Raw genomic sequence first — 72089 nt, forward strand, 5'->3', positions numbered from 1 at the left:
TGAACACAATTGACCCAAACCGCTCGACCATTTCGTACACCTTCGCAGAACATCTTTTGAATTTTGTGTATAGTGATTTTCTCCTGCATACTCGCTTTTATTTATTTCGATACGACTGAGTTTGGTGTGAATATTTGACTTACAGCTCTTGCAATGTATAAAAGTATTTTTCAAATAAATCAGAATATTTTACGTCCTAATAACTTATATAAAATAGGTTGAATCTGTGAAATGATTGGGATTGGAGTGGTCGCAAATGTTTTCATAGTTAGGAATCTGGATAAGCAAACCTGCTTAATGTGGGGGATTTACTTGTTTGAAATATGGTAGCAAAATATGTTACCTCGATAGCTGCAAAATCATCAATGGCAGTGTCTTCATTATCCGCAACTCGAGGTTCCTCAGATACGCGCTGAGAATGATTGATTTTACCAGTTCGTCATAGACTATCTCAGGACGACGATGTGCGTGCCGTACAAAGGAACGTCAGTGTGGATATAGCTCTCTGTGCAGTACTGCTGCTGCCGACATTTTCCAAGGACCATAATAAGTAGGGCCCGGAAGTTGAGGAAAAATCCTCTTTTTTACAAGTGACCGAAGACGAGGCTTAACATAAGTTCATTTTAGGTCATTGTATACCAGAAAATGGTGTATTTGTCCTTTTTCGGCGATTTTTTGTTTATTGGTCTTTTTAAAAGCTTTTTATAGGTCTTAACGTCTATTTTTTGCACTTCATCTTTCGACAATAAATTTACTGGCCATTAACTCGAATCACCGCCACCTCTTAAACATCTTTTCTTTAGTAAAGAAAATTCGAAAATAAGACATTCTTCAACGACTGGACTGATCAGACCAGATCTGCAAAATCACAAGTAAGATTACAAAAGTATGTTGTATATTTTTACTTGTAACAATTGTAATTTACTTGTAATTTTGGGCCATAATTTATTTTAAATATATACTAGGCAGATTCTGCTAATAGAAGAAAAGACAAAGAAATAATATATTTATAATGTTAATATATAAAAAATATTCAAATGTTTTTATGTAATCTAATCTTGATGTCGTCGTCATGACAATAGAAAATAAAATTATTAAATAAAATTATTCAGTTAGTTAAGCAGACATCTTAAAAAGTTGTGTAGAAGTAAACTATATGCTTCTTCTTTATAATTATTAAACAAAGTGTGTAAAATAATAATTTTGTGTTTTTAATGGCTCAATATTAACATTTAAGAACCAGACATACCGTTATAAGATAAGGAGGCATAACAATGTTCTCCAGCAGGAGTATGAGGGTGAGGAAGTTTTCGTATTTTAGTTTGAACTTCAGTTTGTGGAAGGACATACCGTTAACATGCTTAAAATTAAACCTAAGAAAACTTCCTTTTTGCGTCAGTTCGTATCTAAATTTGGAGCAGAAGATTTTCTAGGGATGAAATATTCTTTTCTGCAAATATTGCAAAGTAAAAGTGAGTGCAGAAAAAAAGATTCCATGTCCAGTAGCACGTTGGACGTGAAAACAGCTTCCCGAGCCGCGGAGAAAAAGGAAAAACAGCTTCTGTTAGGACAAAGTATTAGTGGACATACTAAGTAGTCTCTTTTACAAAGATCTTTGCAGTGCCTTAGTTGGAGCAAATATCCCGTTGGCAAATATAAACAATGAAACTTTCAAAATGTTTTTGGAGCAGTATACAAATCAAGATTCCTGACTCGTCGACCCTCCGAAAACAGTATGTGCACCGCTGCACCCTTTCTTTCAACTGTATATTGTATACTACCAGGAACCTGTATTTCTTGAGCATTATATTCATTAAGTATCTAATTCTAATTACATTGGATCTTATTTTTACATCCTTTTTTTTTCAGTTTTTAGGTCCTTTTTCAGATATTTTTACGTTTTTTTGGGCAATTTTTAGGTCTTCAACTTCCGAGCCCTAATAAGCATATTAAATGATTCGGCGTTAATATACAACATTGCGTTCACACCACACCAGAAACTACACTATACTTGCCCATTATAGGTTTAGCTCTTCTATATACAGGGTTCCCACAAAAAAGGATGCAACTTATATGACCATATGATACCCTCTCAACCGAAGTCCAAGGTTAGTTTTTTTGTACATGGCTAAAATGGTGTTTCTTGATATTTGTGTTGCCTCCGTTTCCACTCTCCCGTCTGCCACCCTGAATCCCCATTATATTACAAAATTTATTAGTTTTTAATTTGAAATTAAGTGCTTAAACTATGATTTTTTTTTTTTTCAATTAAAAGTTCCATTAGTTTATATCACTGTTGTTCCTTAGGACAAGTTATTATGAAAAAGGAAAACATATTGATAGTTCCTCTTGATTACACTTTCAAGGTGTTTTCCCTGACATACCTTCTTGAATATAAATGGGAAGATGCGGGGTAAGTTCTATCATACACTTTTTTTTACGGCCACCTCCATCCCCATAGCTGTCCAACACACACACATACCTTTAATTACCATTTACATATTTGTTATGTTCAATATGAGTAATTGTTATTTACACAAAATTTAACAGATACTTTTCTTGCTTGAAAAAAAAAAAAAAAAGCTAACTAATATTACCAACTTTGAGACATTTTAAACCTCACATTTACATTTTTAAACAATCTTGTTTTGCTTTCAGTTCTTGAATTTGTTTTACGAGAGCGTCTTGCTCTTGTTTGTAACAATTCAATTTGTTCCTTGTCCCAATTTCTTAACTTCAGCACTCAGTTTCCTTCTTTCTTTCATTTTACTTTCTTCTGCACTTTAGATTAGTTTCTGTTTAAGGTATTCATCATAGCGTCTATGAGCTGAACGAACTGAGAAAAGCATTTTTCGATAAATAAGAACAGATCCACACCTCCGTAGTGCATAATTGCATCATGCACCCGCCTCTGTGTTACCAGAGAATCTTCGATTTGGTTTTCTACGGTAAGTATCTTATTGATTGAGAACCCGCCCTCCACTGAGACATTGCCGTGGGATAAATATTTTCACATGCCACAAATCGGAATATTCTTGTTTCTTGGACATTGCCTTAGCAAAGGATCATCTAACCTGATGCTGCCCATCTTCCCTTCGTATTCTTTGAAGTCAACTGCAAGAGACCCCTTAATTTCAGTACAGAAAGACACAAATGGACACTTTTCTCTGGTACAGTTATGCTCATGTAGTTTGTAGGATGTGTTTTATCCTAGTCTAAGCAAGTTCTGGATTGTTCTTTTGTAGCCTGGAGTCCAAAGTCAACAGAGCACGTACTAGTTTGTATTTCAGAGGGTTCCTTTCAACGATCTTCTTAAAAGTGCACGGAAAACAGTTTCGACAATCAAGCCTGAAAGCTAGTTTATCTGATGCTTGCAGTTCTTTTTTTCTGTCTTAAAACCAATGTCCACTTTTCTTATCTCTAGTGAATTTTCATTTGCAGTCAAATCCAAAGCAAGAAACTTTAAAGCACTGTCACCAAGTTTCATAATGCTTTGTTTGACACGACGACTCAGATTCCTTGAGAGAGAGAAAAGTTCTGAATACAGGAAACAAATGGCTCAAGACTGGAATTTCCTTTAAATGGTTCACACTCTGCTGTGACAGTTTTGAAGAAACAATTTACACTTCATGAATTGTCTTGTACATTTACGTTCACTGACATTTTACGCAAAATGCGTGATTTTCCTGATATGTTTTCATTTCCCTGACATTCCCTGATTTTCCAGAATGTGGGAATCCTGTATATATATTGTAACTTTCGTTCACTTACTCAGTGTTTTCCTGGAGTTTTCACTTGTTTTAAAGTGAATTGAAATTAACTGCCACTGGAATTAGTCACTCTAGTCTAAGTAGGCTAATAACCAAAGTGGGTAACACCTAGCATTCAGCTGTTATTTGTAGTAGTAAGAATGATGTAGTTACGCGTAGATGAAGTCTGTAAATCGCACGTGGAGTAAAGACCTCACACATGTATAGACAAGAAACGTGGATATCTTTATAGAATGATTATTTTTACTATTGAAATATTTTTCTAAATTAACGACTTTTCGTCTTTTCTTTCTGTTGTTCATTTTTAATTAAGGAAACGAATCGTGAAGCTTGAAAATAGCACTTTTAAATAACCTAAAACTAAGGAGTAATACTCAAAGGAATTCATATACTTGTTAAATTTAAGAAGAATCTTGCTTTATGTATGTGTTAACATTCTAACCGTTCGATCTCCCAGTCTTCAATGAATTCCAAACGGACAATTGTTAGCAAGAAACTGTTTCTTCTATCGTGTTTATTTTTAATGGCATATCTAGCCACATAATTTCACATTGAAAATTTTTGAGCGATTCCCCGGTGGTCCATGATAGGGACGCTGTGGTAAAAACAGCACGCTCCATTCAAATATGCCACATCTCACATTGTTTCATCTTCTTTTAACCAGTTTGTAATTTATAAACAATGAACGTTTTATCTGACTAAGAACTCAAAAAGTGATCATTTAATAAATGGTGCTCACACGAAAAAAAAAAGAAAAGTCTTTTTAGTGATGTATCAAAATGACATACCTCGCTATCTAATATTTTCAATCACCCCCCCCCCCTCCCAGTGCCCCATGAGAACAACACGTTCCATTCAGTGCGTCCTATGACATTTTCGTCTCACTTTTTCTTTCGTCTTCAGCAGTTTGTGGTGGATGTTTTATCTAAACTCTATATATGATCAGCAACAGCTTAAAGCATGCAGGAGCTTACGATTTCACTCTTGGTGTATGTGGTACTTAATTTCTCAGTAACTACTCGCCGGATCCAAATCAAATTTGGTGGGTACCTAGCCCATCGCCTAAGAATACAAACTGAATCGCCTAGTATAAATTGGCCTAAAGTATCGTATCTGAAAATTCGACAAATAAGTGAATGTTTCTCTGAAAAAAAATTCCAGTAACACCTCTTGACGGAGGTCATCGGGAAATATTTAAATTTTATCGCTACAATATAAAAGATTGATTTATGCAGGTGCAGAAAGCTGTTTAGAAGATTCAGTACATTAGAATAGCTTTCTTCCCTTACCTTATGGCGATAAATTAAATTTATCGATGTAACTTCTGCAAGTTGTCAACTGAAATTAGCATTGCTTACTTTTACTGTTATCAAGTCAAACATGAACACATTTAGTACAAAATGCCACTTGACTCCCAATTGTTTCGCAGAATGGCCCAAAGAAGAATAGAATTCCTTCTCTGTATCCGAAACTTCAATTGAGAGAGAGAAATTGAAATTTTTACGTTGACGAAAATTTCTTTTGATTGCTTGCCATGTCACAGTTTGAAAAATTACATAAAACTGGAATAGTGAACTATTCCTCAAGTACTATTGAACGTAATGCTTGTTGTAGAAAGCACCATTTACAACAAAAACATCAAAAATTACAATTTTTTCAAAACATCTACAATAAGAATAATCAAGAATTCTTTAGTTTACCATCTCAAAGACGAATGATGATTGCTAATAAATTATGGAAAACTCAACAGAATGAAGAAGTAGGAAGCCAAAAAAGAACAAAAACTTCCACACAAACTCTCAAGGAGAACTGATGCAGAAACTTTAAAAAGTGTAACTGCGAATTATCACAGTATGCAAAAGCCAGTCATACTGAATATTCTATTACTATCATGGCTTTGAAAACGTGATATAATTAGCTACTCACTGACAAATATGAATGAAGAAACTAAAAATAATCACTACTACAATGAAATTAGAAAACATCTTTCAACAAAATCATTTATTACAAATAACAATAAGTCTTAAGGATATTATGAAAGTGTAGTTATTTTTTGATGTAAAACATCCTTCTGGACTTCTTCATAAGCCAACAAATAAAACTGTGTATCAACAAACAACAAACAAATTAAAAGTTAGACCTGATACCATTTTCGCGACCTCTTTTCGTGTCTACATGAACAATCTTCACACTTAATGTGTTTCTAAGCCGTCATATCAACTGATATTTTAATTTCCAATATAGATAAATATAAATATGGCAATAACCAGTCGTGTATTTTTAATTTTTTGCTCCTTACAAAGAAAAGAAAGATTTAAAAAAAATACCCAATCGAAGGAAATAATGCCCACTGCACAGTCGGTTGAAAAAAATGCACAAAGCCCTAATACAATTTCTCTCGTTAATATCTTCTGAATGAGTAGATCTATTAGAAGTGTTATTTTTTCTTCAAAATTCCATTTGTCAGAAACAAGTCCTCAAATTAGTTCATCCATTACGAAGTTATTGACATGGAAAATTGTATTAGGGTTTAAATAATTCTTCAAACTGACTGTACACTGCGTTGTGCACGACAAAACATTTACTGTATAAAACACTACATTGTACTGCCTTACGCAATCGAATGTCACTTCAGTAATACACTGCTCTCGAATCACTAATAATAATAAAAAAAAATCTGGACAGCCATTAATCCAGGTACGGTCTCAAAAGAACCACTTCTGTTGTCACCACGTTAGTTGGTTAATAACCTTTTATATTTTCTGCAACATCTGCTTCCTCCAAAAATTACACAAGTTATTTTTTAAACTTTCTTAAGCACCAATAGTACTATGAACAACAATCGTAATCCGACATGTCACTCTTATAAAACATTTTAATTCAAGTTTGTACAATGTTCACAACTGGTGTTCTTACAGCCTTTACGTGGCCTTGGCATAAATGCACACACCTCTGTTCGTAACTCAACACCAGCGCTACTTTTGCATTATTTTAAAATAGAAACTGAATCACAATAGCGGGCATAAACTACACCTTTCAATCTCTGCACTAAGAGGACACTTGATTGATGTCAGGAGCAATGATCCCATGCTGCTGGAGATGTGTTCTAAGCATAACGTTTTCTCTTTTCAGCTCTTCGTTTTGCTGACGGAGCACTTCCACATCCATATTCAATCTCTCATTATCCTTCAAACATTCAGCTAAACGCTGGTTTGAACTACGGAGTTCCACTATGTATTCACAAGCTTTCGCCAAGATTCCTCCTTTACTCTGTCGAAAGAGTTCAAACAATTACTTTATCAGTCAAAAGCAAAGCAAAAGAAATTGAAGACAGAAAATATGCAGTAAATTTAAAATATAGTTTAAGATCTGGAAAACTCATTACTAAATATGGATTCGAAATTTATTAATATCAGATATACCGCGATCTGAAATAACATGAACTTCGGGGTAAAAACATTATTAAAGCTACATAATTTATATTGCAGAGAGAGAAATGAATTTACATTCTCCAAAACATATGTTTCCATATTGTTGAAAAGGTATTTTATGTTTTTACTTTGAATATTTATGGTTGACTTCCGAACTGATCAGAACCAGAATCACACGATCTCTTAAGAACTCGACAATGATGTTGCTATGTAGAAATCTGAACTTAACGTCCCACAATTATGCCTGTTAGGCTAAGGGAGACGATGATTAAAGCAAGTGAATGGAATGAGAAACGGAGCACCCTGAGGAAACCCACGAGCACGATGTTGTCCAACACACTTACTTAGCCGGGGATCGAACCAGGGACCCCATGCACCAGAGGTAAGTGCTCTCCTACTGAGCCACCGTGTCCCATGTTGCTATGTAGAGTAAGTACAAATTTGGTAACGTGTATGACCTTCTTTATAGAGTTTAACTTCAAAAATATTAGATGATGATACCCGAAGCTTATCCGTATAACCAGTACAAGTTATCCAGATATATTGGCCATGACTAGGATTAAGAATTTTTTGTACGAAATTGCCTTACGATTTTATACACCAGTATATGTGAAACTAAGTGCTTTACGACTAACCTTAACTACATCTAACACTGAACAGTACGTTTTATCTTCAAAGCTTGTTTGTAATAATTTTGGTGTGCATTTCTGAATAAAATATTACACATTAAAATTTTATTATTTATTTTACAGATTTAGACTATTGTCCTCATTGGAACAGTAACTATTTCATTTGCCGAGTACCGTAATTCTAACATGTAACCTCTCGTAATAATTTCCATTGTATTTGAAAGGCTCAAAACTTCAGTTCCCAGAATAAGCTTATATATATATATATATATATATATATATATATATATATATATATATATATATATATATATATATATATATATATAAATGTACTTCTCTTAAGGTTCAATTACACTGAATGTTACTTCCGTGAAAATTATGAATTTCAATATCGTTGTGAAAACGCTGACTATACTCCAAATTTAACTTGCAATATTTTACGTGCTAATATCTGAAAATATTCATATTAAAGTGCTTTCAAAACTAGAAACAAATTGACGTTTGGAGAAGCACGTGGTACGTTGTTGTCACTTCGTATGCATCCCGATAAGTCATCAGCTGGAACTGTCCTGAGTTAACGAAATGGAAAATCTCTAAATACTGGTTTGTTTGGATGGATAAAAGGATATGTTTGACGTTCGTGTGCATGTTGGGAAGGGGGGCTGTGTGTATGTGTGTATGGGGGAGAGAGAGAGAGAGAGAGAGATCTAGTGTACAATCATCTGGAATTTTGGATCGGGGTGGAATATGCATTTGTTAGGTATTTATCTACAAATATTTACAAATAAATGATCTTGGTACCGCTTGATTGTGAAGTCTGAGTGTCGAGATTATGTGAAGCTGAGGTGGGATTTACTGTCTGTTGAATCAGAACCTTGCGGGGTACCTGGCTCACCGAGAATCGAACTTAGAGACTGCGTGTGTAAAGAAATAAGGAATAAGACCAACATGCACACGAACGTCAAACATTAGCGTCTTGGCTGCAAAGAAACAAGATTTCTAACTTGTTTAACGTCCAATTTTACGAGTATATATTACTTGTGGCCCCACAGTTCAACGTAGAATTCGAACCACGCTCTGTCTTTCGGGAAGCGAACCCTCGATCTCTCACTAAAGACGAAAAAGCGCGTCACTAAGTAACTCATAATATATTGAATATAAAATGTTTGCAAATGTTTACTACTATTGATTTTTCGAGTGAAAAGCTACAAAATTTAGAAATAAGGATGATGCTTGAAGCTAACCGTCTATCCCATTAAAGGGATGAATATACATAACACGAAGGAATGTATTCAAATCACTACTATAAACAGTTATTACACAAAATTTTGTTTCCAATACCTATGAAGAGGAAATCATTAATACACTGAGTAAACGTGCTTGTAAGAAACAAGTATTTCTTCAATGGGATAAGGATGCAATTTCTGGTTCCCGCAGCGAATTATTTTTTCAATATTTTTCAATTTTAGATATACCCAACGCAACTTCTCAAATGCATATAAACACAAAGTTACCTATTATATGAATGTAATAAAAAAAATTTGCACCTCAAATATTTCTTTTCCTAGCAAAGCCTAATTTTGAAGATCCGGATTGATTTTCTTCATTTCCGATTTTTTTTTCTTTGCTAACTTTCACAATAGTACATTCATTTTTTACAGGGAAAATTGGTCCTCCATTGTCCCTTTCCTGTTCGAATAGTCCCGAACTGAGCGAATAATTCCCCTTGATTGTCCTTTAATAGGGATAACTTTTCATAAAACATTCTTTCAGACGGATGATTTCGGCCGTTTTGCAGGGAGAATGTCCTCCAATTCACTGGACATTTAAAATACGTGTTCGTTATGTGCCTGTGAACAAACATGTAATATATATATATATATATATATATATATATATATATATATATATATATATATATATATATATATATATATATATATATATAAACACACAACACACACACACTAGCACACGATATATACAACAAAAGAGCTCACATATACAAATATACGGGATTGTACACGAAGATGCACACGAATATAAACAAGTATTAATATAAACAGAATTTAAAGAGAATCTAAAAATCACTTCCACGCACAAAAGACTAAAATTGCTTCTTTCCTCCTGAAAACACGTGTTTAGTAGCGGAAACATTGGAATATTAAAGTCTGTTATCAAGAAAACCCTCCACCCACTGTTGCTAAAATGATGTTTATGATTCGACTCTCGCTGAGTGATCGCAATAACTGTGACATAGATCCCCTTCTTCAAAACAAATCTGCACGTGTTTTTGAGCTGTCAATTTGTTTCTAGTTTTGAAAGCACTTTTAAGTTATCGTCAACAATGTTCTGAATGAGAACAATCGCCTAAATGAGGGATTTAGCCTAATTTACTTAGCTCTCTATAATTAATAATTAAGTAATTCCTACAATCTTTCAACTGGTTAACTGGCTGTTTTCGCACTGCAATCCTGTTTCCTAACATCAGGTCTAGGCAATCATGTGTATCAAAAGCGAGTAGTAAGAAGGATATGTAAGTAACTATAAGAATCATACTGAAAGTAATGAAGAATAATTCTTCCTAAATTAAGTTTTGGTTTTATTTAAGAAAAACATACCCTAATCTACACACTATTTTTCACAAAGTTTTGATTAGTTTGCATGCGTTACTCTCTCTCACCTTTCTGGAAGCTTGAAACTTTCACTGCCGTAGAACTGTTTCAGTTACTCAGAAATTGACTCATTGCTTTTTGCTTTGTGTAATCTGGTAGCACTAGATTCGTTTACAGCTCCTTCGTAAAGCCGAACAGATGGTAATCGGAAGGTGCACTGTCGGCACTCTAAGAAGGGTGAGGTTGAATTATCTGTCCCATTGTCCCAGTTTCCTTTGTGAACTGAACAGGGCGTGGGCGCGCATTAGTGTTAAATAATCATTTTCTTCGAAGAACATTTACCCCGAAATCTACGGCGAAGCTTAAAGTGTTTGCACATAACGGCGAAAATTAATGGCTTTCCCAAGTTCAAGATATTCAACCAGAATACACTTCTGCGTCCCAGTAGACTATGACGATAACTTAGCCAGCAGACGGCAAAATATTTTTTCTTTCTTTCTTTGCTGGCAGTGTAAAATGGTCCATTCCACGCCCTTTCGCTTCATAATGAATTATCTTATACCATTAGTCAGTTTTTTTTTTTTTTTTTTTTTTTTTTTTAAACCTTTAAGTTTTTCGGTCTCTCTGAAGAAGTTCTTGAACAGTGTTTTTACACTGCACTTCGAGTACAGGTTGTTCAAGGTGGGGCCCAGTAGCAAAGGATTTTTCGATAGCCAACCTTGGGTCCTTTAATGCACTGACCTATGTCAAGGATAACTCGTTTATCTTTGATATCTATTTTTATCTTGCGTTCCGTGGACGATCACTCCGAGGGCCTTTAATATCGATTTTATCTTTAAACTGTTTTAAACATCTTTAAACTGTTTTACACGTCTTTTAGCACTGCTAGAAGCCATGGTCACATTTCTATGTGCATGTTGAAATTTATCGTGAATTTAAGGAGCAGAAATACTATCTAACAAGAAATTCATTCACAGCAAGTTATAGAAAGGAAACCTCACTATCTGCCATTCTAAAACAACTGCATGCCCCCATGCAATAGAAGCTATTGATGTCACACTACCTTGATGCGCTCAGTGACGTCTGAACATTGCTATGATTTGTTTGCATACTAATCCTTAAAAAAAAAAATTGCTCATTACTTTCAGTAAGTTCTTCGTACAATTACATAAAGTAGCGGATTCTGATCTGGAGATAAATATCTTAAATACTGACGTGATTAATAGTTATATTACCTTGCATTCCCATATGCTATAGAACATGAAAAAGCAATCAAATATTTTTCCATTCACTTCTCGCGCTAGTAAAATACCAAGATCCTTATCAATTTAATGGAAATACGTCAGATGCCTACGTTGGCAATGGTCAGGTGGCAATAGCAGCGCCGGACAATTGGTGGCAGTGGCGTTAGAGCAAACTTGGTACTACATGAAGAGCACTAGAATGGCAGTGTGCAGTTAATTGAGCAGACGGTGATAATGTAAAATGGGCAACCTCTCTGATTACCAAAAAGGACAAATTGTTGGCGCTCATTTGTGTGGTGCGAGCGTGACGAAAATGGTTAAGTATGTTGCGTGGTGTCACGAAGAACAGTGTCCAAGATGGTGGCAGTCCACAGAACTCATGTAAAACTACACCGGCGAAAAAGAACAGTGGTCGCAAGAAAACCATCAGGAACAGATCCCGCTGAGTGTTAAACGGAGAACTGTTGTGAGACAGATGCAAGTGACGAATAAACTTTAACAGCCCCTCCCACAGTCCGTGTCGACAATCACAGTTCGCAGTCATGTAACACGGATAGACATATGGGGTCAGGCTTAAAGAGCGAAACCGCTGTAAGAGACCATAACGCTTTAGCTCGACGCAAATACTGTCGCAAACATGAAACGTGGATTGCTGATGACAGAAAACGTGTGATACAATAGGATGGGTCACCGTTCACTTTATTTCACATCATAGGCCGTGTTTGTGTGTGAAAAGACAACTAAAGAAATGTGATCTGCAATGTCTCCACCAACCGTCAAACATGGTGGCAACTGATGCTGTGGGCCGACATAACCTGTTTCCAGCGCTCCTATGCTGACGCTTACCAGTCGCATCACTGCTCATATTTATGTCGCCATTTTAGGGGATCATATACATCATATGGTCCAGATGCTTCCGGGCAATGACCCCATATTTCGGATGGTAATCCACCCATTTAGACAGCTGAAACTGTTACGGCGTGATTTGAGGAATATTGGAATGAAGTTAAACAACTAGCCTAGTCCGCGCAATCCCCGGACTTAAATATAATTGAACATCTGTTGTCAGTTTTGGAGAGATTAATCCGGAGCTGATTTCCACCTAAATTCTCCTTCACGGAACTAAGTGATGTACTGCATGCGGAATATTATTCCATTTGCTACCATTCACGATCTCTAGGACTCCATTCTACGTCCATTAGAAGTGAAAGTTGATCCAATGCACTAGCAATCCAATGCAATCCTAGCGAGTTCACTTTTTTATATAGGTACTTCCATTAAATTGGTAAGTACCAGTATATATAAACTGACTGGTTATTTTAATATACGCGATATAGATTTAATCTTCAACGAAACAAATATATTTGTCTTGTTATTGTCACGGTGCCTTATAACTTGTCAGTATTTGGGGCCCAGATTGGGATAATTTCCGAAGTATTTTCTTCAGAGTTCTTGAGAATACAACCACAATGAACTTTTAGGAGAGACAGACGAAATAACGAATCACAATATCACCCACAATAGAAGAACTCTTATTTTCTTCCATATTTATTTTTGACCAATACTTTGGCAATGCTTAATACAATCTTTTATTTATAGTGTCCTCAGCAAATGACATAAGCGAAAAATGGCTATGCAAGCTTATATTCCTCAATAATGAAAAAATAAACATTTACACTTTTTCACTCTCAAATACAAAAACATTCCAGTTATGTCTTTTAGGCTAAAGCACACTGAATCCCAACGAAATTGAAAATTAATGATGAAAGAATAGTAGAATGAAAATGTGATGGGAAATAGGAAAACTCCAAGAAAACACACGCACACTGTGTCGACCAAAGAAGCCCACTTGACGGGAGCTAGGATCGAACCAAAATCTCGGCGCACCAGCTAAAGATGTTCCCTCTGCCACTGAGCCATTGCATCTTCTCTATATTCTTTCTAAGCTCTGGATTTCTCTGACTTTATTCTAGGTACCTCTTACAAGATATCAAAGTGAACTTGGTGCAAGGCAAGATTTCAGAAATAAAATATCTCCTTAGAACTGTAAATTTTTATTCTTACCTTCTAATATTGTTGCAATGTCAATGTTACTATCCGATAATATGCCAATTACTATTACAAGCCATCAGTAGAGTCGCATTATAAATTATCCAAATTTGGCTAATTTGTAATACAATTCTTCAAACTGCGGATGAGTCGTCATTACCGTGAAGTATTATGAGAGACTACAGCCTTAACTGTCCTGAGAGCTCAAAAGAGGTATAATTTCCTACGATTCACACAATTCAACTACTGTACTTTAAATATTAGTTTAATATAGTTACCCAACTTAAACTCACCTGTCCTTCAAAACTCACCTGCCCTTGCTTGGTGTGGTCTTGGGCACAGTCAGGGATTATTTTGCTAAGTTTCATAATCCAGTTATTTATTTTATCCCTCCTCCTCCTTTCTACTTCATTATGAGTAGCTCTTCGCCTTTCATCCCTCTGCAAAGAACAACGAAAACTCTTAAATTTAATTTCATTTGGGTGAATGTTGAAAACAAATCCACCTTCGCAACTGAGATATCAACGATAGGATTTTAACACAAGTTACAAGTCATGGAAATATATGAAACAAAGGAATCCCGAAGCGGTAACAGAAAATGAAATATTTATAAGGAAACCCTAAAACAACCAAACAAAATAATAATAAATACACTTTAAATGCTCTTAGGAAAAATACTTCAAACAGGAAAGGGAAATACGTAAAAAAATTTTAAAAAAAGTTATTTGCCGAGGGGATGGTAATTTCGCATACTAAGTTCAAAAGCTAGTGGGGCTAGCAAAAGTGATTCGATAAATTATAAAGGAAGCAGTATGAGATCTGTCCCTGGCACCTCACGTGTTATCGCCAACTTTAACGCTTCGCTTTGTAACTAGCACACGAAGAGGCAAGTCCCTGCCCTGAGTTATCGTAGTTTTCGGCGGCTACTACCGTCTCACCCTTAAATGATGGTAGAACTGCAAATCCCGTAGTTTAAATACGCACTCAATTCTAACCAAAAATTGTAATTGGAAACTTTTGAATGAAGTGTGCTCATAACTGGAGACTGACCAATAGGCAAAATGTCTATTTCTTAATAAAAATACATTAAAAAGTTGTATTTGCCGAGGGGAAGGTATTTTCGCATACTAAACATGCCAAGCCAGAAAGTTCCCGTGAACAAATCTAGCAAAAGTGATTATAGTTCATTTGGAACATGCTGAAGTTCATTTGGAGAACTTTTGATTCAATTTAAGCAAACCAATTTATTTTTGCCTATTTCACTCTATATTTTTTTATTTTATGTTTAAAAACCAAAAACTCCATTTTTTGTATTTTGTTCAAACCAAGACTCCATGACGGTAACTACGTCGTGTGTGTGGTTGTTCCGTTCCGTGTTGCCAGATTGGGCGATTTTCTAAGTGCCCTTGCTATGAAAATCTCAAATTGGGTGACACGCTACTTTTTGGGCTACTTTTAATTATCTGCAGGCTATAACTCTTAAAAATTCGCCACTTTCTTATTTTCATATATATATAAAATCACAAGTTATTAGCTTTATATAATACAATGGAAGTTTTGTTTGTTGAGTATATTATTCCCAATGAACAATAGTTTTACTGAAACTAACATGTTTAATACCAGTTCAATTCTTGTTTTAGTATTTTTTTAATCACCAGATCTCACAATACTGACTTTTGTCGAGTTTATGCTATTGCAATATCACTGACCGAGTTGCTGTCTCAGTTAATGCCTAGGCCTTTGCACGGAGCTGTGTAAACGCAAACATCTCAAATTTAATCGTGTTACTGTATTATCCACATTAACATAATAAGTGAAGTAACATTTAAAGATTCGAAAATTCACGGCTCCCAGATAACGAATCTAGCACAAGAATTAAAGAAAAACAGTGAAAAAACACCGTAAATGTTGTAAAGTGTATTTCACAGAGCCCACAAAACTGACTTAATGAAACATGTTTCATGGAAATTAGAAAGGTCGCCCATTTTATACTATCGCCGTCTGCCGAATTCATTGCACACTGCAGTTCTACTGCGGCTGACGTAGTATGAACTTTGCCTCAACACAACCATCGCCAACAATCAAACTGCGGTCGCCGCCTGACCACTGCCAAACAAGACATCGTACGAATGTGATTAGTAAAAGCGTATGATTGTAAAGTAATTCATTTTTACATTTGGGCTACACATAGTTCAAATCCGCTCTTCTGGAGCGCAACCTCACTACCTTTTAATTTTCAAATTGGTTGGTCCCGTTACAAGAAAGATTTCTACCGGTTCTAAGAAATTTAAAAATAAGGTATGTACAAGTCAAGGTCAAGCTTCTGTAACCTTTCCGATACATGAAAAGAATGTTTGTGCAAAAAATGACTAGATATAATTTGCATCTTACCCTCCTATTTCTCTGTGACAACAATGCATTCCAGAGGTTCGGTTCAATATAGAATCAATGAATTGCGCAGAAGATATTACGTTATACACCATGTAGAAATTTCTAATCAAAAAAATCATATGAGCAAAAACTGCTTCCTACGCTATTTCTCATTGCCAATGTTTTCTATTTGTGTAAATCACTTACAGATGCTGCTATTGCTTTGTATAATTTAGAAAACCCCTTCCAAAGATGTTTCCTGTCATATTACGCAGGTGAACAGATATGAAAAGAGTCACTATTGCGTAAAAGTAATGGACGGGTGTTACTTCAGAGTCACTGAAAGAATTAAGAACGAAAGAACGGAGAAAAAAGTTTTCATCGGTAAGACAACCAATGGTGCAATGGGACGTGATAAACCAGAATACTTTTACTTGTGTGTAAGCAAAACTATATATATATATATATATATATATATATATATATATATATATATAGGGGTTGGACAAAAAAAATTAAAACGTTTGTAAAGGTGAAAATCATACCTAGTATGGTGTGGGGCCTCCTTTTGCGTTCAAAACAGCTTGGATCCAACGTGGAATAGACGTATACAGCTCCTGAATCGTGGTGTGTGGAATTTTGTACCATTGTTCCTCCAAAACATGCTCCAGTTCCTTAAAGGATGCTGGTGGAGGGTAATGAGATTGAACTCACCTTTCTAACTTAGACCACAATGGCTCAATGATGTTCAGATCTGGTGATTGTGGGACCCAAGGGAGGTGTGATAGCTTCTGAAACCATGATTTCACCGTTTCTGCAGCGTGACAGGGTGCCAAATCATCTTGGTAGATGCCATCATCTGGGAACAATATTTGGGCCATGGGTAGAACCTGGTTCCCCAAAATGGCCTTATACGTCTTAGCATTCATCATTCCATGCAGGGCTATGATGGGACCTGCAGAAAACCACGATATCACTGCCCATACTGTAACAGAACCACCCCCATGCTTTACAGTTGGGAGCAGATAGTCTGTATCATAGGCCTGCGACGGTGTTCTCCATACGTAAACGCGACCGGTTGTTGGAAACAAGATGAAGGTCGATTCATTGGACCACATTACGTTTCCACTGCTCATGAGTCCACGCCTTGTGGTCCTTGCACCACTGGATACGCCTCTTCATATTTACTGCTGTGACCAGGGGTTTCGGGATAGTGGCCCTGCCATGAATTTTCATTTTATGAAGTTCCTGTCGCACGGTTTTCGATGAAACCGGGTTCTGTAGACCGGAATTGAGTTCAGACGTAATTTTCATTGCAGTGGTCTTGTTTTTAGCTGCTACAATCCGTTTTAATGCCCTCAGGTCACTATCTGATACGATTGTCTTTCGACCACTGTTGTGCTTTGCAGACGTCGTTTGCCCATGAATTGTGTATGCCCTAGTGACATTGGACACAGTGCCTTTCGATACCCCCACAATGTTCGCCACTGCTGCCACTGAAGCTCCAACCAGACAGGCACCAACGATCATGCCTCTTTGGAAGTGTGTCAGGTCGCACATTTTACCGCACCACTTTCACACCACCAAACTCACAGGTGAACTGATTACTGCTGACTGAAGAGGAAGGTCCACATGACACATTGAAAACAAAAAACGATCGGCAATCGCAACACGTGTTGTACAGGAGGACCAAACTTACGTGTCCTGTATGAGGTGTTTTTAGATTTTTTGTCTACCCCTGTATATTCCCAGTTTCTTTGTGAGTCCCTTTGCACAATTTCAACTTGGCCTCAGTTGTTGCAACCCTATTGGTATGCAACCGCGCACATCATATTTCATCGGTTTGAGGGAATATTATTGGTGAATTGGCAATGGCTTTCATGTTCTTGATGCTACTCCGTACATTTCCAACGCTTTGAACTCACTTTTACTGAGAATGAATGCATTTCTGGCATTTTTCATTACGTGTTCCCACACATGTGAATCATCCTGCTTCATCTATTGTGCTTTACCGACACTCCAGATGTTTCTCTAGAGCATTTGACTACAAATTCGCTACACTTAATAAACAGAACGTCACTATTGACCAGCATCCGTTCCTAGCGATTATGAAACCACACACAAGGGCATGAAGTTCTCCGCCATTTTGTATATATTCAAGAGAACGACTTAATACAAACGAATTATTGTTACCTGGTAGAAACCCTATCAATTCATATCCATTTAGACCAATTTTCATTTGGCAGATTACCCGGGACTCCCTATGTTCCTTTGGGGAATCCCTTGCGCGTGCATGGTAGGATTGTGAAGCATGCATAATTCAATAAGGCTGGTATGACTTCTTCAGTTAAATTTTTACCCGCCCTCTTTACGTTGGATAGTTTCCGAACTATTGGTGTCCGAAAGCCATTTTCCCACGCTTTCGGCACCTACTAAGTCCGAAACTATGTCCGATAGCCGAAAGTTCAAGAGGAGTTTCTATCTTGTCTCGATGGCAGGAGTCACCTCCCAGGAGTTGTAACAGTTATTTTGCAACCCCCGATATTTTGTATTATATATAAAACTTTTGTTTTACAACGGAATCACGCCAACTCTGAGTCATTTTGGATATATATTTCATCTTGAAGATCTCAACCTTTTTTCAAAGCTTAAAAGATCCATGTCTATATATTGCAAGTAATCCTTATAATGTATTAAATAAATAAATCAACTTTTCCATGTACTTAAGCAACCCGTACAAACTTTACGTACTTTTTTTCGCCCACAACTTCGGAAACTGGAGTAGACTCCGTTGTATTCTTAGTGTCCCAACTGCCCTCTTCATATCCGTACTAAATTTGCTTTGGCCGAATGGTGTAAAACATCAAGATTCTCCTTGTGACAGATGCAGCGCCATAAATAAAGCTGCAACAGTTCAAGTCCCCTTTTCCCTCCTATAATTCACAACTTGTCTAGCATATAACCTTCAAAGTGCAGATGAAATTCGTGGTTTATTTTCTGTAGTGGATACTTTCATTTCTACAACCAAGAAAATATTTCTCAAAGCTCCACCTTAAATTCAGCTGTTTAAAGACATTGTTCGACTTGCTTTACCTCGGGGTGGGATACTTGGATATCTGCTTTTGTATATTACGCAACCAACTTAGAAGCTAGCAGATACTAATTCTTTATCTGACAGATGAGGATGCATCGTCAATTCGCGTAACATTACTATTCAACAATGTTGTTGTGTTAAACTACCTAGTTTTTATCGTTACGCATTACTCAATTTCGTCAATTGCAACATTTCATTCTGTAGTGGACGAAATTAGAGCTATGCCAGGTGTTCAACTTAGTTGAACTTATTTCCCAACACTTCTTTCTTCAATCCTACATAAGATTTCGCAAATAGTTACATATTGTATTTTTTATTTTCTGTAACTCTTTCTCGTTACCATATGCGTCGATCTGAGGGTGTAAACAGCATTAAAAGAGAAAGTTTGTGTTCAAGTATTGTCTTATTATCATGAGTTTCCGTTTAGCCGAACTCTTAGCACGCATGCTTTTGGTATGCTTGGTTCCTCGTAGTCCCGGTGACAGTACAAATTTTCCGGTGTTGATCCAACATCATGACAATTGAAGGTCTAATTACGAGGTAGTAGTGGACTCCTGTCCCAGAAAGCCAAAATCATGATGCCTGGGAATCTGTGCGATTGCTACGCATCACTCCGATGAACGTATGCCATCTGGCTGGTCCTTTATGGGCTGTATCGTATGAAGTACTTTATATCTGTTAGCTAATTTCATTAGTATTTTAGTGCCGTCTAAATCAAGGAAACAAAGAAATACGACTGCCTTACTATCTACTTCTTTATTATCTACTCGCCTCACTTCTGTACTGAAACAGAAAAACTTCGTTTCGCAAGAATCCATGAAGAGTGTGGCTGGTCATACGGCGTATATTTCAGCCTTGGTGCATCGGTTTCCAACTTGTGCCAAATCATAGAAATGAAATGCAAATGGAAAACTGGAAAGCAAAATGCGATGCATCTATAATCAATTTATTACCGAACAACTAGTTTTGCCACAAAAGCAGCTTAGCAGCTTTTCCTTCATGATAGAAGAGTCCTGTTTTTATCTCAATATGACTATTTTATATTATATTATATATATATATATATATATATATATATATATATACCGATGAAAACCCGAAGTTTCCCTCTAGGTGTCTTAGGTTTTCAGTAAGAAATCAATGCGCTATGAAATACACATCTTATTACTGGGAAAAGACTTGAATACAAAAGGATTACATACACTTCAATAGTTTGTAGGATTGGAAATAAAGGGCCTCAATGGGCTTTCGAATTGCAAGATCTCAGCTTACATTTCGTAAATTAGAAAACTAGCGAAAACAAGGGAATTTAGCAGTATCCCTTTTCCTGCCCTTCTGCCGTTTCACGCTCTGGTAAGAAATTCATTTTATAAATGACATCTACATACGAGACGTAGTATCTTTCGAAAAGAATGTTTGTTCAAGCCAAATTTATCTGTAGATGAAAGGGAACACTATTTTTCGACTGTTTCCCCCCAATGTTCAAACACTTATTATAGCGGGTAACCAATTTGTACAAACCTTCCCCAGTGAAACATTTCGCCAGTGTCCGATAAGTACGTACAGTTTCATTTGAACGTCACCGCAGCGATAGTGTCGGCGTTCCGCGCTAGTTTCACAGGTTAACTGCCTCTCCACTGACGCCACTACGGTTGAGTTGTTGCGAATGTACTGTGTCTTGTGATCTTTTACAATGATTAAAACAATTGCTGAATCCGCCGACTGTGAGATTCGTTGTTATCCGGTTTCTGAATGCCAGGAACGTTACACCGGCCGAAATTCATTGTCAAATTGTAGAGACTTACGATGAAACGCAATGAGTGATTGAATGGTGCGAAAGTACGTGAGGCAGTTCAATGAGGGCGGACAATGTCTACGACGAAACACGAAATGGGCGCCCTTCTGTTATGACTAATGAGTTGGTGAGAAAAGTGGATGAGAAAATTCGTGAGAATAGACGGCGCACAATGAAAATGCTTGCAGATGAGTTTAATCAAGTTTCTAGAACTGTTTTACATGAGATTGTTACCGACCACTTCGGTTATTGCAGTGTTCCTGCTGGGTTCCGAAAATGATCACAGACGTCCACAAAACCAAACGACTTGGCAGTGCTTTAACATTCCTTACCCGTTACCGCAAGGAAGGAGAGGACATTTAAAAACCAAATCATGACTAATTAAGAAATGTGTGTTTGCCATGTCACCTCAGAATCAAAACCACAATCAATGGAGTGGCGGCACACAATCTCTTACAGAGCAACAGTTCAAACGACAATGTCAGCACATAAACTCATGTGCAGTGTTTTGGGACAGGAAAGGGGTTTTGCTGGTTAACTTCATACCCAGGGGTGAAATCAATTCGGAACGATACTGTGAGACTGAGAAGACTTCGGCATGCAATCCAAAACAAAAGAAGGAATGCTCAGTAAAGGAGTTTTGTTGCACCATGATATTGCTCGTCCACATACTGCTGGTGCCGCCAAAACGTTATTCCGACAGTTCGGTTGGGAGCAGTTTGACCACACAGCCCCAACTTGGCGCCGTCTAACTACCACTTGTTCCTGCACCTGAAGCGCGAGCTCGGCGGTAAGCGCTTTGAAAGTGACAACGACGAAAAAAAAAAAAAAAAAAAAAAAACACTATGAAGTTATGGTTATCTTCACTGGCGGGATGTTTCTCTGAGAAAAGTTTGGACAAGTGGTCATCCGCTATGACAAGTACTTGAACACTGGTGGAAATTACGTAGAAAAACAGTTTAAGGTGTGCTCATTTACGTAAAAATAAATTTAGCTTGAATAAACCTGTTTTAGTGTTGTTGTTTTTTTTAAATGTACTCACTTTCCAGACATGCCTCTTAGTTATTTATAACACTGGCATAGAAATATTCATTATAGTATTTTCTTACAATATTCTATATTAGGACTCCTCTTATTTTTCATTCAAACGTGAAAGAACGGTTCGGTTTACAACTTTTAAAACTGGATAAAAAATGAAGAATGGGGCAGTATCCGGCCGGAGCAGTGTGAAAGTGTGGATCCTAATCGGACTCGAAAGTATCGATTTTCAAGAAACTGGTTTAGAAACTGATCCATACAGCCTCGTACTCATAGCTGACGTAAAATTCCGAAACGCCTAGTCGTCATAAACCTTCAAACGATCAAAGGTGATTGCGATCAGTGTTAACGATGGCAGAAAGCATCCTGGATTGCACTTTCAAGATGAATAAGATCAGTAGTGGAATCCAAGGCCCGGAAACCACATTGGAGATTTGAAAGCAAAGAGTCAAATTTCAAAATACCATACTAATCGTACATTAACTATTTTCTCCAGTAATTTGCATAAGCAACTGGTAAAGACAATTGGCCTATAACTGGAGCTGGACCTAGCCGATCTCCCAAGTTTTAGGACAGGAAAAATGTAAGTTTCACGCCAGGCAGCACGAAAGGATCCTTCAATCTAGATACAATTACAGAGGTCTGAGTGGCAGGGAGATTGCGAAGTGTAGCATAATGTATAGAATCTGGTCCGATGCAGTGCTTTTAGTGGTACTGAGAGCAGTGGAAAGCTCTGCAGCAGTAAAAGGTAAGTCTTAATCATCATTATTTGGTTCATTAACGAAGTTGAGGGTCTGGTATAAAGTCAAAGGTACCAGAAACCTGCTCCCAGTGTACGACGAAGATCGTAACGAGGCAAGTGAGTCAAGCAGGCAGCTCTGTGAGAATGATCGTATAACCATTACCAGGTTATATAAGTAATTTTTGTGGAGACACTGTATATTTTGGAAAGACAGAAAAAGAATCAAGTATTTTCTTCGATTCATACTTTATTTTGCGACGCAAATTTCTTTCTTCGATAGGAACTGCTTATAATCAATTTCTCTCAAACGAATTCGAACAAGAGAGAGTTTCATCGTTCACAAATACATACAAGTGAAACGTTGTTTTGCGGTGAGATTTTAGAGAGTAACAAAGACCATGTTCATTTGATGAGCTATACGTATGAAACTAGTATTTCTACTACTTGCGTATTTCAGTGTTTCTTCCTTACTCATTACTATGCAAAGTCTACATTATATAGTTATTTGGAATTGAATTAAGTCTTTTCTTCAATCACTTACGGTAATACTTAGCACGAACAGGTGTGACCTAGTCAGACTGTTGTCTAGCAATATTGTTCAGCCAGTTTTATCACAAGTTCTCACGAGCAACTATCGTTCTCTCTTTCTACAGTGTGGCCAGTAAACTGTGAATTACCGCAAATCCTTTCAACATTTAATTTGCATCTCCATACAGGTGGTTTAACCTGATCACATTTTAAAACGAACTGCCAACATTAACCAGTTGGTCAACCCAGCTCGTACCTGGAACATCTAAACTCCAGGAGTTTTCTCCGTGTGTCGATACATCCAACATGTTCACTTAATTCGCTATAGAATTACGCACAGGGGCATCAGTGTAGCAGCCGCCCAAGGACTTACTCAGCGGCTAGCCCCATTTAGTAAAGTCCTGGTCCGCTGACTGCGCATAATTAGTGAACGGGTCCCACCAATGTCCTAAATTATACATTGCGACTACCTGTGTTTGTTCTGCCGGATACTACTGTCAACTTTTTACGGATTCTTCTCGCAGCAGCCAGGAACTTACGTCGTGGGATTACCTTTTGTGTTATCCCACAGTGCTAATCTCAATGTGCATTAGTGGTGAGAGTGTAGTGTTTGTGGTGAACCCCCAAATATAATATTTCATTCATCTATATACGTGATACAATTTTAAAGGGCTATAACATCGTAAAATGTGAAGTGTAATTTTGTGTTTGTGGAAATAGTTATGTGCTGTGAATTTTTTTATTTTTTTTTTTACATAGTGCATTTAATAAATAAGCATAGTATTATTTTATTTAATGTGTTTTCGTTGCATGTATGCATAGTACTTTTTGTGTGTCGTGGTCTGAGCCATCATCTGAATTCCGTGAGGATTTCGAGAAGAGACATCCGAACCTCTCTGTGCTTTACGCTCGTTTCATTAGCGAGATCAGAGAGCGATCCGGGAAAAGTTCTGTAATCCCTTTTAGGAAATGTTCTTTAATGTCTTAACCAGGTAAGTATAGATCTCCTCAAAGTACTCATTGGTGGGACAGTAGGGGCAGATCTAGAAAGCGGTTACAATCGGAAAGTTTAGTGCCACATGAGTCATGGTAAGTACGCCACTAAATACTAACTGCGAGTCGTGGGATGCACACGAAGATCCAGATGTGAATACGTTCTTCTGGCACTAGTAAAACATGCTGGACTGCCATCGTTAATCAGATAAGGTGTAAAGTATCGACAAAAGTTGTGAATTCTTGGCTTTGAGGCTCGATATGAGAGGAATCCCATAGTTCATGGTAAGAGAATGGATGTGGGAGTTGACGATGCATGTCATGTAACTTAGCTGACGTAAAAGCTCCAGGCCGTGTGATGTAGACGTTGTAGAAAGTGATCGGTTGTCTAAAGAAAACTAACAGCTAGAACCTGGAAACCGTTGTTCATCTGGATGGAAGTGGAATGATTTGTTCTGTATTCCAATTGCCATTCCGCTAGCAGCCGACCATCGTCGTCCTTGTCATGGCAGTAAACAATGTAGCTGGAAACAGAAAAGCTAGCAACAGTAAGATGAGTCTATGTTACTATGTTTTCCCCCTTTTCTTCTTACATTTAAGAAGGAAATTATCACGATAACTCCACCGTAACTTCCATCATAGAGGTATCAGTGTGTAGGACAGTGATGAGTACGTGCTTTCTTATCCGGACGACAAAGACTGCTGACGTGCGGGTTTCTGTTTCACAGAAGAGGTGGTGGGAACAACAGGCTGATATTTAAGACATCGCTCAACTGTACGGTCCAATGTGGACCTTGAGTTGTAGTTATAGTAATAGAAGACTACGACCTTAAGTGACCCAGATACATGAAATACGGATACGGAAAATACAACGAATATCAGAAAAATGTATGTCTTACACGTATTCAGAGAAGCATCGCCTCACGAAAGGAAGGAAGGAGGGGGGTGGGGGGTGGAAAACTAGCTTCCAAGTAGGATTCTTATTTTATCTTGGTCCGCTGTGTGTTTTTAACTGCCCATCACTGTGTTAGATCATTACATGTATTTCTCCCAAAAAATAATTGTGAATCAAAAGTTAATTACGAATGAAAATAACTTACTGAAGATCCACTTCTTAATGGTTCTAGTTGTCCAGTTCTTGGTGCTATTGATCTTTGTCCTGGTGTACCAAAAACTTCTTGGGGTGAACCGATTACATAAAATTGACCTATAAATAAATAAGTAAAAAAAATGTAAACGAACATAAGTCATATAATTTTTTACTTCGAATAAAATTTACTTCACATGTATAGATGAACAGTATGGGAATATGGATTCATATGAGAAATATTACAACTAATAGTAAAAAATAAATTCTTTGTATTTACTTCCACACACCCAGATTTTTATATCCTTATGGAAACTACTGCGCTGTCAGTGATTATGCTGTCATACATTATTATTATTATTATTATTATTATTATTATTATTATTATTATTATTATTATTATTATTATTATTATTATTATTAAGTGGAAGTTCGATTTCAGTTTTGAAGTTGCAAAGAAACGAAATTATCTATAATACTGGTCTACTAGAATACTGTCGCTTATATCTATTTTGTGCTTAAAAATGTCTCCTTATATCCCGATTTGTTTTACGATATTCCGTTCCGCAAGGAACTACTTATTTCCTAAGTAGTTCCTTGAACCTTATTTCCTAAGTAATTCCTTGAACCTTATTTCCTAAGTAATTCCTTGAACCTTATTCCCTGAGTAATTCCTTGAACCGTTCATGATGCATTTCATAGTTTGAGAAGTATGTAGCTTTTATTTTCTGTTAAATATCACTAGATCTACATTTCTAACACTGAGAATTTCCTATTATTCATATATGTCGATTAGTGCTGTGGTCTTGGCCATCACCACACCCGCTTGTAAACTTTATTCTAATTTTGGATTAATTGTGGTCTCTCAGTTAAGAAGAAACACTTCGTTGTAAGTTAGTACATTAGTTGTGCATCTTTCTCAATAACTTTCTATGAATGTATTTTCGGTGATAAATTCAAGACATTCTTTAGTTTATGGGGAATCAAGTTTTCAATCAACTGAGGGAAGGAATTAGAAGACCAAATATGTAAAAACTTAGAAACTATTACAAGCTAGGATTTGCGATATTGAAATTATAGTCTTATATAGGTATCAAATACGCTAAGGTACTTACTCTAATTATATAATTTTAATTAAGATAAAATGCAGAAAGAAGTGTGTCCAAGAGCATAACGCTGATCGGAACAGTACACGAATAATTGGATATTCTCAGTGATACAAAGGCAAGTCTACTGATATTTATATAATATGTACCTTATAGCTTCAATCAGTAAATATTCATTTTCCGGTGGTTTTGTCGACATGTAACTTTGAAAGGATAAGTTTTCAGTCCTATGGTTAAAACGATCTTTTTTTCTTAAACACCCTACACAATAGTTATCTTAGTTCTCGCCACATTTTTAGCACCAAGTGTGTATATTAATATGCACAGTAGAGTACAAACAATTTCCTCAAGAGGGGGAAGAGTTTTAAGCTTCCAAATTCGTATAGTTTTTTTTCTTTCTTAAATACACAATATGTATTTACTTTTATCTTATTGAGAAGGAAAAAGTAGGATCTACCCATTCCATACAATAAAGTTAATCATGTGAATCCAGGTAACAAAGGATGAAACTATGATTAATACATTTAGCAACGCAGGCAACAATCTATTTTTCTCAACTCCTCATTTTAACTACTATATTCAATTTTAATTCTATAAAATCAAGAACGTATTACAGAACACACACTTAACATTGCTTACCATTTAGAGGACTAGTTAATACCGCCTGTACACCCTGCTGACCTCCTGATGAAAACGTTGGAGATGATGAAGTTACAATCTGTGGTACAGTTTCAACTGTATCTGCTCCTTGTGCAACTTGCACAACGCGGTATGTTACGGTTCCTATAAACGAAAAATATAATGTTTAATGTTAAATTACTAGCGGGAGCTCTGATAGTCCACATTTTAATATTTCCAGTTTTTTGTTTTAAAAAAATCAGTCACCCATCTTATTTTATATACTCTTGCAACCGTACATACGAATTCTATCACTTTTGGGCTTAAAGATCTCAATAGCCAACGAAAATCTACATGTTTAATTCCAATTGTATGGGATTTTCAAAGAAAGTGAGTAGCCAGACTGTTTTGAACGAGACTACAATGAAGAGCTACATAATATGTAACATTTAAACTAATTTTTGTATCATCTTATAACGCAAATTATACCGTAATTACAATACACAGAAATGACTACTAAGAAATAACAGTTTAGAACAAGAGGTACATACGACATTTATGAAATGAACAATAGGTACCATATTGGCCTGAATATAATATACGAACCTGAGCATTTGAGATTTTAATGAAAAAAATGTGTCCAGTACAATATTAAATCGACTGAAGATGTCAGAGGAAAGATTGTCAATTTAAAACTTTTTAAAATTCCAGTCCTTATTTCATCTTGTTCCTCTGGTGGTTATCACTCCGTGTTCAATGTTCCAGTGGAATATTTAAATCGCACTGAATACCCCGTGGTAACATAGCGAAAATGAATTAAATTTGCGATGTCAAAAATAAACCATAATACGACGCATTACCATTTCCTATACACCCCTGACCTTGAGTCACGCAACGCCACGAGACAATCATACAATCCTGAGAAATATATATATATATATATATATATATATATATATATATATATATATATATATATATATATATATATATATATATATATATATATATATATATATATATATATATATATCAATTGTATAGGGCTAGGCAGCAGTTTTAAATAAGGGTATGATTTTTCCGAAACTATTTTAGAGTAAAATCATCGTACTGCATTTGGGCCAGCAAGCTTCTGGATTTTATTGTATTGTTAGATTAATATGCTAGGTAATAAGAATTATCACAAGAGTGTTGTGATGGGGAAAAATTAATTTTCAATTACAAAACTAAAAATTTTATACCACACGATCGTTATACCACTTACCTCCTTGTCCATTCTCAGCTCTAAACTGGTATTGAACCCCAGATGGATCTAACAATCCCTGTGTATGTGCAAGACCTGCTACTGCAGCCTGGTCTTCTCCAGTAACACCCCCTGCTCCAATTTCTCCTGCGGAACCTAAGGAACCATCTTCCTCTACTATTGTCAAATTCTGAGTTAACACTTCTTTACTATCTTCCAGACCAGTACTATCTGCGGATTCGCCATCTTTGTCTTGACTGAAAACAGAACAGAAAAAAAATATAATTTGACTGAAAACAGAACAGAAAAAAAATATAATTTATCATTTAAAGTCTTCATAAATAACAAACTGAATTTCAAATTGCACCACAGAGTATTTTTATATATTTACTAATATTTTACGGCGATTGTGTGTATTCATTTTATATACATAAAATGGGATGAAATATTTGACACAGTTCCCGACAATAGTTTCGTAGTTATTCTATTAGCATTTTCGAGGTACAATTACATTTTTTCTTTGGTAGAAATACTGTCGAAATGATCAGCAATGTTTTTAAAGAGTGAAATGAAATTCTGGGACCCTGCTTTCAATTTTAAAACAGTGACTGAGGACGAGACAAGTGGAATATCGGTAACGAAAGTGGAGTAACACAAATTGCGGTCGTGTACATCACAAAGTCATCTTGAATTTAATACGAAATTTCAAATCGGAACGGGAAAGATGCAGTATATCATTTGAGACAAGCTTCTACTCAGAAGTGCGAATACGTAGTTATTTTTCACTTACCGGAATTTTAATTTATCAACTATTCAAGTTCACACGTGGAATCCTGTAATGGAATGCATTTTCGGTATGTAACTGCGCGTTAGCGTTGAAACAACAGATTAAAATTGTTCTTGTAAGTGGAGAAGACAAGGCTAGACAAAATTTTAAATTCTCTGTGGAGTGTTAAGGTTAGTTCACAAAAAAAATTCTTATTGGAATAACGCAATCTAATCAGAACATAACTTCTATCAGTTCTGGTATTCTGAAGTGTAGTGGGGCTGCACCTATGCAGTGAATTTCAACGTCCGTCATTCAAAGGAAAACACCGCAGATACCAGTTTACCAATGTTGCAGAAAGTTTAAAGAGACGGGGTTCGTAAAGGACATAACGTTCTGCACGGGCGTAAACCGCTTCCGACGAACTTGCAACTTAACTCTGACATCCTGTCAGGAACCCAAAACGCAATACCCGGTATTTGGCATCAAAGTCGGTGTATTTCAACGATCCATACCCCGGGTGTTGCACAAAATGTACATTATTACCAATTGAAAATGCAATACTCGGTGCAGCAAAGATAATGACGTGAGGTATGGGGCACCCATTTTCACCTATAGAAATTTAAATGAGGTACAATGTCTCGACTTGCTTCGGAACAAGTGTTTAGCCATTTAACCCCGAAGGTAAATTCCCAGTCTATTGCCAACTGGATAGCGCACCTCCACATTTCACCATGTATCAGACAGTGATTGCAAGAGCATCTCCAGCTCACCGGATTGGTCGGACAAGACCCAGTTAAATGGTCACTAATTCACTGGAAAAATATCCAACATTTCTAGCAAAAGAACACGCAAATATGCAACTCTACGGACTTTGCAGTGTTGTTTGAGTGTCCCTGCTGATTGTCAGGAGTGTCTTGAGTTGTGTATTAAACATGCCGAGCAACACAGTCAACTTTGTACGGGTAGGATGCCACTTGTTAACTTCAATAATGATAGCGCAACAAACGCCAAAAATCTACATATTCTTACTGACGAGTACAGACTCTCAAACTATATACTACATATATCTTTCCCATTTGAAGCACTGTACTTAAAAGGCGAAGACTTTCAAAACAGCCGCTATGATGCGTACTACCCTTAATATGGTGTCCTTAATCATATCCTACGCATCATTGTCCTGTCATGCAGTTTTCAAATTAAAAGTGAGCCAGACTTTTGTCTGTCTTCTGTGTAAAAATTGTGGGTCGAAGGGAGAGTAGCTCTATCTTTCCTCGAGAAGTGCATTTCAGTTTCTCATCACCTTCTCAGCTGTTCAAATGATCAACATTTTGCATAGCTCTTAGGACCATCGGTGGCTATATTTAGAAAGAAGAAACATTGGTAACGAATAAATCGCTGAGAAACCAATTCTCCCATAGAAGTCAATGGAGCGAAATAACACCTAAACATGTAATCATTTTATGTATAATACATATCTGTTAGTGTTGTACAATTTCTAAGAATAAGGTAAGAAATTTTTGACTCGTTGTTTTGTAAGTAACTAACAAGTCGATACATACATAGCCTTGCAGGAGTCTACTACATGAAGAATTTCTTTCAACAAAGCAGCTGATTCAGACAAATTGGCTTTTGGAAACCCATCGAATTTAACTGCACTTATTGTCTATTCTCTACAACAAAGCAAGTCCTTTTGTGTTGATCTACTGGTTATTGCGTGTGCCTTTTCACCTATTTCTATCACCCTGCGGCTAAAACTTACTATAACTTCCTGTATTGTAGCTACTTAGTTTTATTTACAATAAAATTTTCATATACATACTACATTATTATTGTTCCATTTCCACCCCTACCTATGGCACAAATGCAATGAAAATTATCCGACCTAAAGGGAATTCGTAAAGATCTAGGGAAATTTTTATGGACTTAGTCTTTGGAGGACAGTCTAGGTTTATGTTACTAGAAGTGTACAAAATTTTAGTTTTTGTCAATTAGTTTAAAAGTGACAACGGCGCATCAAGATAAAGAGTTTATTCTGTGTATGTGTATATATATAATATGTATGTTATATATACCCAAACCCCCCACTACAAATTCCCTTGCGGAGAAGCGCGCTGCTGGCGACTGGAGCGCCGCGCGATGGTCAGTCTCATTACTTTATGACAGACCCTGTACACACACACACACACATATATATATATATATATATATATATATATATATATATATATACACATACACAGGGTGTTAACTATACCGACAAACTTTAAGAGGTGATTCCTCAGATCAAAATAAGAGAAAAGTTTATATGGACCTATGGCGAAAAGTGCATAGTTCACCAGAGCTAGAGCTGTCCAAAATCGCGAAAAAGCCGAATTTCAAGAGGCCCTATTTCGAATTCGAGAGACTGTGGATGGTGCTCCTTATCAGCGTAAAGAAAGCCAGGCATACAAAATCCAAAAGTGCATATTTTATCAATTGGAATAGGTGTAAAGGTTCTTCCCTACAGGGTGTAATTCTCACATATGCTCTGAATAGAGTTTTCACATATACCCTGACTTCAAAGAGCGCTCGAAGTAGCCAGGAGGCAGGCCTTAACAATTGACACCCAATGCTTCGGAGGGAAGTGAGAAGTGTTAGGAACCGGCAGCTTCATGGTTTTTTGTGTTCGCAATAACGTGTGATATGTACTTTGTTCTTCACTTATAAGCGTGAAATAAAACATCGCAGCATGCGTTTTCCTGAGTACGGGAGATCGTGCTGCTGACGATTCTTAACACTTTCGACATCGCGCTAAAGGATTCCGTGTTCATTGCTATCAATGCTTACCGTTTGCCTACTTTGGACCAATTATAACAATCATAAAGTCAGAGCATATCTCAAAATTCGGTTGATGGCATGTCTTGGAATTTCACCCTGCAGGGAATAATCCGTACACTCATTGAATATTAATGAAATATGCATTTCTGGATTGCGTACGCGTGACTTCCTTTACCCTGATAAGGACCACCATCCAGTCTCTCGAATTCGAAATAGGGCCTCTTGAAACTTGGCTTTTTCACGATTTTGGATAGCTCTAGCTCTGAAACTATGCACTTTTCGCCGTAGGTCCATATGAACTTTTCTCCTATTTTGATGTGAGGAATCACATCTTAAAGTTTGTCGGTATAGTTCAATAACATCCTGTATTATATATATATATCCATCCCTATATGCTCAAACACTGAATCGCCTTTCTCTCTGATGTAGGGGATAGCGCGCTCATTTAGTGCGTGCAGTCACTAGTTCAATTCTCTGTGAAAGTGTACTGAGATTTGAATGTATTACTGTGATTCGGATTCCATTTTAGCCTACAGGTCCACGTGTAGTGGCCACGGTGCTGAAAATGGACTAACTTCAACACACGCTGAACACCAGGGAAGCACGGAATACAACGAAAGCAAGTGTGTTTCGTTTTACGTTGTGAAACTATGGTAGACTTCCAAACTATGCGATCTCAAAACTGAAACTGGTCGAATTAGATCTACGGTATAACTTCGAGTTGTAATGCACGAATAAGGTCATAAACTGAACTTATTCATGGAACACTGAAGACCCTCAAGAAACCATTCTTGCTATATCTTACAACTGGAAGTAGTAGATTTCTGGAATTCCAGGTTACACTAGAGAAATGAAGTCTGAGATGAAACATGCTTAACCGATTACAGAGAACTGCTCTTCACTCTTAGTTTTTGTTCCATGGAGATCAATCTTGAAACCGGAAATTGTTAATTTCTACTACTTTCTGTTTGAATGGAGGGTTAACGGATGAGAGAAAACCCATTTCTTATTGTTGAATCGATTACGAAGTCTTCTAGTCTTTCTTGCTCTATAGCTACTCCCGGTTTGACTAGAGGGTTAACGGAGTTGATAACAATCATGGTTGGGACACCAAAATGATTCTAAAAAGTAAATGTTGCTTCTTATCGTTTCCGTTCTATGAAGATCAATACTGAAACCAAGCTCTCTCGTGGCTAAACAGTTAGCGTACGCGCCTCTGGCGTGGGAGCTCGTGTAGTTCGGATCCCACGTTAGAACTGTAGGTCCACATCCCATATAACGTTATTGCTGAAAGGGACGTTAAACTGAAAATCTAATGAAATCAATACTGAAATCGAAAGTAGTAGTAAATTTCTAGTACTTTTGGTGTCTGGAAATGTGGGTGAAGTTATTCCAAGAATTGATTAAAAGAAATTGTCGCTTTCGTTACTGCTTTTTGTACTTTGGTGATCAATGTTGAAAACAGAAATGGTTAACTTCTATCACCTCATGTTTTAATGAATAAAGGAATAACTGATGGGATGGAACCTGTTCTTGGGACGCTCAAGTGATTGCAAAAATGCTTCTCGATATCTTTTACCGTCTTTGCGCTGCTCTGATACACATCTACAGACAGACATATAGTAGTCCTACAAGACTTCCGATTCTTATACACAAAAGTCTGGAGAAATCTGGAAGTCTTATGTCTCAGTAAACAGAACATAGCTGTAAATTAAAACAATGATTTTATTTTCACATATAAATTACACTTTTATTCCAAATAAACTTAAAAGAATCCGAAAAAGAAAGAAAGAAAAAAAACGCAATGGGTCCATGTTTTTTTTTTCTTTTCTTTTCTTTCCTTTCAACAAAGGTTTAGGTAATCCTGCAAGTAAGTATAGTCTTCGGGAACAGGATTCCAACTGCAGTTACGATTTCTGTTGGTAACCCGATTGTCATTATTAGTAGGTTGTAATAGTTGGCGGCCCTCAAATTCACACACTAATTGATAATGTTCAACTGTACGATTACTAAACTTTTTTCAAACTCTGTGACTAGGCAGAGATTCGTAATTAACCAGATGCTGCTTTTTATCGTGATTGGTGTGGATTCTAAACTCCCTACATCTAACCAACCCCTACTTCGTGTAGTTTTGATAAAGACAGGTGCTCGCAAAAGCATCGATGTTCTCTATCCTGACCTTTGTCCAAAAAAAGTTCCAGGACATTTTTTTTTTTAATTCCTAAGTTTGCAATACTAAAAAGGAATGAATGTTTTATGGTACTTTGTATGTGTTCTTACTTGACATGACCTTGGGCATGTTTCCACGCAAACTCACTAGATGGCAGAGCTATGCTTAGCAACACACTGTTCGGGTCGTCGCATTAGTTAAAGTGACCTATAGATGCTGACTGACCAAAGAGTGAATATTAAGTTCTGCATTAAGCTCGGGAAAACTCCCTAATGAAACGTGGGACAAGATTAAGCAAGCATATGAATGCGAGACACTTTCAAGGAGTGGTGTTTTCGAGTGGAACAGAAGGTTTCGTGAAGACAGATTCAGTGCAAGACGATCCGAGAGCTGGTCGCCCGTCTACAGCACACACCAATGCAAACGTGCAGCGTGTAAGGCAGTTACTGACAGAAGACCGTTGTGTATCTGTGCGTACGATATCAGAACTGAATTTGAATCGTGATGCGTGTCATAAGATTTTACGCGAAGATTTAGAGAAACGGAAACTTAATACAAAACCTGTCCCTCACTCACTAACAGACGAACAGAAAGAGGAAAGATAAATTTCTGCTGAACTACTGGATAAAGCCAGACGTAATCTCACATTTGTGTCAAAGATTATTGTAAGGATGAAAATTGGTGCTATTGGTATGACCCTCACACGAAGCGTCAAAGTGCTGAATGGCGGAGTCATGGATCACCAGCCTCGAAAAAAGTCAAACGACAATCTTCAAGAACAAAGACAATGCTGACTGCATTCTTTGATAGTAAAGGATTGGTTTACCAAGAGTATGTTCCTCCAGGTTAAACAGTGAACCAAACTCTTTACATCGAAGTCTTGAAACGTTTGCGACAAGCAATTCAACGTCGCCGCCCTGACTTATGGCATTCTCAGGACTGGTTCTTATTCATGACAATGCAAGACCCCATACTACTCTATGTGTTAACGATTATCTGACCAGACATTCTGTTATTGCCATCCCACATCCGCCATATTCGTCCGACCTCTCACCTTGTGATTTTACGTTTCTGCGAGTGACGAAAGCTTCATCAAGATAGCGTAGACATCCAATGGGCTATGAAAAATGAGTTTACAAGCATTTCAATTGAAGATTTCCCTGCTTGCTTCTAAGACCTCCAGAAAAGTTGGCAATTGTGTATAGATAGTCAAGGGGATTACTTTGATAGGAGCTAGGATAATTACTTGGTAAGTGCAATTTTCTATTTTTTACGACCTTTGTTTTGGAACTTTCCTGACGAAGTGTTTACCAATCAGTCATGTAAATGACGTATGGCTGTCTCAGCTGTTCAAGCATTTCACTTCATTGGGGGACTTGCATTAAGCAGGATAAGTGTAGTAGATTTTCCTTTTTATTTTCATAATCCGTTTAAATATTGCATACTCATACGCGTGTTAATGTAACGTTTTCATAAATATGTAGTATTACATATTCTTATATAATATTACATATTTCTTACATTTTTAAGCGATTGTTGTTACATATTTAGGGGGTTGAAATTACATAAATATCCGGACTCTCGATATAACGTAATGTTTAGCAGAAGGGGTCCAGTAATTATTTCTAAAAAAAATGTTAGAATTTCGGTAATTCTCTTTACATTAGGTTAGTTCATGTTACATTATGTTAGTGTAGGGGTCCAGTACAATTAAAAAAAAAAAAAAAGAATTTCGCCTATTTCTACTAATATTAGGTTAGTTTCGTTTAGTTCAGGCTAGGTTAGATTTGGTTACGTTATGTTAGGTCTAAGTACTTGCATCATTCATTTCCAGGGTTGAAAAAAAAACATGATTAAAAAAAAATCAAACAAAAAGAACGTTTTTTATATTTAAAACATGTTTTTTTTTAAACGTTTAAAACAAAGTACTTTGTTTTAAACAAAAAAAAAACATGTTTCAAATGTTTATTTTGTTTAAAACAATAATCTAAATAGGCATATATATTACATTTTTACACTCTTAGGTATTGCTTGCCATCTATATTCAACCACTAGATCAAATTTCGGGAACTTCCCTAATCTCGATCCGCCCAAATGTTCAATTCCGGAGAAAGAAATCGGGATTTTCCCGATCTCCGTTCACAGAATATGTAGTTTAGTTTCTGTGTGTTACGTTCTACTGGTCGTCTGCATTCTTAATCTTTAAACGCCCATTGACGCAAATGCTGTGTCAGGGCTTTAAACCTCAATGGCTCAGTCTTAAACCTCAAATTAAGGCTGGAAGATGGTTTTGGTACCAATTTATTCCTGAAAGATGCAGCTTTGCTGGTGTGCATTTTATGTATATGGGAGGAGGGTAAATATCGTGTTTTTTTGTTGGTTTTTTCAACAGTTTTTTGGGGGACCATTCCCCCCTCTTGGGGGATAGATTCATAAAAATTGATACGTGAAGCAATGAAGTAGGCCACTACATGGTAATATCGTGTATTTGTACTTCTTGCTTATATGGGGTAGCAGAGAGGGGGCAAAGTTAGCCAATTTTTGGAGTTTAAGGTTTTTGACGTAAATTACATTTATTTTTACAACAAACATCAATAGCTCAGCCTCTAATTAAGCTAGAAAGATGATTTGGCAACAAAGTATTTTTGAGGGATGAAGCTTTCCGTCAGTTGCATTTTATGTATATAGGGGGTACGTATGTACGGCCGAGAAAGGGAGGATGAAGTTAGTTTTTTTTAATTTTTCATCAGGTTTTGGCGGATATTCCTCCCCTCTTTGTGGTACATCCATAAAAACTGGTATGTGAAGCAATGAAGTAGTCCCCTACATGATAGTAACCTGTATACGTACTTGTTTATAGAGGAAGAGGGGGTCAAATTTGGTTAATTTACATTTATTTTCGGGACGGTCCCATATAACAAGATATATTTCACTGAAGTGGTCTAGAAGCACAATTCTTGTTCGTATACATGATGTGTGCAGCAAAAATGATTTGCATATGGACGTGCTACTATAGTGGGGGAGGGGAGAGAATGTCTAATTCAATGAATGTTTTCTGCGCATAATTTTTTTAAAAAAATATTTCCTACATAAAACGAATTCATTATCAATGGCAGCAATGGCTATCATTTCTAATACTGTATTATTGTTACAAGTATGTGACCTACACATTCATAATTTTGTCAGCGTAGGGTGACTGCAAGGGTTTTTGCCAGGGCCCCGCAAAGTCAATATTTTCATATTTTTAATGATTTTTATGTCTGTTCTTTTTCTACGAATACGGCGGGAATTTCACGACTGTTACCACATTGGAATTTGTGGTCTATAAGCTTTCCAATGGTGTATAACTCATGACTGTGATAATTAAGGGGGTCACCAGAGCCCCGAACGTAAGAGTCTACCATTTTGTTAAAAATCCCTGGCGGGCGTCTAGAGTTAATTGTGTTGTTATGCCGTATACATTAATCATTATTAGCTACCCATGTTGCAGATAGAGATGTATCTTGAAAACTGTTTGGTTAAAATATGTCATTTGCTCCTTGTAGGCTAGTCACTGCTCTTTTCTATGAGTTGTATTGTATTTGTCAGAGCATTTCTTCTAGCTTATGATGTAGGAACTCTTCATTATTATGGAAATGATAGTGATCAAAAAATACCCAACTTTTGAATTTGTGAATTCGGATCTTAGTTATTCTTGGAAATTAGTTTAACCTCAGTTATTCTTGGAAATTAAGAAATGTTGAAATACTTCATTTGAATTTCTGTTGGTTTAGTTATACGCACATTGATGTGCAGAATTTCGTTCAGTAATTGCTGTTATAATTTACTCCATTTACTCTGCTTGCAATTTACTCCATGCACAAATCCTGCGGAGGATGAGTGGTTTGTTAGAAAATTAAATTAACTTATTCAATCTGATATTTTAGTTGTTTTAAACATGTTCAACCACCATTAAAAAATACGTTTAAAACAATTTGTTTAAAACGTTTAAAACAAACTGAATAAAACAACAGCTCTCGTTTTAAACACTTGTTTTAAACATATCAACCCTATTCATTTCTCCTGTAAATTTTGTTTTTCATGTGCTTCTGGACCCCTTCTGCTAAACACAGCAATAGACATCTTTCTTTTCAGAATTAATAACCCTATATAGTGCTTATAACAGTAACTACTGGAGTTAAATTTGTAACAGTTTTAGTTCGCATACTTTCGTACAAGTAATGTGGCGCACTATATTTACACTTCTTGGCGTATCGTACATAGAATTATATTTAAAATTGGGAATAACTGCTGTACCGCCGGTATGTGGAGAATTTATTTAAGTTTGTGAGCAAGAATGAGTGAAAGTCAGGTAAGGGAAATATATAAGTTAAGAAACTGGTTGTTTTTGAGGCATTTATTCCGAAGTTGGGCGTCCGCTTTCAAGTTTTTTCGCTGTTATCTCTTTTCCACACTTTCTGTAATTTGTTATTAGGTTTATTAATCCGTGCTCTTCACAAACTTTTAAAAGATTTTGCTCGTTATCAACGTATTGCTTCACAAATGTTAAAACTGCTAGTCCATTGCCCTTGTACATTCGCCATGTTGATAACAAATGCTCGTTTCTTTCCCACAATGCAACTGTTCGGTTACCTTGCGCCAAGTAGTTCCCTCCGCTCGCCGTATAGTCCCATGTTTATAACCGCTTATATATAACAAATAAACAGATTTTTCGAGACTCATATTATCAAGCACACAAACGATCAAATTATCCATATCTTTCCTGTAAATTTTAAAAATTTCACTGGAAACGGACGCCCAACTTTGGAATTTAACCCGTTTTCGATGTTGTAAGCGGCACTTCATGTGGAGACGAATGGATTATTTCGCGGACAGGTACACTTGTTTTACTATACGAATCCATAGATTGTAAAATGTACAGAAAAATTTGGTCAAGTCTTTAATTTGTCCATTTCATCTGGAGAACAGAACCATTTAATGTAATCCAACCAACCGAATGCAGTATATTCGGTACTTTTTTTTTGATTTTCAAATTGGTCCGGTGATACAGCAGCAATGCCTTAAAATCTACCCAAACGCTTTAACGATAGGTCTATAGCATTAAATTACATAAAGTGAAATGTAAGTTGTATTCGGAAACCCTAGCTTGTCTATAGCCATAACAACCCATGCTACACACGTAGGATCTTAACCAAATTTCACTCCTATCCAGGTTACAATTCAGAACTTTTAAAGACTTTTATGTGGAAGAAATTACAAAAACATATTTATAAATCACTCATAAATAACGCACATGTCAAATTTTTAAATAAATTACCCTTGTACTAAAAAGCTATTGTTGGTCAATATTGTCCGAACACTCTGTACTGAAACAAAGCTAAGGATCCAAAGAATTAGTATATTAATTTTTCTCAAGTATTAGCACAATAGTACGAAAAGATAAAAGGTAGTCTAAAAAATAATGTCTCCAGTGACAGGAACCATACTCACCCTTTTAACGTCAGCACTTAGCTGTCCCGAAAGGCCATTTTAAAGATTACATTCTTAGGCCTACAATAATCGCATTAACTACTCGGTACTTCACTAACAATTTGTGAAAAAGTTAGTATGACTTAAAAAATGCTTACGTAATTGAAAATGCGACAAGATTAATTTCGCTTTAAATTTCCTGATACACCAAATAGTTACGACTAGGAAGAATACTAACATGACTCATTTGTTTCAATCACACTGACTTTCACTTTTCTATCATCAACTCTTGCTATTATGATCATCTAACAGTTTTCTTTACATTGCCTACTATTACATACCTGGTTTCCAGGGCCTCATCTAACATATCCATCAAAGAGCACGTATGCAGGTTTTGAATTTGCCAGGAATCCTACCGACTTGATCACGGGGCCAAACAACAGGTCATGTGAGTACCATGTAATGGCTGGCTTGCACAGAGTGACTTTGACAATGTTGAGACGTCTGGAGGATAAAAAAATATATACATCCGCAGTGGCTGAGACAATAATCTAATACTTCCTGAAGCTGCGAATGAGTTCCTTAAACTTCTATTGCACTTTTTACAATATACTAATATCTCATACCACAAACAGCTTCAATTAAACTTTTTAATCACTGGTGTTATATTTCCCTTGCGGTATATCCAATACAACGAAGGTAAAGCGTCCCAGTCCAAAGGTACCAGGTTTCGGATATCAACCAGAAGGAATTTTATCAAAGTTGCCAGTTGATAATTATTTATTGGAGTTGTGCATAACAGTTAAAGCACCAGTTGTCCACTGCCTGTCGATTTTCGCCAACGTTACGAAATATCCGGTATTTTGCGACAATCGCTATTACATTTTCACACTGTCAATTTCTATGACATTAATTACGCAAATTTTGCCCTTTGCGGTGATATTCAGTATCTGGTCCAGGTTAAGGCTACTTAACGCCGTGTTTTTAAGAGGAAAATAAGCATCTGTCGTATTTTCTCCCACAATGAAATTGTCCGAATTTTCTATCAACTCAACAAAAATCGGTAGTTGAAACTAAATTATTCCGTCTCGATTCTTCCAAATATTTGTGTATCTATCGCTACAAGCAAAGTGTGTAACGGCCACCTGCTAAAACTACGCAAGGTTGAGGGGGAGGGGGGGCGTATTCCGGTATATATGAAGAGGTTGAATCAAGATAATGTTGCAAGATATTCTAATTTCAGACTTGACATGCGAACACATTCCGTAGCAGTTTCTATCGAAACGCAAAATTTGAGTTTAATTTGCGATAAATAACATTGCGGTGTGTTGCTGTACCAGGGCCGGCGTAGCAGTTTTGCCGCCCTACTTTCAAATGCCGCCCCTTTAATCCACAAACCTTATTTTGACAGAAGACGTTCAGGTATTAAGAAAAAGTAAGATACCATATTTAAAAACATGTATGAAAAGGAGAAGTTAACAAAAAATTGAACTACCTCTCTCGAATGCTTTAATATTTAAACGACTCCATACATGACACAATATTCAGTATGATCGATTTCGCTGTACGTGTTATACAGCAGGAAAAAAAAAATGCATTAGTCTGGCTAAGAATTTTAATTTTTAAGTTCATTTTATATCAAAAGGTGTTTCTAATAGAGTATGGAGCAAAAAGATAATATAGTGAATCAAATATTATGGCAAAAGTAAGTAATTAACTTAAGACTTACAATGTACTAAAACACAATAGAAATACACAAATTTAACATACTTTAATTGAAAAAACTTTTCTTGCTTTGATATGAGCAAATTCCTTTATCACATTCGCGTAGTCCAATGTTTCAGCCAATTAATGTTCCATTGATATCATCACTAGACCACTTAAACGTGTTTGAGATATGGAAGAACGTAGATAGTTTTTAATAAGCTTAGAGTAAGTTTCGAAAAATTGGAGTGGAGCGTTAAAATATTGCTGAATAGAAAAAATATAAAAGACACTTGACAATCTTATCCGCCCTAGCTGAAAATCTTATCTACGCTGCTCCAAGGGAAATCTTGAACGAGATACCTGTGGCTAGTAGTTTGATAATTGAAAATGAGGGTGAATGCTCTGAATTTCCTGAGTGAGTAATTTCCTGAATGTGAGTGAAGTAAGTTTAATTACATTCTCAGGGAACACAATTTTATTTTTCCATGTGGCCCTCTTACGAAACATTATATTTTAATAGTATTCTTTCATTTTTTAATTTTGCCGCCCACTAGACGTGCCGCCCTGGGCGGTGGCACGGCTCGACCCCCCCTCGAGCCGGCCCTGTGCTGTACGCAGAATTTTGCAGACTGCTAAGGAATGATAACCATGTAAACAATTTAATAAATATACGTATAAAAAAATCTCCAAACTTTTAAAGTAGGTAGGTTCAATCGCGAAATATAGTTTGATACAGAAAAAAAGATTGGTAAAGTTTAAAATCATAATCAACAGTGAATAAACTTCATATAGATTTAGATGTATTTAAAGTCCTGTTAAAGTCGTTAAAGCCATGGGCAGCGATTAGGGGGGGGGGCAAGAGGGGGCAGTTGTCCCCCCACTTTTTGAAGTGACCACTTAACTCTTTTAAATTATATAATCTATTTTTCTTTGATAGGCTAGAATCTTCATTATTCTATGTAGAAAAGTACCAAAAAAGCTTTTTACTTCTATTTTTTTCTCAAGCCTGGAGGCATTGTAGAACACGTTACATATGCTTTCACGCCTTTCTGCGTCGAGACGTAGAGTGTGATGACGTCATAACTAAAAAAATATTTTTTGTTATGACTTTTTTATTACTTTTTGCAGGGCTTACTTTTGCTCCTAGAAGATTGAAATTTTGCACACACGTTCAGTGCACCCCTTAATATTTTCCAGATTCTTTTCAGATTTCTGCGATAAAACAGGGGGGCAGAGGGGCAAAAAGGTAAAAAAAAAAGGATATATATTTTTAACAGATCCCTTTTTTCGCGACTTTCCCTCCTCAGATACATGATGGAGATACATGATTTATAACAACAGCCTTTCAAACGGTACCATGTGAATGAATGGTACCGTTTGAAAGGCTGTTGTTATAAAAAGAATGATGTACAAACCATGATCCTAGTGTATATAGGAATGTCTCAGGGAATTTTTACCTGAGATGTTTTCCATAAGTAGAAGCTTTGCTTTGTATATACTTAAACAAAAACAAACTATTTGCTGAGCAAAACAATATATTCACATAAAAAAACTACATACGTGTTACAGTTTCGCCAACTAACATTTTGGTTTCATCAGACACTATATCTATAAGATATAGTGTCTGATGAAGCCAAAATGTTAGTTGGCGAAACTGTAACACGTATGTAGTTTTTTATGTGAATATATTGTTTTGCTCAGCAAATAGGTTGTTTTTGTCTGAGATGTTTTTTTATACGGGAATCTGGAGTATTGTAGAGATATTTTTGGCTGGCTTACTTTTGCATCTAAAAGATTGATATTTTTCACATACATTTAGTACACCCCTTAGTATTTTTCAGATTTATTTCAGATTTCTGCGTTAAAACAGGGGGTACAGAGGGGCAAGAAGTACAAAAAAGGAATATTTTTAAAACAAATAATCCGTTTTTTTTTCATGATTTTGCACCTCAGGTACCTGATGGAGACATGTGAGTGGTACCGTTTGAAAGTATGTTCTATTCTGAAGGGAATGATGTACGAACAATGATCATAGGATAAATAGGGATGTCTCAGGAAAATTTTATATTACATCCGGGTCATCTGGGGCATTGTGGGAATATTCTTAGCTCCTTGGTAAACATTTTCCCGCACTTCAAGATAGAAGCTTGAATTTTTTAATACACATTTAGTACATCCCTTTGTATTTTTCAGTTGATTTTGAGATCTGTGCGTTTAGAAAGGGGATCCAGAAGGGATCAAAGTTTGAAAAAATCAGAAAAAATCCAGATTTTCCTCAAAATTTCCCGCCTTAGGGACATGATAGGAAAACGTAAATGGTACAGTTTGGAAGGTTGTTCTATTCTGAAGAGAATGAGGTACTAACCATGATCTCTAGGATAAATAGGGATGATGTTGTAGCTGATTGACAGAAATCCAATAATTTACTTTTTAAAAGCCATAATTTGAAATGGTTAATGTATATAGTTTCATTTCGAAATGTAAAGTTTTTGCATATATTACTGGTTCATAGAAAAAAATGGTACCATATAATATTTGTCGTTGCGTAAGTGTGTATTGGTTATTTGTCTTCCCGTGGAGTTAAGACAGCTATAGGAATTGCGTTTTAATTGCAGTTCAAAGGAATTAATATTACAATTGCGTCGTAGCATATGCTTGTAGTATTTACTGTCTTTCATTTTCTAAGAGTAACAACATACATTTAATGGCAAGTGTGGAATTCAAAATGTAAGTTGTTCATTAGTCCCCAGTTTCAATATAACTTGTACAAAACAAGCCTCATTATTCATTAGTATGATTAGTAATATCCTTTCTATTTGTTTGTTTTACAAATATGTTATTAAATAATTTGATCACACAATTTTCCAGACATAATTTTAAGATGCTCATGAGCAAGGAATCAAAGGTGCGTTGCTCTTGTCAATTTACGTAATTAAATATAAAACACGATATACAGTATTTTAACTGAAACAGATAGTATCCTATTAGTTATACAACCTTTTGTCAAACAAAGTGTTAGAAACAACCAGGAACACTAACATTGATATACACATATTCAGATCATATCTTGCCCCCCCCCCCACTTTTAACGTTCAATCGCCGACACTGGTTAAAGCCAAGCCAAAGTCATTCAAAAAGATAAAAGTGCATAGGATTTTTTTTCAAACTAATTTAACCCTTTCTGATATAATCATTTACGCTAGATCGAAACAAACCGTTTAAAACTGGTGACAACAGTCAAACTTCGATTTAATAATAAGGTAATATCATTTTAATAATGCTTTCTCAAATCCAAAATTTGTTTCCATGGAAATGAGACTAAATTTGCAGTTTAATCGTTTAATTACGAAGCGAAATATAGTCTCGTTTCAAAAATGGCTACCCCAGCCAGGATTCATTTTGATAATAAAATAACACGTTAAAAAAAATGGCTACACCAGGCAGTATTCATTTTAATAATAAAATAACTCGTTTCAAAAATGGCGGTCCCTTTAGCCACGGATATATTAGAGTAAAATGAAAGCAGGAGTGTACATCATTTACTGGCAGAAAGCAGCAACCAAATGAGGTTAACTTACATGTAATTTTCTTTTCTTTCCCTTTTCGATTTGTTTGAATTTGTGCGACAGGCGATGTATGATATTATAATGTTAATTAATTTTTATGAAGAGAGGGGTGAGTCAGATATTCATACTTATTGTGGGGAAACTCGAATTCCAGATTGTGTGGAATCTGTAGGGTGTGATGGTTGTGGACAATTATTCTACACAACATGTATTAAGTTAAGTCAAGCTGAAGTGATAAATATTAAAGGCAAGCAGTAAATGGGTCTGCCAAAGCTGTTCAGCATTGAATAAAACTGGTGGCAATCCAAGTGAAACTGACCATACAAGTATGATAGCAAAAAGGGAACACACATTAGAGTCACGTAAATCGGTTCCTCAGATCGAAATTCCAAGGAGGGCCTCTGTAAAGGAAATAATTGGGAGCTACAAACAAAATTGGACAGTAGGGTGGTTCGAAAAAACATCATTTTAGAATTTCCGGAACGCTATAGTGCGCAAAAGTTGCCGTTGGTATAGACAAGAAAAAACCAAAAAGAAAAACTTATTTTAAAAGTGTAAAGGAGTAATTGGGAGCTTAGAAACAAAATTGGACAGTAAGATGGTTCGAAAAAACACCATTTTACAATTTCCGGAACGCTATAGTGCGCAAAAGTTGCCGTTGGTATAGACAAGAAAAAACAAAAAGAAAAACTTATTTTAAAATCTCCCGGTCCCGCAACGCCGTTGAAATTTTTAAAATCCGGTAAAAACAATAAATTTTCAATATTTTTCTAAAAGGACTGAAGAATATAGGATGATGACCCAGTATAACCTAAAGGTTTCTTCAAGTATGTAAAAACAACTTTAAAATAAATAAACTATATTTATATAGTATCTTCTGGTCGCACATTGCTATCAAAAACTTGTAAACTTTGCGAATTTAGCAAAATTTGAGAGTTGAGTTGATTTTGAGTTTAACGTCCCGTTCAGCAGCAAGGCTATATGAGACGTGGACCTACTGATTAACATAGTATACGAACCACATGAGCTCCGCCGGGAATTGAACCGGGTCTCCCACCCCAAAGGCGCGTACGCTAACTGCTTAGCCACGAAGGAGCTCAACAAGATTTGAGAGTTTAACATTTTATTTTTTATTTTCTTAACACAAGTAAGATAAGAACGCTACTCACCACGAGGGGGTGGCTGCATTTGGTGTTCCACTACCCAACCAGCCGTCCAGTGATTAGTGTGTATTATTTACTATTGTTTTAACAAGTTTATAATTATACAAAATTCGTCCCCTACAAATTTCCAATTTCCCCTTTATTTTTGTCCATTACTAATGACCATAAACACTGATTTATGCGGAGCAGCGGTGGCACAGTGGCAGAGTGTTAAACTCTTGTGCATGGGGTTCTTGGATAGATCCCAACTCGCGCGAAGTGAGTTTTGTGGTGGACAAGCACCGTGTGTGGATTTTCTCGGGATTTTCCCATTTCCTCCTACTTCCTTCATTCCACCATTTCATTCATTTCTCATCATCATCGTCCCCTTTAGCCTAGCCCGCATAACTTTGGGACGTAAACTTAAGAGTTTTCATTTTTTCTGATTTATGCGAAAATGTAGGCATGGACAATCTTGACAATAGTGTAGTTCACATGAAGCCGTCTCTAGCACTGTGTTTACACACTATACGGAAAGCTCTCGTCACAAGCTTAACGCGTCTGCCGACAACTTGAGTATGACATGGGAACTTCTTGAAATTCATAACTAGCTTAGTGTCTGCTTATAAACCTTCTTATTTCGTTATTAGTCAATGGTCTTAACCAGTGGCGGCGATTGGACGTTAAAAGTGGGGGGGCAAGGCATGATTTGAATATTTGTATATCAATGTTAATATACAAATTTCCCTGGTTGAAACTATATACATTAATAGGTCATTTCAGAAAAGTGGGGGGGCAACTGCCCCCCTTTGCCCCCCCTAATCGCCGCCCATGGTCTTAACAAAGGAGAAGGAAGATTACAAGTATCCAATTGTATTAATTCGTTGTAATCTTTAGCTACAAAGTTCATGTTTGGTGGCAAAAATGTCTAATAGCATCACTTTCAAAAGCTGCTTTCTTTGCCTTCAAAAGTCTCGAATGTGGTTTCGCTCTCGAATGTGGTTTCTGTCATCAATGATCACCGCCAAATGCAAATTTTCGGGATTAGCAAAGTAAGCATTCCGGGGTCTACAACTTATTTCAGCTCTTCTTGCAAAATATCGCGTTTTCTGAATGTTCGCGTAAACATGTTGTGGACTTTCGGTCAAATTATAGTTCAACTTAATGGTAAACAACACAGCTATATATAACTTTAAGATAAAGGTGACAATTTGCCTCATTATCTGAAGGACTTTCCACACTAATGTACAGCCGCAGAACTCTATTAGCTCTAGTGAACCATCTTGAATGTAACAAAGGGCCAGAGTCACGAACTGAAAAGTCTTCAGAGCAGTGCCCTAACTGTATGAATTTTGATTTGTCCAGTAAATACAGTTGGTCTTTGGTCTCCGCTGTTGGTCTACTTCAGGAATCACACAATTGATAGGTTCAAATTCAATAACTGGTAGAGTGTGTGGACACAGCGCTAGAGACGGCTTCCTGAGAGCTACACTATTGTCAAGATCATCCATGCCTCCATTTTCGCATAAATCAGAAAAAAAGAAAAGTGAAATCTTTAAGTTTTACGTCCCACGGTTATGCGTCTAGGCTAAAGGAGACAGTGACGATGAGAAATGGTGGAATGAAGAAAGTTTGAGAAAACGGGGAATCCCGAGAAAACCTACACACATGGTGTTTGTCCACCACAAAGCTCACTTCGCGCGAGTTGGAATCGAACCAAGGACCGCATGCATCAGAAGTGAACACTTTATCACTGAGCACCCGCTGAACCTGTATAAATCAGAGTTTAAAGTCATTAGTATTGGACAAAAGAGAGAGAAAATGGAAATTTGCAGGGGACGAATTATGTAAAATTATAAACTTATTAATACAGTAATAAATAATACACACTAATCATTGGATGGCTGGTTGGGTAGTGGAACACCAAGTGCAGCCACCCTCTCGTGGTGAGTATCGTTCTTATCTTACTTGTGTGAAGAAAATAAAAAATGTTAAACTCTCAAATTTTGCTAAATTCCCAAAGTTTACAAATTTTTGACAGCAATGTTCCTCCAGAAGATACTATATAAATATAGTATAAATATAGTTTATTTTAAAGTTGTTTTTACATACTTTACGTACCTTTAGGCTATATAGGGTCATCATCCTATATTTTTCAGTTTAAAAAAAAAAAATTGAAAATTTATTGTTTTAACCGGATTTTTTCAATTTCAACGGCGATGCGGGACCGGAAGATATGTAAATTTAAAAAAATCATTTTTTTTTCTTGTTTATACCAATGGAAACTTTTGCGCACTATAGCGTTCCGGAAATAGAAAAATGATTTTTTTCGAACCACCCTTTTGCACAGAAAGTTGTCTTCCGTTTCTTCGACAATAAGCTCTCAAATTAAAGCTGTAAAATCACAGCTAATGGAAAACTTAAATCAGGTTAAGCTAGAACTCTCGGGAGAAATATCGTCTGTTGTTAGTGACGTGAATAAAGTCAAGTCTGGTTTAGAAATGTTAGGTCAAGAAAAATCGTGGTTTAGTATCCCAAGGAATTGATACAAAAATTAATGAGGTAAATAGTGATTTAGGTAAATTAAGGCTTGAAGTACAAAATTGTCAGGAAAGTTGTAATGTAAATTATAGTCGTGTAAAGGAACAACAAATTGAAGAATATAGATCTGAAAGATACAAATGAGAGAGTCGTGAATAATCTTAAAATATTAGAACGTGATACAGTAGCCGCTTTTAAGTATAATTTACAGAAATGTCGTGAAATCAAGGAATACGTAGAACATTCGAAAGATCAAAAATTTCTTATGGCGGAAAGTCGGTATGAAGGTCTTATCAAATAGAATATGAATAAATTGGGAGAAAAGATGGAAAACGTGGCATGTCGTCTGGACAAGCAGGAAGCTAGGTGGGAGCGGCTAACCCGAGAAATTCATTTCTCTCGTAAGGGATACGAGTAGAAGCGAACTCAGCTTGTGATAATGTAGTGGAGCCGAATCTGACTAATGGTCCTTTACAGATCTTATTAAAAGAACTTAAAGTTACGCAGACGAATAGAGAGAAGAATAGTAATAATAATGGCGCCACCCTATCTAACTTTTGATTATCCTCAATGAGGGGTGACAAGTCCAGAGGTCAATGACCTAGGGGTACTTAAGACCACACCCTCTTGATTTTGGCAGGGTACCTTGGCCCATCCCCCTTAAATTTTGAAATTCGCCAAATCGAAAAATTGGTATGGTAGCCTAGGACTAGAGTATGTACCTCTATTAGTACTGAGGGTCCATCTCCTTCCCTTTTATGGGTTAGAAATTGCCAAATATTCAAATTTCGGAGCTTTTTTACCTAATCCCCTTTGATGAGGTCTTATTACCTTAAATGGGCGTATACAGGGGTTTATTTCCTTTCATAAGACATTGGTACTATAATGAAACAATGAACTAAAAAAAAAATTAAAAAATCATTTTTATTCACAAAAATCATAATGGCAATTCGGTAGGTGAAAATGGAATGAAGTTTTTTTGTACTATCTCAACTGTTGGATACGTGCATAACATTAGTTTTAAAGAATCACAGGGACAATATTTGTAATCAAGAAATTGTTGAAAGCAGAAGCAAAATAGTCAAAATCACCCGTAGTCAACTAACAATGCTTGTCAGTAGTAATTAACAATTCGAATAAAATCACGAAAAATATGAAAGCAAATCTCAAGGTAAATTAAAGTTCAAAAATACTTATTTTTACATCATTAGAAAACAATATTTTTCAAAAAATGTAATTAAGACTTTCCTAAGATTTTGTAAATTTTTATATTGGCTTTTGGCAAAGTAAAAGGGAAAAATAATTAAAGCAAACAAGGACAATAGTCCATATAAAATGACCAAGTTTGCAAGTAAAAAATAATTCTGCATTCTGCATTCTGGGTCCTGCATCCAGCATCGCAATGAAATGGTCTATACGAAATTACAAATACCCCAAGAGAGACAATTGTTTGGTCAAAACCAAGTGAAATATGCAATAAGGTAAAGTATAACTACAAAGAACTTTAGCTGTCTCTTTTGCATGTAACATGATATTAGAAGGCCTCTAAAAGTGACAGGCAGATTTGAATGTTTAAATAATTAGCTTATTTCTGTTATAATTGGCCTAGCATTGAGTAATTCTAAAATTATCTGTTATACAGTTAAGTTAACCTACTATGTATGGTTTTGAACTCAATACTTTTAATTGTTCACAGTCAAATAATTATATTGTTCCAAAAAACTATACACTATGCTACCTTTGTACACCAATTTGGTCATCAATAAAATATTGTCATTTATGACAATAAAAAATTGCAACCATTCGTTTAATTTCACTCTCTAATTTGATTTAAGAATTCACTGTTCCTTTAGTTATTAATGTGACAATTGTAATTTTGATCTTTCCTTCTTTAACATGTTTCTTTTAACTTACGGTACAGTACATTGATGCACCCCTTTAAAATTTGGGAGGCGTACCTTGGCCCACCCCTTAAATTTTGAAAATTGCCCATTTCAAACATTCGGTATAATAGAACAGGACCTCAATATGAATCACTATAAATTTGGGTGTTCCACCTAGTTCCATTTTATGAGTAAAAATTGCCAAAATATAAACGTAAGCAATACGTTTTACCACGTGTTAGGTTTTTACACTAATTTATTCCCTTGGATGAGGTCTTATTATCTTATATGAGCATGTATAGGGGTCCATTTCCTATCATAAAACATGTATACTAGTGCACAATTCTTAAAATTTGGGAGGGATACCTTGTCCCACCCCTTAGATTTTGGAAATCGCCAAATTTAAACATTTGGTATAATAGTATAAGACCTCAATATGTACCACTATAAATTTGGCTGGTCCATCTCGTTTCTTTTCACGGTAAAAAAGTGCCGAAAATTAGTACGACCACGTATCAGGTTATTGACATATTTTATTCCTTTTGATGAGGTCTTATTAAATTGTTATATGGGTACCATATTATATTATATAGTTATATGGGTATGTATAGGGGAGTCCATTCCCTTTCAAAAGACATAGGTACATTGGTGTACCCTTCTTAAAATTTGGGAGGGCTACATTGGCCCACCCCTTAAATTTTGGAAATTGCCCAATTTAAGCATTTAGTATCATAGTGCAGGAGTCTAATATGAATCGCTATAAATTTGGGTCGTCCAGATTGTTTCCTTTCATGGGTAAAAAAATTGCCGAAATTTAGTACGACCACGGTTTGGTTTTTGACCTAATTTATCCCCTTTAATGAGTTCTTCTTACCTTATATAGTTATATGGGAATATATAGGGTTCATTTCTTATCATAAAACATAGGTACATTAGTGCATCTTTCTTAAAATTCGGGAGGGGTACCTTGGCCCACCCCTTAGATTTTGGAATTGCCAAATTTAAACACTTGGCATAATAGTACAAGATGTACCACTATATGTACCACTATAAATTTGGGTGGTCCATCTCGTTCCCTTTCAGGGGTAAAAATGCCGAAAATTAGTACGACCACGTACTCAGTTCTTGACCCATTTTATTCCTTTGATGAGGTCTTATTACCCTATATGGTTATGTGGACATATGCAGGGTTCTATTTTACTTTTTAAGACATAGGTACATTGAAAATTTGCAAGCGGTACATTGAAAAGCAAAAATTTTCAAAATTCGTGGGAGTTATCAAATAACACACTTCTAGACAACAGTGTCCTACTTGTTTCTTTCTAAGGTAAACAATTGACGGAGGTTATTGACCTCATTGCGAGCTAACTACAACATATAATTATATGGATAATTTTAAGACAGTATATCGAGAGAGGTACGTAGGACCATTCTTTAAATTTGGGAATTGTAATAAAAAATTTAGTATGAGGCCCGAAGTTTGAATGTTCAATACCTGATTGATATAAAACAATACTTTGAATTTTAGTCACAACTCATAGTCTAAGATCATTTGTGGTAGTTGGTTTTTACCCCGAGCTTTAAAAATCTGATAGGTAACCTTATTGAATCTTATGATTTATAGTTTTAAGGCAATACATGCCACAACACTTCGAAATTCAGTCACAAATCACTGTCTAAGTTGTAATCTGATTGGTTAATCACTAGCAAAATTATTCTTGATGCAATTTGATTGGCTGATCATTATCTTTCATGCAATCTGATTAGTTGATGATTTTCAAATCTTTGCGATTTGGTTAATCACTATCTTTCGTGCAATCTGATTAGCTGATGATTTTCAAATCTTTGCTCCAATCAGTTTTAAGTTTTGTTTAACATTTATCGATTAATGTTTAAAATCTTGGTTTGAACATTTTCGTTCAACATTTTGCACTCGCTGATAAATACGATCAAAACCGTTTATTTTTAATCGAATAGTTAAAAACCGGGTAAAGTTTGAGGGTTCAACGTGAAACGTGAAGTTATTTTAGTTGAAATTTTTTGTTTGAAAATTTTCAAAATTTTCTGAATTTCTTTCATAATTTTTGAAATTTTTTCATTTTTTTTAAATTTTCGCTTAAAATTTCGTTTCAAAATTTTGTGAAATTTTTTCGTTTTAAAATGTTTTTGAAATTTTTCAAAAATTTTTAAAATTTTGTTTCAAATTTTTTCGATTTTTTGGCTAAAAGTTTGAAATTTTTGTTTCAAAATTTTTTGTTTCAAAATGTTTAAAACTGTTTAAAATGTTTTAAATTTAAATTGAAAATTTGTTTTCAAAATTTTCAAAATTTTTCGGTTCAAAATTTTGTTTAAAAAATTTTTGCTTGAAAAGTTTTCGATTTTTAATATTTCTTGAATTTTTTTCCAAAATTTTGTTTGAAAATTCATAGTTTCAAAATTGTTTCAAAATTTCTGTGTTTTAAATTCCTTTCGAAATTTTTTCCTTCAAAATTTTTTCGAAACTTGTTTTGAAAATTTTTAGGTTGAAATTCTTTCTTGGAAAATTTTTCGTCAAAATCTTGCGTAGAAACATTTTTTAAAAGAATTTTACGTTTAAATGTGTTCCATAATTTAGTTTGATTTTTTATTTGTGCACCCATTATTAAAGAACCGAAACTGTTTAGAACAAAATCATCTGGCAACATTGTTTATCGTAATGCAATAGAACACGTCAGAACATGGGGTTGTACTTGATATGAAAAACACAAATCATTGAAATTGAACTTTTTATTGCATTGCACTTACATCCATACAAAATAAAGGATCAGGTTGCTATTGATGCAATGCATTTTGTAATTCTTGCACTAGTTTGTCTTTAGCGTATAATTTTAATTCCAATTGAAGTCTTTTAAGGTTTATTGCAATATCGATAGATGGAAGCTCAATGTCCATATGATATGAAATAAACTGTTTATCAATACAGGTATGTACCCATGAACGCTGTTGACAACCATCACACCATCTAGATACATGTATAACATGAGTGACACATTTCTGGAAATAATACTGGTTCAAGAATATACTCGTTCTGTTGCACACTTCCACTGAATGTTTTACACACTGGAATACATTGGTGAATTTGGTCCACTCCGTTTGCTTAGATACACTATGTTGCGAGGGATATGCAATGTACTCTTTCTACGTAACATCACAATCTCCTCGAGGAGTGTACGCAGTACCACTTCATGATTTGTGCGTAATGATTTGACTATGGTCACAATTAGTTCATCATTAAAATAATCATTCATTTGGTTGATTCGATTATATAATATTTGTCATTCTTCAAAGTTCAGTTGTACACCAAATTGTTCTGCTATTTCCAATCAAATAACAGGTTCAAATGTTGTAGCACTGCTACCAATCATCATATGTTTTGTTTTAAATATATTTATCGGATAATAGCCTGCGAAGAGGACATCTTTATCGTTAGAAGTACACAGCTTACCTCCTAAAAGGCACTTGCTCGAATGAATTCGAGGGTCATTGCTTACAGGCTGACACGGAATTTGCTGACGTTTGCACTGATGATTTCATCCCAATTGCAGACGATTTGATGCAAAACTTATGACGTTGCATTTCCGTTTTGATGTGTATCATGATAAACAGTATTGCCAGATGTTTTTGTTCTAAACAGTTTCGGTTCTTTACTAATTAGTGCACACTTAAAAAATTCAAACCAAAATTTTAAAACAAAAAAATCTCAAACAAAAAACTAAAATTCTTAAAACAAAAACGTTTTAAACAAGATTTTTGACGAAAAATTTTTCAAACTAAAATATCAAACTCAAAATTTTCAAACGTTTCGAAACAATTTGTCAAGTAACAAAATTCGAAGAAAAAGTGACACAAAATTTTCAAAAAATTCAAATTTTCAAATTATGAAAAAAATTCAATAATTTTTCAAAAAAAATTCAAAAAAGAAAATTTCAAAACACGTTTTCAAACAAAAATGTTCAAACAAAGTTTGAAACAAAAATTTTCAAAAAATTAAAGGAAAAAATTGAAATAAATTTTGTATGCCTAAGAAGTTTCAAACCAAAATTTTGAAACAAATATTTTCAAACACGTTTAGAATTGTTTTAAATACTGGAAAAACGGAATTGTAAATTATTAGAATTGTTTTGAACAAGATTTTAAAACGAAAAACTTCTCAAAGTTTCAAACGAAAACAACAAAACTTTCGAAACAAATTTTTAAGCAAAAATTTCTAACAAAAAATTTGAAAAAAAAATTAATTTTTAAAAATTTTGAAACGAAAAAAATTACAAAGGAAAATTCCAAAAAAATTGCTTTCAAACAAAATTTTGAAAACAATTTATAAACATTTTGAAACGAAAAATTTTTTCAAACCAAAAAATTCAATTAAATTAATTTACGTTTCGTGGTTAACCGTCAAATTATGCGGTTTTTAACTGTTTGATTAACAAACGGTTTCGATCATATTTATCAGTGACTGAAAAATGAACGAAAATGTTCAAACAATATTTTTAAACAGTAATCGATAAATGTTAAACAAAACTTAAAACTGAATGCAGCAACGATTTGAAAATTATCAGCCAATCACATTGCACGAAAGATAGTGAATAACCAAATCGCAAAGATTTGTCATCACCCAATCAGATTGCATAAAAGATAGTGAACAGCGAATCAAATTGGACCAACAATAATTTTGCTAGCGATTAAAAATCAGATTACGTCACCTTAGACAATAAGTTGTAACTAAATTTTAAAGTGTTGTAGCATGTATTTCCTTTTGATGCTATGATTCATAGCATGTATTGACTATGAATGATAAGATTCAAAAAGGTTACCTATCAGATTTTTAAAGCTCGGAGTAAAAACCAATTACCACAAATGATCTTAGACTATGAGTTGTGACTAAAATTTAAAGTATTGTTTCATGTCAATCAGGTATTGAACACTCAAACTTCGGGTCTCATACTAATTTTTTTAATTACAATTCCCAAATTTAAAGAATGGTCCTACGTACCTCTCTCGATATACTGTCTTAAAATTATCCATATAATTATATGTTGTAGTTAGCTCGCAATGAGGTCAATAACCTCCGTCAATTGTTTACCTTAGAAAGAAACAAGTAGGACACTGTTGTCTAGAAGTGTGTTATTTGATAACTCCCACGAATTTTGAAAATTTTTGCTTTTCAATGTACCGCTTGCAAATTTTCAATGTACCTATGTCTTAAAAAGTAAAATAGAACCCTGCATATGTCCACATAACCATATAGGGTAATAAGACTTCATCAAAGGAATAAAATGGGTCAAGAACTGAGTACGTGGTCGTACTAATTTTCGGCATTTTTACCCCTGAAAGGGAACGAGATGGACCACCCAAATTTATAGTGGTACATATAGTGGTACATCTTGTACTATTATGCCAAGTGTTTAAATTTGGCAATTCCAAAATCTAAGGGGTGGGCCAAGGTACCCCTCCCGAATTTTAAGATGCACTAATGTACCTATGTGTTATGATAAGAAATGAACCCTATATATTCCCATATAACTATATAAGGTAAGAAGAACTCATTAAAGGGGATAAATTAGGTCAAAAACCAAACACGTGGTCGTACTATATTTCGGCAATTTTTTACCCATGAAAGGAAACAATCTGGACGACCCAAATTTATAGCGATTCATATTAGGCTCCTGCACTATGATACCAAATGCTTAAATTGGGCAATTCCAAAATTTAAGGGGTGGGCCAATGTAGCCCTCCCAAATTTTAAGAAGGGTACACCAATGAATTTTGAAATTACGGTGACGAATAGAGAGCAGAACAGCAATGGGATATGAGTTGCAAATAATTGTTCAACATCCGAATCCGACCAGGGGAAGATACAGTTCATGAGCATAGCATGCAGAAAAATTCAGAAAATTCTTCCGCTAATAGACGAAACAAATATACACAGCAAAGACGTAAAGATAGGCTAGAAATTTATATAAATCGGTGTGATCATAAAAATGAAATGCGTGTTATTAATTAAGATTCAAGTGATACGATGAGGTGTGATATAATAAAGATAATCTATGAATATTCGATATACCGATAAGAACTCTGGAAGGGAGTGACGAATCTGACGATTGTCCACAACCTAAGACAATTAGAGCGTATTTCCGGGAAATGCATAATTTTCCAAAATTTGATGGTAAAATGACTGCTACGGGTAGAATATTTTTTCTAGGATTTAATCCAAACGCAGTATTTCACAAAAAAGTAGATCATTCCAGGATTTCGTCAACCTCTTCAAGAATCAATATTCGCGTACTTAGAGCGCAAAGGTTCTATGTCCAATTCGAAATTGAGATTTTCATATTTATAGATGTCGCATAATTAGCTCTTTCACATGGCGATAAGAAAGCAGACGAAATCGTTATTATTTACAAGAAATAACGAATGAAATATTTTCCTATCCCATATGTCCTCTATATACTATGTCCATTGTTTTTGCTCTCCTGTAAAATTTCCAAAATTGGACATAGACGCGATATATCTCCTCGGATGTAGAGCTCGCAGAAACGCCATCTTTATTCGATAAGATACGATAAATCAAAGTTTTCCTCTTTATCAGACTTTGCTTGGTTTATAGTTGACTCGTATTATTTCATCGTAAGTTCGCCTTCAAATTTAGAATAATAAAATTTAAGTGTCGATTGTTTGCCTGCTCAGGAGGCAAAAACATTGAAATTAGGGTCTGTAAATTCTGTTCACGATTTAATGATGAGATTTACAGAGTTGAAGGTGAACCTGCTAGTAATTACGGAAATATGTCTAATTTGAAAAGTCAATTGAAGAGACCTAATATTTGACGATCTAGTGTACGTCAGAATAAACTTTCGAGAACGGATAATTCGGTTCAAACGGAACCTGTAAATATGGAAATTAAACTGGAAAGAAATTACTCAATTGGCAACAAGAAAAAATTCCCGACAAAAAATTCTAACTCTCAACGCAAAGATGAAAAGGGTAACAGAGTATTCGGTTCCTTTAACCAAAGTTGGCATTCCGGAGTAAATTATAAGAATTATTTTGCTCCAGGAATTATTTATGGAAATATTTCTCCACCGTATGTGACGAATATGTATGGAGGGAAACATTGGTGCGTTTCCTCCGGTAACATTGTTTGCACCCAATGCTTCTTTACAGATTCCGGGAATTACTACAGTAACATCGGCTCGGACTCTCCCATATTCTGCAGTAGGGGTGTGTTCAAGTAACTCTAATGTTTTCCGATCCGGTAGTCCGAATAATAGCTTTTATACTGGACAGGAAAACACAATAAGCAGTCGCCTTTAAGGGGAGACGGCGTCTGCTCTTCGGAACTTCTCTCTCTACAACCACGATAAAATTTCCTATTGAAATTACAAAGATTTGATTTGACTTTCGAACATATCAAGGGGACTGACAATAAAATAACTGATTTTTAAAGTAAGAATACTCGTGAAATTCCGACCGAAGTAGACACTTATCAAGTGAATTTCGTTAACTATGAAGAGAAAACTTGGTTTAAGCACCAAGAAACCATTGATTTACAACATTCCGATTCTTATTTTACCCAGTTGAAAAAGAAGTTGTATTCGACACCAAATTGCGAAGCCACTAAAATAGTTGATGATTTGGTATTTATAAAGAATTTAATACCCCAGACATGGTTATCAGTTTTTCCGGTATCTCTAGTAAACAAAGTAGTAGAGAAAATACATAACACTGGTCATTTTGGAATAAATAAATGTTTGCAGTTTGCACGAAGTTTATTTCATTGGAATAACCAGAGACATATGTCTCTACAATGTAATAAAAATGTGAACTATGTGCTAAAACAACTTTCTAATCGAATTATCGATTGAGAAGATCTGCATATTGAAGCGGAAAAACCCTATCCAAAATTATGTGTAGATCTTGTCGGAAATCTCCCATGCAGTTATGGGTATTACTTCATACTATCAATTATAGATATTTATACTAGATTTGTCTGCTATCTACCTTTGAAAACAGCTACAGTCACTGAAAATCATCCGGGTATTGGATAAGATTATTTTTATTTGTTCCCTTACCCTAGTCAAATAGTATCGGATAAAGGACCACAATTTGTTTGTAATTGCTGGAAAGATTATTGTTTGGAACATAAGATATATCCTTATTACAACTTATAATCCTAAGGCAAAATGAATCATAGAGCGTTCTTATCGGGAATTAAACCGAATTATTCGAATTATGTGTTATGATAACCACGCTAAATGTAAGACTACTAAAAGATGCTCAGAATTTGTTAAATTATTCGTATAATGGCATGATAAATACTACTCCAGCTGAACTCTTCATTTTATATTCAGCTATTAATAGATTTTAAAGTTTTCCTTGGCCATTGGAATTAGAGGGTAGAAGAATCAAGACGGTACATACAGGCGTTTCCTCGAATGTTAACTAAACGTAAACGTATATTGTGTTCAAAATCAGCACAACCCGTAATTATGCAAGAAGATAATTTAGTTGTGGTTAAAACCCACTTTCTTTCTGATGCATATAATAGAATTACACATAAATACATGCCTGTATTCAATGGTCCGGATGTAGTAGTTAGAACATCATAATTCAGTGTTTTTGAAAGTTATGAAAGGCAGAGAAGTGCCGAATCAAAATTTAAGAAATATAAAACTATTTTTTAACGAAGAAAAAAGCAGACTTTTAAATAATTACAAATAATAATAATAAAATATCTTCACTTTGAGTATTCTTCATATTTTTCAACAGCCGGGGAGAAATGTTATGGTACATTTTCCACTACCGGTAATATTGGATACTTACGGTACATTTTCCACCACCGGTAGCATTAGATATAATAATGCAATACTCCTTGTAGTTTGCATCGGTATTGTATTGTCGTGGGTTCTCTTGATTATGATACATACTACATTTGATCACCCTGTTGTGACTCAGTACCATCAAAAATATTAAAATCTAAATAAATGTAAATAATGTAGTAACATGATTATTCACACTATAGGTAAAAAGGAATTTGTTTTAAATTAAAAAAATACTTGTCACTGACTCAGGAAGGAATCTAAAGATTACTTTTGCTTCCTTAGCTTTAAGGTTAATGTGAATGTAAACAAAGAATATATTCTTTATATTTATAGATAGTTAAATTATTTCTCCTTATAATTGTGATATTTTGACAAGCATGCGAATCCAGAAATGCTTGTGTAATGACGTTATCTGCCTCATAGCTGGCTGTATTCTTAATTGTATGCAATAATTCCGGCATGAACTCATGTACGTGAAAGAGATAGAGTCGACGTTTATTTTTACGCAGGTCGGCCATGTTGTTATGTGTCAAAGTTGGAACAGTCTAATTAAATTTGCAGTGCTAAGAAGATAATGGGATATGCGAAAAATAGCATAAATTAATCCTTTTTTAAAACTGATTTTGTATTTTATAGTAGGAAAATTAAGTGAAATATATATTATAGTTAAATCCTGCCTTGTGAGAGGGGGTTAGTAAGGTGTATGGAATAACCTTAAGTGCGACACGACCGGGTTAGAGTCCCCTTCGAAAATTAAGAAACTGCAAATTAAATATTTCGTACAAGTAAGCTTTATAAAATAATAATCGGCATAACCCAGCACACGATTAGATAAAAGATGGCTCTTCCCATGAAATAGAGAGAAGGATGATAAAAGTCTATCGAGCTATTGTTATAGCCTGGTTCTGGAATGAAAGTGGTAAAATCTAACCCAGGAATTGTTTCAAAGTAATACTTGAGTCCTGGATTCGTATACCATAGCTGGAGTAATCCAGAAACCGAGAGTATGAAGCAGCCCAGGTAATTTGTAGCAGGTACCTGGTAATTTGTAGCAGGTAAGCAGCCCAGGTACTGTGTTAAAAGTCGATCCAGCTCGGATATACAGATTAGTGGCTACAACCTCCATTTTGTAGAACCCCAGAAGTTTCGTCAAAGAATATAATCAGTTGGAATATCTGGGATCTTTTGGGATGATTGGACTAAAATTTTGAATCATAAACAATAGTTGATCTGTAAACATGTTTTTGATGATGAAAGGTAGTAGCTAAACAAAGCACTACGTCACGCAGGTTCAAATAGTCTTTTGGAGAAGGAAAATTAAGCAATGAATGTTAACCTACCGATCCTAATGTTCGTTAACCACGTGTTTTTAAATAATTAGCTGATGCTATGAGTTTCGCACATCGTTTGAATGTTTCATATTAGGAATATTTTATTCATTTTCTTTATGATAATGTTGCTGATGGTACTGATCACACAATTTTTTTAATGTCAGGATTTTTAATAATCAGTTCATGAGCGTTGTCATGGTGATACTTCCGGGTAAATAAATTTGAGTTTAATGGGGACGAAAATATACAAAGAAACTACTCATTTGCACAGTTTAAAATTACTAAAGATTTGTTATTCCTATAAATGATGAGGTATTCCTATAAATGATGATAATAGAAGATGTGCAAATACTTGTATTTTTTATTGGTCAAATTAAATAACATTACTTTCTTTTATATATAGTTGAGTGATATTTCTTTCATATTGATTTGCCATCAATAAGCTTAATAGTATTATTCAACAGAACTAAAACTCAAAGCTTTCGATTATGGTTGTCGCTTCAGCAGATCTTGGAAATAACATATTGAAATTTGTAAAAGTCAGATGCTCCAATATCTCAATAGTGCAGAATAGAATTGGATATAATTCGTTTGGCCAAAATTGGAGTTAGCCGTTCGAAGCCATTATGGTTATTTTGAACTGGGTTGGGTTGGAGCATGAATGGTGGTGATGGTCACACTACTCTTCAGGCACCGACTCAGTTTAGTAGTAAGAAACCAACAACTATGACCTAGAAGGAAAACATCATGAGTAGGATTTCTTCAAACTAATTTAACCCCTTTTGATTATATATATATATATATATATATATATATATATATATATATATATATATATATATATATATATATATATATATATATATATATATAATTATTTACGCTAAATCGAAACAAACCGTTTAAAACTGGTGACAAGTCAAAATTCGATTTAATAATAAAGTAATATCATTTTAATAATGCAGTCTCAAATCCAAGATTATTTTCTATGGAAATGAGAGTAAATTTGCAGTTTAATTGTTTAATTACAAAGCGAAATATAATGGCGTTTCAAAAATGGCTACACCATCCAGGGATTCATTTTAATAATAAATTAACGAGAATCAAAAATGGCTACACCAGCCAGGTTTCATTCTAATAATAAAATAATTCGTTTAGGTCTAATAATAAAATATCTAGTAGAGAAGAGAAAACAGGCAAAAATATATTTTCTGCAAAATCCGAATGAAATAACTACACAAATTTTGTAGATATTAGGCGGGTATCTTGCAAAACGTTTACAACAAAGAAACGATACTTCTAAACTATTTCTAAATCCGTGTCCTGCAAACGTTTAATAATCCTCAGCATTTTGTTTCTATTGTTCTCCTATCACGTTCTGTTAAACTTATATCATCAACATACGCCACAACCTGTTGAATACAATTCAACTCTAAGTCCTGGTTGCTATCTTTGATTTTCCTTATAGAGTACTCTAGGACGAACTTGAATAATAATGGCAACAATACATCTTATTCCAGGTCATTCTCGGCGTGAAAGCTCGTGGGAAAAAATCTACCAGGATTTTACTTCAGGATTCAGTTAAACGTATTTTAATTAATCTAATTAGGTTTTTCGGTATTCCAAATTTTGTAAGAATGTTGTATCCTCGTCGCCATAAGAGCCTTTACATCGCAGTGACGGGTATGTGACCGCGCAGTACTCCAAGGAAGGGATGGTTGTATAAGAATTTTTGATTAATTTTGAAGAGTTTTTATTTTGACTAGGGAATTAACATAGGTATAGGGAGTAAAGACACAGATTTGAAGCATTAGTGCACGAAAAGATTCGTATTCTCAGTTTTTCTATTTATTGTTTTATATGTTAACTTAAACACCACAATATGTATCACTGATATCGCAGATCGTATTATTTTGTAAAATCGTGTCTGTAACCTAATGTCTAATCATTCATCTCCAGACATGATGTAGAGAAAAGAGAAAGAGATAAGACATCTGTAATATATGTATATGTAACTCAATAAGTAATTGTAGAAATTAGTTAAAGGACACGTAAGAGAGCGAAAAGGAGGTCTAGAAGTCTGAACATTTTTTTTAGAAACGTCCTAGATAGGTGAAAATATAGTTAAAAATTGCAAAAGGTATCATGTAATTTATCTTTCTTTTCTTATATCCTAGTATACTTTTTCTTTCACATCCAAACATCTCTATTCAGAATTATGAGATAAAGGTGAAGAGAGAAACATTTCCATCTCAAGAATTATATCAGAAAAAAATCTTTTGACTTGGGCTAGATTCGAAGTCGTAACCCTTGAATCCATGGGTCTGCGCACTACCGATTGAGCTAACAATTGCTGTTACAAAAGCCTAACTAACGGTTGCTGAATGGTGTGTATTAACGAAATTGGCCGAGATAATTGCTTCATATAGCTATTGCAATAATAATAATAATAATAATAATAATAATAATAATAATAATAATAATAATAATAATAATAATAAAAATAATAATAATAATAATAATAATAATAATAATAATAATAATAAAGATGAACAGAATTTAAAAAGTCGCATTGTTAAAAGTTTGGTGTGCGAAGTTAGTCCTAATATGAGATTTTATTAATTATATGTAATAAATGTAAGCGTGGTTTATTCGTGCGTGCTACTCAAACTGCGCAACTCACTACCGTAGTCTCATAAGGGTTGTATGGTACAGCAGCCTTGCGTCTCCAACAGTGAAGAAAAATTCGGTTTGAACCTATGCGTGTCCTAAGAGGAAGGAGGAGATTCAAATAAAGAAAAGTGGTTTAGAAATTATGCAAAAATAGAATATCTCACGAGGTGAGGTGATATAGAGTTCAGCGTTTCTTTCAGCTGTGACTCTATACAAGATGTGCATCTACGACGTAACGTGGAACCCGAACCACACGACTCCTGCCGGGAATCGAAATCCGTATCATCTCTAGCTCTATCATGAGAGACACACAAGGGCGCCCATATTGTGGTTTTCAAAGGGGGCAAGTATAAGCGACATTTAAAATATAGTTGCAAATTTTTGGGGTAAATATTCAAACAATTTTTGGGTTTTCGATCTTGCAAAGTATAATTTCCTCTAGAGGGGGCAAGCGCCCCCTCTTACCCCCTTAATGGGCGCCTCCGGAGACACAGGGACATGCAAAAATAATCGAAAATAAACGATATTAATGTTAAATCCATAGCTTTTGAGTACATGAAATATGAAACCTTCTATATCGTTCACATCAAAGTTTAGCATTGTCGGCATGGAGGTTTAATGGGAGGAGTGAAAATTTAATAATTCTTAATTGAAAGATATGAGTGTCTATTCAATAGTTTTCGGGGTTGCTGAAATTAATAACTACACTCCAGATACCATTAAAGCCCAAAGCTTTACTCTTTCGTTAACAGGAAGGTTATTCATTTACTTAACTCAGGAGACCTTAAAGTTAAGGATATGAAACTCGATGCATATATTTCTAATTCAAAATTATTAGATACGTATTGTAGCTTAGACTTCTAAGGAGGGGAAGGGTCAATTTATCCAATGATTTCCTTCACACTCGAATAAAATACTGTTCCATTATATTGCGAAAACTCATTTCGAGTAGTGTCATTGCTAATAGTTTTCCGTATTTGTTTAGACCCCTACTCATTTATAACAGAATCTCACTTTTCCTGTAACACCTAAGCAAGCACTCAGTAAAGTAAATGCCATTAAAATCTATATTCATAGGACAGTGGTGCAAATGCCGTTGAGCTCTTCGACAATCTTTAGCATGGAAAGCGAAAAAAGCCACCTCATTGATATTGGAAAAGTAGCTAATGAATTCCTCCCCGAAAAAGGTCACCCGCACATTTATTTTACAGATGGTGGTTTATAGCTATATGTAAGTTTGTTGAAATTGCTCCATAGTTGTGGGGGCGAGACACTGAAGCCATCCGTAATAAGGGGGAAAGTGGTATGTAAAAGTACTCAATATGAACAATATTAATATCGAAATCGTTATGGTATTAGTTTTCGTGGTCGAGGATGAATAGTGACGGTGTCGATGTTGCTTAAGTTCAAGTTAAGCCTTGGTTGGCATGGTGGTCAGAGTGGGAGGGTGACAGGCAAATAAATAAATAAATAAATAAAATGAAATCGAAAACATCCTTTATTTGTGTCGAATATATATTTTTCGGGATCTCTGACATAAACGATAATATTCCAGATGTGGTATATGACCAAGGTTGGCCCCATTCGCATGCGGTTTCAGAGGAGAGAACCGGTGAAGATTTCAGAACAGTTCCTTTGACTTAAGTTTCAATACACTTAGAGTGAGGAGTGGTAATACACAAATACTGATGTCACATCCGGACCTATCAGAGGTATGATTTCTGGGGAACTGTCGTTGCTCCAGGGAGGCATTACCCCATGATCAGTCCCTAAAATTCTTACTGCTTTACAGGAGCGTAGGCAGGGATTTATTTCAGTGATCGAAAGCATTTTTAGGGTTAAATTGTTCAGATGGTAATGTATACGTATACTAAATTCGTTTGAAATCCCTCCAGAAGCCCATGTTGCATAGTACGTTCAACTGTACTTTTTTCTGAGTCAAAACTTTCTCTCTCTCTCTCTCTCTCTCTCTCTCTATATATATATATATATATATATATATATATATATATATATATATATATATAAAACAGTAACAGGATCGGTTGTAGTCATTTTGTAAGTGTAAATAAACAATATTTAGTCGCCCCCGCCTAAATGATAAAAGAATAGAATGCTGTAATGGACAAAAATTCTTCAGATAATTGTTACAATTACAAATTTCTTCAATATATAATAATTCAGTCTTCCTGTGAGTATTAAAGGAAAATGGCGAAATTAAACCTAATTAACTGTGGATGAATCCTGACCAAAGTTCCTGTTTTAATAATTTATAATTTTTTTTATTAAATAAGCACAGGAAACAACTAAAATGTATACCTAAGATGTATTTTGACAAATACAGTTGAAACATAAAAGTCGAAATAGAATAAAGCTCATGAGCTTCAAGTCTAAGATTATCACAGGTTTGATTTTGACAAAGAGATATCCTCTTACACTTCATTAAAAGCATATTTAAATAGTGTTTTCTAGTGATACAAATATGGTAATTAGCTTAATTTCTCGTTTTCTTTGTTACTGAAAAGTTCATGTTATAAAGACACTTTTCTGGCTTTCAATTTGACAAAATCTCTTATTATTGTATCAATATCAATTTCATTCAAAATGTAATTTTCAATGGCCATCAAAGCTAGTCCATTTAATCGTTCTTGAAATATACTTGATTTCAAATAATTCTTTATTAATTTTAGTTAAACTAGTTCAATACACAAATGACAAAAGTGTGTGTCTTAATTGATGTTTAATTTGTCCTCGATCCAGTGGCAGAACTTGAAAATCAGGAACCTTCGCAAAAATTCTTTTCAGGGCCCCTTAGGCCTATAGAACAATTTAATTCTTTCACGTTTCTTTCCAACATAAACGTACGAAATCAGGCAGTAACACAATGTAAACACAAGCAAAGATGCACCCAAGATTTTTGTTTGGGGTCCGAAGATTTTTCGGAATAGCCTACAAATGCAAATAATTTTGTGTATCTGCCCCTGAAATTATGCTAATTGGGGATCCAGACTCTCAGACTACCTGTGCAGTGTTTCGTCCACACATATTTTTAGGGGGCCACTTTTCCCCGGGAGGAGATCAAAATAATACGTCTATAATATAATTATAAATAAAAGAGTACCAGCAGTGGCCCTCTGAATACTAAGTGTGCCTCCCTAGAAGATTTTTTCTGAAAGTAACACCGCATCTATTAGGGATGCCCACGAGACAAGATGTGTAGCTGTCTCGTCTCGAAAATGTGTTGTAAAAGTGATATCTCGACTCGAAAAATGTATATTTCTCTATTGGAAGAACCGTGTCTCGACTCGAATTTTGTCTGCAAATCCTGTCTCGACTCGTCTCGTGCGCATCCCTAGCACCTATGTCAGTGCATCCCTGAACACAAGTAACTAATAATCAAAACTCTACTTTGCATTAGAATTATTACTAATTTAAAATATCGCTCCATCTACATTTAATTACAGAGAATGGATTAATAATTATTGTTATACTGTTATAATAAAACAAGCATCTGTATATGCTGCTGTGATTGAAAGTGAGAGTACTGAAAAAAACTACTTGTCATCCAAATGACCTTTCGTCGCTTTCGATTATATCCTTTCAAGTTATATACTTATATGCCGCGTGAAAACTAATTGTATTCAAACATTTTTTGAAATACATGAAATTTAATTCAGACCCGTAACAGAAATGACCGTATCGTTCCATTTTAATTCAACAATTAAATTACTGCAATCAGGTAAAATAACCTTACAGTTTCAAAAGAATGTTGACCTGCAAATGCTTCGTTAACAGTGACTGGTATTGACAACTCTCCACCTCAACATTTGTATGATTTTGTCCAGAACGCGAAAGAAACCTTTTAGAGACTTCGGTTGCCTCTTAACTTCTTTCATGTTTTGTAGCTTTCTTTTCCGATGAAATGCTCACTTGGTTTTATATCGTTGCTCATTATTATTACATGAAAAACAAAGTACTATTAAAAAGTGAAAGCACACATCATTATAAATTAAAAAAAATAAAACAAAAACGAAACGACTTAGGATAGAAATGAAAATCTTGACGAATGACAAATGAACTAATAGATATTAAACAAAGTGAGCATTAAGCAGTGGACAGCGATTTGAGCAATTAGGAACTTAAGTTAAAATTTCCCTCAGAAATGATTTTTAAAAAATCCATTTGTACCGCCCGTCTTTTATTAGTATTCGCTCCACTCCCTGGGCGAATGGACAAGAAAAGCCTACTTGCTTGCATGGGGGCCCAAAGAATTTTTTAGGGGGTCATCTCCCTGGTTGGTATATTACGTTTGGTATTTTTATTTGTATTAAGAAAATCTTAAGAAATTATACATATATTATACTTGTCGTAAGCCAGAAGGGGCCCGGCCCCCTCGTCCCCTTTTGGGCGCCCATGCTTGCTTCAACTTTGATAATGTGAATTTCATTTACGGTGATCTTTCCCAACCCTTAACTGTGGTCATTGAACCAAAGCACTATGCGAAGACACTGTTTAAGACAAGATGGAGGAGCACCCTTGGGGATATTTCTTTCTACTGTGATAATGCCACCCAATCCATAAACAATACTTGCGGTTGAATTCCTTTCGTTTGTTGATCCATTCGGATTTTAAAGACATATTTGGCAATGTTATTCTCTAGCAAGGTGTCGGGAGGATTGTTGAGGGAGGAATGAAGAGTCTGCTATATTTGTATTTTGTGCATATGGTGGGATTGTGGAAAGAATACCACTGTCTTTAGCTCTACGGTCATAGTGCTTAATACAACATATATTGGAAAGCTAAATTTACCTTCATTTTATCTCATATTCGTAAAATATCCCTTTTCCTTCTTTAAAAAGTTCTATCCTGTGCCGTGGGAATTTTCCTCAAACTAGCATCACTTGTGAGTGTGGCATTGGCATCAATTGATGTACGAGTCCATTTTATTTGTAAAGGGTGTTTTACTGTCAACCACGCAAAGATTCGACTTTATTGTCCTTTTGATGTATTTTATCTGTATCTCAGTCTGTACAGTATTTATTTGAAGCTATATGAGGAAAATTTTTCATCATAACATTTTTTAAAATAAATATTTACATTTAAAACAAAATTCATTTTTCTAATTTGGCTCCCTGTTCACCTGGCGCCTCCTGCGAAGGCTTCAAGATCCGGCCCTGCAGTAACAATGGAATTCTGTATTACCGCCCGACTATCGTTGTTGTGAAAACATTCATCATGATATGACGTAAGGAAATGAGTTACATTAGGGTTCTAAGATCTAATATCAAAGTTGAAACATCGCAAGTAAAACAAAAACATGTAATAGCAAATATTTTTGAAAATAATTAGCTGCGACTAATTATTTTCAAAATATTTTAAACTAGCTGCGACTACATTTAATTCAAAATTGATCTTCTGGAGCGCAACATATGGGCGTAGCTAAAAGAAAAAATCAATAAGAACAGTCGGGATTTGAACCTAAGCCACACAAGTAGAAGTCCCTTACACTAACCATACATCTACTATATTTTGTTTACTAAAAATATTTTCCATGCGGCAAAATGCCATTTCACACTGAAACATTAACAACATAAGAACAAAGATTTCAAGAAAATTTGCCAAAGCTTATCTATTAAAAGTATCCCGGTATTCGCCCAGTGGTACTGCAAAATCACTAGTCAGGATTCCTCGTATCGAAATTTGAACCGGGAGACACTCAATTACGAAGCGTCAACACTAACCAGTAACCTTCGTTCGCTCAGTAAATGTCTTCAAATTACTTTTCTGTAATTATTTTTCAAAAATGTTTATTATTTTCATGAAGCAAAGAGTGCGTCTTCTTCTTGGGTTGAGAACTATATGTACTATACTTCTAACAGTCAACAAATAGTTGATGTTCATTATTTCTATCGATTTTCTACGTCTACTAAGTTATTTCAATTTTTTTATGTTTTCCCTTCCGTTTATGACAATGATTAGAAATGAAGGCTCCTCTTCTTATACAAATCTTGATCATTGTAACATTTTTTAGTCAAAATTCTGAATTATTGAAAATATTTAAATTAGTTAGAATGAAGAGGATAATACTAAGAAACATGGTTAGAAAAAAGAAACATTGTTGTTTAACGAATTGATAAAATCAAGCTTTTTCAAAATATAAAAAAATATTGTATGGTATGGGATGACCATGGAAAAAGTAAAAATAGCCATCGAGGACACACTAACCAACTACTGTACGCAGATAAGTCAAGGTTCGTTAACTTGGTAGACGTATATGAAGAAACCACTAACAGAAAATAGCTAGTGTTGCGACGAGACGAGACTTCACGCTGTCTCGTCTCGTGCAAAGCATGTCTCGTCTCGAAAAAATGTGGTCGACCCGTCTCGTGTCTCGTCTCGAGGGGTTCTGTCCCGTCTCATCTCGTCTCGTCTCGTTTGTCTCGTCTTGTCTGGTAAAAAAATATAGCAGCATACCATGGGAACGAAAGTAAAATGTAGCATGCTGCACCATGCTAATCAAGATACAACTAAGTTACAAGTATTACCCAGAACACACAAAACAAGAAATGTCACAATAGCTACACTGCGAAGCCTTCACCTTTAGTACATGTAGTAGTCGGTTCGATCTCGGTTAGTGCCATGTGAGCTTTGTGATGGACAAACATTGAATGTGTGTGGGGACCGCGGTGGCTCAGTGGTAGAGCGTTCACCTCTGGTGCTTGGGGTCTCGGGTTCGATCCCAGCCCCGCCAAGTGAACTTTGTGGTGGACAAACACCGCGTACGTGCGTTTTCCCGTTTCCTCCCACTTTCTTCATTCCACCATTTCATTCATTACTCATCATCACTGTCTCCTTTAGCCTAACCGGCATAACCGTGGGACGTAAAACTCAAAGTTTTCATTTCATTTCATTTCATTTCATTTTTCGAATGTGTGTGTTTTCTTGAAGTTGTCTAGTATCCTACCACTTTGTTCATTTCACTAATTTTCCCATCATCATCCATTCGGCCAAGGCAAGGACAAATAGTTTACAAGACGTACCTCTGCTGTTACTTGTCTGAGGCTTCTCGACCCTGGCTTCTTTTTTTTCTTAACATTCTGAAACATTGAAATTTGTTTCACCAGTTTCAATACGCGAATATACAGCAAATTGCTCATAGGTACGTCGAAGATGAAGACACTAATGTCAAATAATGTTTACACGACAAGCAAAGTTCGATGAAAAGGTGTCACCATCCCCGACACTGTCGTATATATATATATATATATATATATATATATATATATATATATATATATATATATATATAGAGAGAGAGAGAGAGAGAGAGAGATGGAAAGATATATAGATAAATAAAGAGATAGATATGGATGTACACTTTGATTTTATTTATTCCAGCCTTTAGTTTTCACAGTGTTAACCCGTAACAATCCAAAAGTTGCAATTTTTTTTAAAAAAGCTCGGAACCAAATAATTTTATTGAGTAATGGAAAGTATTTGATTGAAATTTTATATGTTACTGCACAGTAAGCTCTACTTATAGTGCCATAGTAATGGGAGCTGAACGACACATCGGAAGAAAGAGTGCTTGGGGCCAGTCTTCACCTACATGGTTCAAATCTGTTCCCATAACAGCGGGGTGTCTGCTACTATGTGGTGGTAGCCCCGTTTGTGTTACAAACTCATGACAGTACACCCAGATTAGCTAGTGGCTAAAAAAAAGTTGATTTTTGGTTGGCCATTTTGGATTAAAGTTTCTTATACCTGTATTGTCGTGATCTATTCGCAATCATACAACGTACATCTTCATACCAAGCCGAGCGGTCTCCGGCGATAGACCATGGCTTGAGTCCTGGAAGGGTCATGTGTATGGATTTTAACAGCATTTGTTTTTTCGTATTCTGTCAGGGGGCAAAATCGTACGGGATAAAAGGATTTCAGTCTGAAAAAATTGGAGAATATTCTCCGCAGTATACTTTCATGGGAGTAAGGAATTAGTAAAAACATAGGATATACATTTTATAGCAGGTTTAAAATTATGGTTTGGGTATCCTATTTCTTTTCTGTTAATTATGTTCTTCAATGTTCGAATTTTGATCATTCTCATAATATTTTCTGCTTTCAACGGAGGTCCATGAATATTATACCAAATGTTCTTTACAATCTGTAAGAAACCATTTCTGAAGATAATTTAGGTCCTAATGAATATTATTTACTAGGAAAGGGAAATATTCCCCTCCTCTCAACATGCAAGCAGAGGGCAATTTCGCACTCTGGTCAGATCAAACATTTCCGCGTAACAAAACGAAGGTCCCCCTGTAAAACCTCTTCACTTAAAGTGTTATTGTTAGTATCATAAATTTGCTGAAGGCAAACAATTTGAAGGGTTCGTCGATAATATCTTTGCTTTCTTTGTCCTTCGACCGCCTTCCAAACAAAGAGGTGAATTTTACAACATGACTGCTGTATAATAAGCGAGCGATTGGTAAAATGGTAAAAGTGTGTTATTATGTGTATGTGTATGTGTGTCTGTGTGTGTGTGTGTGAGAGAGAGAGAGAGAGAGAGAGAAAAAAAGAGAGAGAAGACAAAATTTTAGTTGCAAGATGACATACTTCAATTGCCGCTTTCGGTTCATATAGCAAAAAGAATACCGCCACCAGAGAATAAAGACAAGTGTAGTCTGTTCTGTTTTCTTCCTCCATCTTAGCCAGAAGTTTCAACTACAGCCTGTAATGAGTGTAGACCTTACCCAGTTTTGAATAGATGGTGGTGGTAGTTCGGTTTCTTGACCTTGTAAAAATCTTCCC

The 72089-nt window shown here is 35.5% G+C and overlaps 1 protein-coding gene across 2 annotated transcripts; it reads right to left on the minus strand.

Moving 5' to 3' along the window:
- Positions 1-5756: 5756 nt before the first annotated feature.
- Positions 5757-40305, minus strand: Usf (upstream transcription factor usf). 2 transcript variants are annotated; one of them, XM_081772138.1, is made up of 6 exons: positions 39922-40305; positions 28377-28612; positions 27134-27277; positions 25402-25508; positions 14053-14181; positions 5757-7040 (listed from the first exon to the last, which is right to left on the minus strand). In XM_081772138.1, the coding sequence occupies exons 1-6, from the start codon at positions 39951-39953 to the stop codon at positions 6819-6821; spliced, it is 870 nt and encodes a 289-aa protein (XP_081628264.1). In that variant the 5' UTR covers positions 39954-40305; the 3' UTR covers positions 5757-6818. The 2 variants fall into 2 exon arrangements, with proteins under 2 accessions (XP_081628264.1, XP_081628263.1); XM_081772137.1 differs by having other exon boundaries at positions 14035-14181.
- Between the last annotated feature and the right edge of the window lie 31784 nt (positions 40306-72089).

This window comes from Thermobia domestica, chromosome 9 (genome assembly GCF_964235325.1).
Source record: "Thermobia domestica chromosome 9, izTheDome1.hap1.1, whole genome shotgun sequence".
In the NCBI taxonomy this organism is placed as follows: domain Eukaryota; kingdom Metazoa; phylum Arthropoda; class Insecta; order Zygentoma; family Lepismatidae; genus Thermobia; species Thermobia domestica.

What these genes read in the sequence shown, in the direction of transcription:
- Usf (XM_081772137.1), bottom strand. Translation starts at nt 39,953, where the DNA reads ATGGATATGTTAGATGAGGCCCTGGAAACCAG. An exon ending in GATGAGGCCCTGGAAACCAG is followed by an intron (nt 28,613 to 39,921) that starts GTATGTAATAGT and finishes TTCTGTTTTCAG; the next exon opens with TCAAGACAAAGATGGCGAAT. An exon ending in CATTAAGAAGTGGATCTTCA is followed by an intron (nt 14,182 to 25,401) that starts GTAAGTTATTTT and finishes TGTTCTTTGCAG; the next exon opens with AGGGATGAAAGGCGAAGAGC.